At 38.4% G+C, this 72,089-nt stretch overlaps 3 protein-coding genes across 3 annotated transcripts; all 3 read left to right on the forward strand.

Annotated features, from left to right (window-relative positions):
- Positions 1 to 23,350: 23,350 nt before the first annotated feature.
- On the forward strand, positions 23,351 to 24,978 carry HRG_07605 (WSC domain-containing protein; the record flags this gene model as incomplete). Its single annotated transcript, XM_044866076.1, has 2 exons — positions 23,351 to 23,610; positions 23,673 to 24,978. The coding sequence occupies 2 exons, from the start codon at positions 23,351 to 23,353 to the stop codon at positions 24,976 to 24,978; spliced, it is 1,566 nt and encodes a 521-aa protein (XP_044719040.1).
- Positions 24,979 to 28,091: 3,113 nt separating this feature from the next.
- HRG_07606 (methyltransferase domain-containing protein) lies at positions 28,092 to 29,371 on the forward strand (the record flags this gene model as incomplete). Its single annotated transcript, XM_044866077.1, has 4 exons — positions 28,092 to 28,461; positions 28,536 to 28,565; positions 28,631 to 28,841; positions 28,906 to 29,371. 4 exons carry the CDS (start codon positions 28,092 to 28,094, stop codon positions 29,369 to 29,371), a joined length of 1,077 nt encoding a protein of 358 aa, XP_044719041.1.
- A 1,580-nt stretch (positions 29,372 to 30,951) lies between these two features.
- HRG_07607 (uncharacterized protein) lies at positions 30,952 to 31,551 on the forward strand (the record flags this gene model as incomplete). The annotated part of the gene is made up of 1 exon (XM_044866078.1): positions 30,952 to 31,551. The coding sequence occupies one exon, from the start codon at positions 30,952 to 30,954 to the stop codon at positions 31,549 to 31,551; it is 600 nt and encodes a 199-aa protein (XP_044719042.1).
- Positions 31,552 to 72,089: the final 40,538 nt, after the last annotated feature.

Here is a 72,089-nt window from a genome sequence, read left to right on the forward strand (position 1 = left end):
AGTTAATAAGTATAATTATAGGGATAAGTAGCTCTTATAGGGCCGGCTATAACGACCGGTGTTATTCCTAAGGGATAAACCTATTAAGGGGTTTATATTAGTAGATATAATAGGGCATAGTCTAAGTAATAATAAGTATATTACGTTAGTAATAAGTCGGAGGTCGTAGACCGTAGACTATAACTAAGTAATTAGAATTAGAGAGAGAATCGTAATAAAGATCTATATTAAAAGCTAGAGAGCTATCTATCTAAAGGAGTAAAAGTAGGTAGCTATATATACCCGTAGAGACTGTCCTTAGATTATAGGCCTAGCTATAATCCCTAACGTTAGATCGTATAAAGCGTAGTAATCTCGTTAATCCTAGATTACTTAGATCTCTATAATCCCCTTAATCCTATATCTATTAGATAGTCGTGCCGACTATTTATCTATTAGACCGTATTATATACTTAACGCGGTCGACCGTTAGCGGCCTAGTAGCCGTAGTTATAATACGATATCTCCCCTCCTTTTAGTCTTATCTATAAGACCTACTATAGCTACCTTAGCCGCCGTATATAAATATACCCTTATCGCGTTATACGTAAGTATATCGTTCCTTATCTCTTTATCCTTTCGGGATATACTACTAATAGTATATCTAGTCGTATACTAAAAAATCGTTCCTAAAAAGCCTTTAAGCGCGCTACTCTTACTAAATATATCGACTTAAGTAGAGATCCTACCGATATACCGTATACTCGATGCTTTAAGGCGAAAAAGATAAATTATCGGATAGCCGAAAATTCTTCGCGCTATAATAATTATATTGCTAGTAGTCGTCCCTATTATAATAGTATTTTAGTAGCCTCTTTTTATAGGTATCTTTTAATTCTTTCTATATATAGTAGCTAATATATTTCTTTTAGTAACTAAATTATTAGCAGAGTAGCGTAGGCTATATTCTAAAGAGGAGGAAGCTAGGGAAGCTTTATTAGAGCTTTAGGTATAGCTTACGAATCTTTAGTTATAAATATCTATCGCCGTTAATCGTTTAGCTTATATCTAGAAGATTTAGAATTATATAAAGGAAAAGAGTTCTAAGTTATTTCGTTATAGTATCTAAGAAGTAGATACTAAGGATAGCGTTTTACCTACGCTCGATATATATAAGTATTAGGTAGTAAATAACTTATAATTATTAGGCGTTCTTAATAAAGCGAATTAGTCCTTATTCGGTATTAGTAAGGAGTTTACGGATCTTAGTCCTTTAATCCCTCCTAAACCTTTTAGTAAAATTATCGAAGTAGAGAGCTATAGTAGGTTAAGTGCTTAAGTAGTTCCTAGGTATTTTCCTCTAGTCCGTATCCCTTTTACTTAATAAGGTATTCTTATTACTAACCTTATTTTCTTATATCTAGTATTTATTCTACTTTATATTCTTAATCGTCGTTAACTTGATTTTTCCTATAGTTTAGCGTTTTATAGCGCTAGTTTTAATAATAAGATATAAAATATCGGGTATATCTATATTATTATTAGTAGCGAAAGTTTATAGTTAACCTTTAAAATAGTTTCCTTAACCTTAAACGGTCTAAGTTTCTTAAAATCTAATTTATTACTTAGTCGTTTTATTTTAATATTTCGTCGTACGAGGTAGACTATATCTCCCTCTTAAAAGATTAGTCCCTATAATCTTTTCTAATTATAGTAAGTAGATATTTATTTTCTAATAAATTAAAGTTCTTATTATATTTCTTTATATAATTTTCGTAGCTAATCTACTTATAGTATCGCTCGTTCTACTTATAGTCCTTATCGAGTAACCTTAAATACTTCTAGGTTATATCCGTAATTAGCGTATACTAGTAAGAGCTTAGTTATTTCCGTAACTAAGCTATTATAAGCTAGTTACGCTATTAGTAGCTATTTAACTTAATCGTTTTATTCGTAACTAATATAGTATCGTAAATATTATTTAAGCGTTTAGTTAAGTCGTTCTATTTATCTATCTATTTATAGGTAATAAGCTATACTAAGCTTATATTTCGTCCTTAATTATACTATAAGAGCTTACTAAAACTTAGCTATAAATATACTTCCTTTATTAAAGATAATCTTATTTAGTAGTCCGTAATTACTAATAATTATTCGTAGGAATATATATACTAGCTCTTCTATATTACTTACTTCTTTATATAGTAAGAAGTATCTATACTTCGTTAATCGGTCGGTAATAATAAATATACTATTATACTTAACGTTAGTTATAGGTTCTTTTAATAGTAGTAGCTTTATAATATAATTAAAAGCTATTAAATCCTATAGTTTCTCTAGTACTAGTAGCGGTTATAATTCTCTATATAGCTTATATTATTTAGCTTTACTTTATACGTAAAGTTTATATTTTTTAATAACTTATCGTATTACTTCCTTAAGCTATAAGAAGTTATATTATCGTTTAATCCGTTTTATTATTCTTTAGATTCCTTAGTATCTATATATTAAATGTTTATATATATCTTATATAACTTTATCTCGTAACGCTAGTAGTATCTAGATTTTATTCTTATATATTAGAACTTCCGAATATTCTATATTATATCCCTTTAGTACTTTATATTCTTTTATCTATTTTAGGATCTTTTAGTATATTAAGTCGTCGGGTTATACTTTAAATATTATATTTAGCTATCGTTACTAGTAGTTTCCGTTTTCGTTAATTTCTAAGAGCTATTCTTTCGCTATAGGTACTCCTATATCGTAGTTACTTCGTCGACTAAGGGTATTAGCTTAACCGTTTTCTATTCCTTTCCTATAGATTATTTTATAGTCGAATTCTAATAAGTATTCGGCCTATCGGATCTATCGTCCGTTTAACTATTATATTATTATAAAGTATAAGATATTCTTATAATCTATATAGACCTTTATACTTACTTCCGAAAAGGTAGTATCGAAATTCCTTAAAAGCTTAAATAATTATAAGGAATTCTTTATCGTAGATAGGGTAATTAAGTTCTACGCTATATAGCTTTTTCGAGTAAAATATAATTAGTTATAGTCTTCCTTTATTATCTTTTTATCCGATTTATACTCTTAGAGTAAAGTCTAATATATCGGTTTTAAGTTCGATTTATCGTTTTAGATCGAAGGTAGTTAAGACTAGTTCTTACGTAATCGTAGTCTTAATATATTCGAAAGCTTCGTTAGCTTTATCGTCTTATATAAATCCTTTTTCCTTCTTCGTTAAGTTATATAGTAGTACTATAATCTTTCCGAAATCTTTAATAAATCGTCGGTAGTAATTTATAAATCCTAGGAAACTTTATACGTCCTTAACGTTCTTTAGCGTTAGCTATTCTTTAACTAAGTTAATCTTATCTTATTATATCTATATCTCTCTTAGTAAGATTATATATCCGAGGAAGTCTACTTCCTATATATAGAACTTACTTTTCTTTAGTTTAACTAGTAACTTTATATTCTAAAGTACGCGGAGTACCTTATAGACGTGTTCCTTATATTCTTCTAGGGTATCCGAGAAGATTAGGATATTATCTAGGTATACTACTATAAAGATATCTAAGTATTCGCGTAGGATATTATTAATTATCCGTTAAAAGGTAGCTAGTATATTTATAAGTCTAAATAGTATTACTAGATATTTAAATAGTCTGAATTTCGTTCTAAAGGCTATTATCTATTTATATCCCTTTTTTATACGTATTAAGTTATAGGCGCCTTTAAGATCGAGGGCTATAAACTATTTTTTACTATATAATCGATCTTATAGTTCCGATATAAGCGGTAATAGTATTCGGTCTTTTATTATAATATCGTTTAAGCGTTTATAGTCGATAACTAGTTATAGCTTACTATTTTTCTTTAGAATAAATATAACTAGATAGCTTACTTTAGATATTAATATTTATATATATCCCTTTTATAGATTCTCGTTAAGGTAGTCGCGTAGCGTTTATAGTTACTTTTCGTTTAGGTTATAGATTTTATAGAACGTTAGCGTTATTCTATCCTTAAGATAAATTTCGTAGTCCTATTAGCTATATTCGGGTAACCCTATCTTAAGTTCTTCCTTAAAGAGTTTATTATATTTCCGGTATTCTTAAGGGATATTCTTTATTCTATCTTATAGGCTTTATTCTTTCTTTTAAGAGCTAGTTTCTCTTAACTTAAGTTCTTTATTAATTTATTTAAGGTCTTTCCTTAGAGTAGTAATAACTCTTTAGATCTTTATATTATATCCTTTATTCTATTTATATTAGATACTAAGTTATATAGCTATATTAGTTAGTATATAGGTCTTATTAGTCGATTTTATTATATCCGTTAGTTTAGTTACTATTTTCGTTTATATCGCTAAAGCCTATAATAATTTACTTAAACGGTTATCCTTTTTATCCTATTTAGTAGCTAAATTATCGTAAAATTTTACTTTCTTTTAAATCTACTAGTCTTAGAAACTTACGTCTTTATTTTAACGTAGCTAGCTAGTTTTCTAGTTAATTAGTAGGTTGCTCTCCTATAGCTATAGAAGCCTTAGTATAAGGTCGTATTCTTTAATATCTATAATATCGAAGTTAACTTATTTATCGTAGCCTTAGATATTAATATCGAGGTAATTAATCTCTATATTAATAATTCCGTTATTATAGTTAAAGGCCTCTCCTTCGATATTCGTAAGTTTATATAGATCTTTCTTATATCTTTATATAAGTCGGTAACGATTAACGACTCTAGGTAAAACGTAATTACTTATCGCGCCGTAGTCTAAAAGTATATATATATAATATCCCGCGATTTAGATATTTAATACTATTTAGTCGCTATAGCTTACCGTTACTATATATAGGGTCCTTAGATCTTATCGTATCGTGCTAGTCTATAGCCCTTTTATAAATAGCGTACCTTGTTTTTTACCTAGTCTTTATTCGTTTTATTTAGGTATTCTTCTTTAATTTATTATTAATATCGTTTCTTTATATCTTCGTCGCGTAGTATCGTATCGGGGCTTAAGAGACTAATTTCTTATAGCTAATCGAAGATTTCTTATTTCTTAATACTATATTATTTATATTATACTACTTCGTAGTTAATTATATACTATACTTTATAATTTTATTCGTTTTTATACTAAAGGTTAAGTTTTTATTTAGCGTCTTTCTATTTTTCGCGTAGTATTTTTATATCGATTCTTCCTTAGTCGAATATAGCTTATAGCCTTTATATATATTACTAATAATCTTTTAGTATACTATTATATCGTTTATACTATACTTATGCTTTTTCGTATTTATAAATTCTATAGTTTAGGTATACGTATTCGTTATAATTTTCTTTATTATATTTAACTTATTATATAAGTCTTTAGAAGATTAAGGGTTTAGATATCTTAGAGCGAGTAGCGTTATACTATTCCTTTATTTTAGCGTATCTATAGATTTTATATATCTTTAAAAGATATCTCGTTAATAAACTATAATTATTATAGTATTTAAGTAGTATACTATAATCGGGTTTTAATAATATAACTTAGTCGTTTAGGTAGCGTTAATCGATTTTCTAGTAGTTTAGTTCTATACTTAAGTAGGGTTTCGAAAGTACTTATCCCTTAAACTTAACTAAGAAAGCATTATATCGTGCTTTTATCTAAAAGTATATTATATAATCTAGGTAGACGTATAATATCTATAAAATATACTTATAGTACTTATAAGTAAGTAGTATTTATAGATCGTCTTTAAATTCTCCTTATAGTTACTATTCTTATTATAGTACTATAAAGGTATTAACTATAGCGATAGCTATAGTATAGTCTCCTTTATATAGTACCGGTTAATATCGAATTAATATAGCTTATTAGTTTTCTATAAGAATTTAAGGTATTTATTAGGTTTTAATTTTAAGTATTTCTTCGAATTCTTTAAAGTATAAAGTATATTCTCTAATCGTAGTATTCTCCTTTAATAGCGAGGGTAGTAATACGAGTTCGTTCTTATCTTCCGTTTCTCTAGGTATTTCTTATTCTTTAGAGCTTATATCGTCGATACTTCGTTATTCCTCTATAGGTTATTATCTAAGTTTTATAAGTATAAGGGCTATATCTATATCTTCTTTATTATATTATTTATAGACTACCTATCGTTATTATCGATTTTTATTTCGTATATCTTCCTAGAATCGTTTGCCGTTCTTCCTAATCTAGTCTTAAGAGACTCCTTTAGGATAGGGGTATTCTAGTTCTACGAATTTAACTTATTTCTATATTTTAGGATCTATTTATTATATTATTATAAGGGTTTTCTTTAATAGCTTCGGGAACTATTTAGTACCGTTTTTATCGCTAAAGTATACCGTATATTTATCGTCGTAGTATATAGTTTAACTAAGGAGTTTATACTTTAGTTCCTATCTATTAATAGCGTTTAAGTATTTCTTACCTTCTAGGGCTAGTACCTAGTAGGTTTTCCTCTCCTTATAAGGTTATTTATATTCTTTAAAGTAATATCTAGGTTTCCCGTAATTAAAATACTTTCCTTTACTTTTCTATATTATATCTAGATCTATCTTACCTAGGTTAGTTATATAGGCATAGGTAATAGGAGTTTCGCGCTTCTTCTTATAGTTAGCGCGTCGGTTAAAGTTATTCTTATAAGAAGGGTTTTAGTTTCCTCTTCTTTATTTCTTTTCTTAGCGTCGCGTATACTATCTATCGTCGATTTATACTACTATAGTAATATAGTCTAAGAGGTTATTAGGTCGATTTTCCTTATAGAGTTCGTCCTTAACTTCTTTTTTAAGCCTATTATAGAATCGTAATATAAGAGGTTCGTCGTCTTAATTAAGCTTTAAAGTAACTTATCGGAACTTTATAGTATAATCCGATACTAAGATCCTTTATCGGAGTTCTTAAAGTTTTTATTTAGCTTCTCGTTCCTTATTAGTTATTCTAAATACCTTCGTAATAGCTTCTTCGAATCCTTAGAAACTAGTAAAGACTTTATCTATCTCGTTATCTTATCGCGCTAGTTAGTTATCGAGAAAATCCCTTATAATAGGTCTAAACTAAGCGAGTACCGTTCTAGATAAATAATTTCCTACGTAGAGTACCTTTTCGACTAGGTCTAAGAGTTTAGTAGGGTAAAACCAATAGTAGGCTTTAAGTTAAGTAAGAAAGTCTTAAAGCGTGCCGTAAGTACCGTCGAATAGTCTTAGCTATTTTAGTTTAACTACTTCTCCGAGGTCCCTAACTTATTTATTGCCTCCTCCGTTCCTAAGTAACTATACCTTATATCGAAGGGCGATAATTTCGCGTATTATATCCTAAGGCGATATAGTAGCTCTAGAGTTAGTTAATCTAGTTTACTATATAGGTATATTAATAGTTACGGTATTACTTAAAGTAACGCGGTATTATACTAAATAAGAGCTTTTAACGTATAACGACTAGTATTATTCCTAAGGGATAAACCTATCGAGGGGTTTATATTAATAGATATAATAGGGCGTAGTCTAAGTAATAATAAGTATATTACGTTAGTAATAAGTCGGAGGTCGTAGACCGTAGACTATAACTAGGTAATTAGAATTAAAGATAGAATCGTAATAAAGATCTATATTAAAAGCTAGAGAGCTATCTATCTAAAGGAGTAAAAGTAGGTAGCTATATATACCTATAGAGACTATCCTTAGATTATAGGCCTAGCTATAATCCCTAACGTTAGATCGTATAGAGCGTAGTAATCTTATTAATCTTAGATTACTTAGATCTTTATAATCCCTTTAATCCTATATCTATTAGATAGTCGTGCCGACTATTTATCTATTAGACCGTGTTACGTGCTTAACGCGGTCGACCGTTAGCGGCCTAGTAGCTATAGTCGTAATACCGGCGTAATTAAATTCTATAGCTATATAAGCTTCGCGCTATCTTCCTATACTATAGTCCCCGCTACCTATAAGAGCGTCTCTTCGAAATTAAGAAGGAATTCGATAAAGGTTTATCCGTCTCTTTACTTAAGGGTCTATAGCCTATCTTACGCCTTCTCCCGCTCCTATACGTTACCGAACGTATATATAAGGTATTAAAAGAAGTCTTATAGGTTATATTTACCCTTAGGGCCGCCCTTATCTTAGAATCCGGAGATCCGCTATATCTAGGGCTCTAGTAGCGTATAAAGGAGCGAATACTACGCTATATCGTAATAGCTATTTAAGCCCTATTTCTCGTCGGTTATAAACTTTATCTATAGCTAGCTAAGAAAGAAGTAAAAGGACTCTAGCTTACTATCTTAAGTCGGCTAAGGGAGCGGCTTCTATATCGGTAGTATCGCCGCCGTAACCGGCGTTATAGAGGTTATAGGGGTTAAAGCTAGTCTTATAGACGGCTCCCTTAGTATAGTGAGAACCTCGTTCTTCTCGCTAGCCGTCGCGCTTTTAATCGCTTTTAAGATAGCTATAATACTTCTTATCCGTCTAAGGAGGGGCGGAGTGCTTCCTTAAAGGGGAAGCGCCCTCTTTAAAGAGATATTTATTAGATCTATTAATTAATAGCTTATACTATTATAGAGTAAGTAGAGGCATATATATAGGTACTATCTATAGGATAATATTAATAAGCTATATAGAGCTCTCTTATACGCGGCTAGCCTATATATATATATATAGGATCCGGCCCTTTATACGTAACTATATAGCTTAGGCTATAGCCTAAGCCTATAACCTATAATAGTTAAAGACTCTTATATTAAGGCTTTCTTTAGTAGGCCCTTTAGGCCCTTAAAGAAGCTTAAAAAATCGAACCCTTTTATAAGACCTTTATAAAAGGGCTTAAGAAGGCAGCTATAAGGACCCCGGACCGCTAACAGCCCTTATAATAGCCCTTATACTAGCTTAAGGCCGCTTAGTAGCTTAGGGCTACCTAAGGAAACCTCGAAGCGAGCTTATAGGCTAAGGTTATTATAAAGAAGGCGCCTAAGGCCCTAGCTAAGGCCCCGGCTAAGGCTCCGGTAAAAGCCCTAGCTAAGACCCTAGCTAAGGCCTTAGCTAAGAGAAATATAAAAGAGGACTTCTAACTTATCTTAAAGCTAAAAAAGGAATCGCTAACGCTAACTATTAACCTTATTATACTTCGTAACGAGCTTAATAAGGCTATAAGGGAACTAGCTATATTAGCTCTATTGACCTTAAATAAAGGTAATATAGTTATAATAATAAAGGCCCTATATATAGTAAAGAAGCTTTTAAAGTAGCGGGAGAAGTAGTCCTTATACTTTAAGGAGCTACCTATTAAATCGGCTAACCTTCTTACTAGCTAAACTAAGCTAGTAGCCCGGAGCGTCCCTAACCTTTTAAAGACCCCTATCCTTAATATCTTCGCTATAAAAGCTAAAACCTTTAGTAGGATCGATATCTTAGGGCAGCCTAGGTAGCTAAGCACCCTAGGCCTAATATAGAAGGTAGGATCGGTTATCTTTATAGTCCCTTTAAAGGCTATAAGGGCTAAATACTAGAAAAAAGGCCTTTATATAATAGGTCTATAGATTTAAGTCGAGGCCTATAAGGAATATACTATATATATATAGTACTATAGGTGCCTTTCCTTTAGCTATAACCCCTAGACCTACTAGTAGCTTATTAAGTATACCTTTTACCTAGAAAAGTACTTAACTAAGGACTATAACTACCTTAGCTATAAGGCTAGCTAAGGCTGCTCTTACTTTAAGGTTTAATATTATAACTATAAGGGAGAGTACCTTACGACTAATAAAGTATAATATAAAGTCTATAAGGGAATAACTAATACTTAATAGCCTTAGCCCCCTTATACCTATAGGGCCCTTAAAGCCCCTTAGGCCCCTTAGGCCTAACTATAACCCTATTAGTATTATATAGTATAATACTAATAGGTAGGAAATAGCTAACCTATCGATTTTAAAGTAGGCCCTAGAAATAAAAGTAGACCTTATCTTATTATAAGAGCCTTACCTTTATAAGATTAATAATAGCTATATCCTTATATAGTATCCGGCCTATAACGTTATAACCCCTATCCCTTCTACTAACTTTCCTAAGCTTACTAGGAGGCCTAGGGTTATAGCTTATAAGAGGAAGGAAGCTTAGATAGAAGCTAGCCTTAGCTTTAACCTCTTTTACGATCTTAATATATAGGCTATAAGGGTAAAAGGCGCCGAGCCGTTTACCCTTATTAACCTATATAATAAAAAAGAGGTTAAAGGAGCCCTAGCTAGCTAAGGCCGGTAAGGGCCCCTTATAATAAAAAGGCTGCTACTAATAGCCTAGCTCCTATAATAGCCCTTCTTATTAGTAAGGGACTTTAACTTATACTACTTTTATTAAAACCCTTTTATAGAACCCTTTAAGGCCTATAAGGTAGAAGCCCTTATTAGCTAGCTTATCCGCTATAAGGCTTTCTTACTAATAGACCTTAAGGTAGCTATAAAGGTACCTATTAAAGGAAAGGCTTAAAAGGGGCCTTAGTTATAAACCTTACTTTCTATAGCCCCTTTAAATAGCTAACCTAGGCTAACTTCTTCTTAAAGGCTATAGGCTTAGATTATAAGCCTATAGCCTTTAAAGCTAGCTTAAGGGGCCCTAATAAGCTACTACTAGCTAGGCCTACTACTTATAATTATAAGAAAGTAAACTAAAAGGTATCCTTAGAATACCTAGCTAAGAAAGAATAGGACCTCCTTATAGCTATAAAGAGGGCTATAAAAAGAGACGACTTAAAAGGGATAGCTTCCCTTTTAATAAGAACCCTTATAGAGGCCTTAAATATAGCGATACTAAAAAAGAGGCCTTATAAAGGATCTAAGCCCTAGTAGACTAACGAGCTAACTTACTTTTAAAAAGCCTTAAGCTTAGCCTAATAGGCTTATAGGCTAGCTTAGGATAAAAAAAGCTAGAAGAGCTTTATAGAGGCCTAAAATAGCTTTAAGTATACTATTAGGGCTATTAAAAAGTAATAATAAGAGAGCTTCTTAATAAAAGTAGTAGGAAAGGACGTCTTTATAGCTTTTTCTTATACTAAGGCTAGAGCTAACCTTACCCTCCTTAGTATCTTATATATAAAAGAAGGGATAAAGGTAAAAGCTAATACCTTTATAGAAAAATATAAGGCCTTCCTAATAACCCTTTTTCCGACCTTAGACCCTAGCCTTAGCCCTCCTTTTAGCCCCCTTTAAAGCCTAGAAAAAGAAGAGCTCCTAGGCTATATAAGTAGTAAGGGTATAGTTAAGTAGGACTAGCTAGAGCTAAATAACCCTAAGATTAAGAGGGCTATTTTTAGCTCTTTTAATAAGAAAGCCCTTAGCCCGGACTCCCTTAGCTTCCTCCCTATTTAATACGCGTATAAAGCTATCCCTATAGTCTTTAATAGGGCTTATAAAGCTCTATTTAACTAAGGATACTACCTTAAGGTATAGAAGGAAGCTATAAGAATTATACTTCCTAAGTAAAATAAGCTAGACTATACTATCCCTAAGGCCTATAGGGTTATAAGTCTACTTAACTACTTAGGAAAGGTCCTCGAAAAGCTATATACTACCTAGCTAAGCTATTTAGCTAATACGGCCGGGCTTTTAAACCCTATATAGCTAAGGGGACGAAAATAGCGGTTAGCTATAGATATAGCCTTCCTCCTTTTATACTATATTTAAAAGAAGCGGGAGTCTAATAAGAAGGCTATTACTAGTACCCTCTTATTAAATATAAAGGGCGCCTTCGATTTCGTATTAAAGGAATAGCTTATAAGGGTCCTAAGGAAATTAAACCTCCCTAAGGCCCTTATAAGCTAGGTAGACTACTTCCTTACTAAAAGGAAGATCTAGCTAGCCTTCGAGGGGTAAGTCTAGCCCCTTATAGACCTAGTAATAAGGGTACCCTAAGGGTCCCCTATTAGCCCTATTTTATTCCTCTTATATATAAGGGGGATACTAGTAGCTAAGAGATACTAGCTATCTTATATAGATAACTTTAGTATCTTTATAACGTCGACCTCGGCTAAGAAGAACGTTTAGTAGCTAGAAGTAATAGCTACTAACTTATTCGAATAAGCTAAAAACTAAGGGGTCTACTTCGACCCCTTAAAGATAGAACTTATTTACTTTAGTAGGTAACGGTAGCTTATTTTAAAGGGTATAATAGTAAGAGGCTTATTTTTTAAGGTAAAGCCCTTAGTATAGTAGTTAGGGGTCTTTTTTAATTCTAGGCTCTTATTTAAATAATATATTAAGAAGAAGGTAGTATCTATATAAGCTGCCTTTAAAGGACTATCCCGCCTAATCTTTATATAAAAAGGCTTATTATTTAGAGCTTCTAGATAGCTCTACTAGGCCTACGTAACCTCTATAATAGACTATAAGGCCTAACTTTAATATAGGGGGCCTAAGACCCTTAAGAGCCTTATAAAGCCTTTTTAAAGGCTATAAAACTAAGCTCTTTTAAAGGTTTTAAGGGCCTTTAAAAGATCCCCTATTAAGGCTTTAGAAGCTAAAGCGGCCCTACCGTTACTAAAGGTACGATTTAAAAGGGCATGCTTCTCTTATACCCTTTAGACCTTATACTTCTTACTTAGTTACCCTATAAGGTAGGCTTATAACCTAGTTATATAGGATAACCTCGCTAACTTAGGCTCTAACCTAGGGGCCCTAAGCTATATTAAGCTATATATATAGCTATTCCGCTTCCTTAAAGGCCTAGTAGCCTTTATAAGACCTAATTATAACTTAGAAAGAAAGAAAGCTAGCTAGGAGCCCTTATAGGCCCTAGAGCTTAAGGCTTTTATTATAATAATAAAGGCCCTTAAGCCCTTAGCTAAGAAGTAATACTAATGCCTCTTAGCTAGCCTAGCTAGCCTAGAAGACTTTAGGTTATAGCCCTTAGCCTTCTATATTAATAGCTTTAAGGGGTGCCTTAAAGTATCCCCTATAAAGACTAATACTTACTCCTTCTATAAAATAAGCCTAGAAAATAGGCTTATTAAGGCGTACTATAAGAACCTAGGGCCCTCGATCGAAGTAGCTAACGTAGAGCTATTCGCGATACTAAGGGTCTTAAAGGACCTAGCTAAGAGGCCTCGGCCCTTAAAGCTTAGCCCTCTTAACCCCCTTATAGATACCTATATCTTTATAGATAGCTAAGCCGCTATAAAGAAGGTTATAGGTTTCTTAGACCTAGCTATATATATTAAAAGGCTCTTATTTAGCTTAGAAGCCTTTTATAACGTATAGCTATACTAGTGCCTTAGCTACTTAGGGATCTTTAGTAACTAGCTAGCTAACTAGCTAGCTAAAAGAGGCTTAAGGGCCCCTACCTAAGGGACCCCCTTAGTCTTTATTAGCTACTTATAAAGAAAGGTCTAGTAAGCTACTAAGGACTATTAAAAGGGACTTTAGGCTACCGAGGCGGCTAAAGGCCCTAGGGCTAAGGGCCTAGGTAAGTACTATATATCTATTTAAAAGACCCCCCGCTTAGCCCTTAGCCTAGAAAAGGACCTTATAAGGAGGCCTAGGCCGACCTTCTTAGCCTTTTACTAGCTCCTCTTTAAAGCTAGCTTCTTATTTTCCTTCTTAAAAAGGACTATTAAGGTAAACCGAGATAACTACTACTACGCCTAAGGAAGGTATATAGCTAGGCACTTTATCCTAAGGTGCCTAAACTATAGGAGGGAAAGAGAGGTCCTTTACTAGACCTCTAAGAGATAGAAGGGGGCCCTTAGCCTACCTATTCTCTATAGCTTTAAGGAAGGAAGGGAAGTCCTTTTAACCTTCTTAGCTAAAATAGAGATAGGGATAGCTAAGTAGCTCGAAAAGGAGTAACCTAGGGGCCCTAGGGCCCTTAGGAGGGAAAATTACCGCGTAAGAGGAACTAAACTAACCTTTCCTTTATTATTACCTTTATAGCTACCCTTTCCTTAATTAGTTATAAGCCCTTAGGCTCTATAGCTAGCTAGGACTACTAATAAGGGCCTAGGCCCTTACTAGCCTTACTATAGCCTTAAAGGCTATATATAAGTAATAATATAAAAAGAAAAAGTTAAATGGTACTAAATATATATACTATCTTACTTACTTTTTATTTAGGGAGGTTTAGCGTATAAACGTCTAAAAGTTATAGTAGTCTAATAATACCTTTACTTTATACGCTACCCCTTTAACGTAATATCGCTAGTATTTAAATAACTTAATAATAGTAAAGAGTTCTTAGTCTAAAATACTATAATTAAGTTTAGCTTTAGTAAACTTCCTTAACTAAAATATAATTAGATAGTAACGCCCTTTATTATTAGGTTAAGAGATAATCCTTACTATTACGAATTACGATATATCTATTTTAATATAAATACATTTTTCTAGATCGTAATATCGGAGGAGTAGGGCTCTTTAAAAAGCATCCTTAAGAGCCTAAAACGCTACCCTTTTAGTAAGGTTTAGCTCTATACTCCCTAGCTTCTTTTTATTCTTACTCCCCTTTAGTAATATAATTAAGGGCGCTATAACTCTTAAGTACCTATATATAAATCGTTAGTAAAAATTATAGAACTTAAGGAAAACCTAAATATTATAGTAGGTTATAGGTTTAGGCTATTAAACTATTGCCTCTACTTATTAAAGGTCTATCGATACCTTATCGATAGATAATATAAACCTAAGGAACTCGACTAACTATTAATAAAAGATATACTTCGATAGTTTTATATAGAGCTCTATAGCCCTTAGCCTTTCTATTACTTATCCTAAGTATTTAGTATATTCTTCTCTTATCTTAGAGTATATAAAGATATTATTAAGGTAGACTATATAGATTATATCTATAAGCCCTTTAAGTACTTAATAGATATAGCTCTAAAACGTAGCTAGTACGTTAGTAAGTTTAAAGGGTATTACTAGGTATTTAAAATATCTATAATACGTTTAAAAAGCGGTCTTTTATTTATCTCCTTCTTAAATTTAAATACGTTAATATATATTTTATATATTAATCTTAGAAAAATACTTAGCTCCTTAATAGCGGTTAATAATCTCCGAAATAAAGGGTAAAGGGTACTAACTCTTTTATATAACCTAGTTAAGTCCTTAGTAGTCTATATATAGCCGTAAGGTACTATCCTTTTTTAGAATAAAAAGGATAGGCGCCCTAGCTAGGCTCTTTAACTCTTAGATTATTTTCCTTTTTATCGCGTCTTAGATTTAGTCGCGTAATACTTAGAGTTCCCTTTATAATAAAAGGTAAATCGGTCTATAAAGAGGTTCTATATTAAGGATTAAATTAATTAAGTAATCTATTCCCTTTCTAGCTAGTAATAAATCGGATTTATTAGCTAAGAAAGTATCTTTAAACTAGTAAAGAGTTAGTAGGATTTCGGCCTATTCTTCTTATAAAATCCCTTTATCCTTATCTTTATCTAGTAGCGGGATTAGCTTAGGATTAAGCGCTATTATATATACCCTTACCTCGATCCTATATTTTTAAAGGAATCTATAGGGATTCTATAAGGTTTTACTACTTAGTTAATACTTAAACTACTACTATTATTTCTATAGGATAATATAAATATATTTATCCTTTAAGGTAGTAACTAATAAAAGGATTAGTACTTAATTATTTAGCGTTAACTTATTAGTACCGATATAGAAATAAGTAATTATCTTTTTAGTGCTTCTTATATCTATTATTTAAAGCGGTACTAACTATACTTTATACTCCCTTACCTTACTATTACTAAGCCCTAATAACTTAGGGTATAATAGCGCTATTTATAGTAATCCTTATTATTAAGTAAAGTATATATTTATAAGGTTAACGGTACTATAAGTATTTAAGTATATAGGGACTTTAATAAGGTTTCGCCTTAATATCGTTATAGGAGTTTTAAGTAACTATCTTATAAGTATTAAGTTTACTAAGGGAGAGGCGTTTACCTTAATATCTTACCTTTTCCTTATTTTATAGTATTAAGTTTAAGAGTCTTTACTAGGGTTTCTACTTTTAAAGAATTAATATATTCTATAAGTAGGTATCCTAGCTTATTATATTAGAAATATATAAATCCTAATTAAGTAAAAGATCCTCTTCCTTAATAACGTCCCTTAGTTTAGCCCTTAGTAAGTATATTACTAGCTTACTAGTTATTAGTTAAATTAATAGTATTTCCTTAATAATTCGGCTTAGCTTATCGGCCTCTTTAACTCCTTCCCCTATATATACCGCCTTAGGGTATAATATTACTTTTATTCCTAGTTCCTCTAAAAGTAAAAGTAGTATTAATACGTTGCCTCTTATTAATAGTAGTATCTTAATATTATTAAGCGACTTATATAAGCTCTTCCTATTAATAGGTATAAATATATATTAAATAAAGGTTAATTTAGTCTTAAAGTTATAGCTCTAGCTTAGCGAAAAACGTAAGAGCACGCGCTTTTTCTAATAGGCGTTTAAAATACCTCTTTAAGGAGTTAAGGTATAAGCTAAACTTTAAGGGGGACTAGCCTTCTTATTAGCGAGCCTCCTTTAATTATATCGCTAATAGTATCTCCCTATTTATAGTATCCTTAATTATAATAAGTATCTATTCCTTAAAGTATACCTAATCTATACTATATTTAGTTTAGTTAATCGGCGTTTATTCTTTAAGGTATCGGCGCTATCTCGCTTTATAGTCGCTATATATATAATCTACTATATAGAGGATCTTTATTTTATCGCGATAAAAGTATCTAGGCGCTACTTTAAAGGCGTCCTTTAGATCGTAAGTTTAGTCTAGATATTTCTATATATTAGTAGGTTAAGATAATTAAGCGATATTTTTAATCTTAACCTCGCTACCGCGACTACCGTTTAATTTAAGGGAGTAGGACTATCGATACTTTCTTAAATAAATAGCGATAGTACTAGCACGTTTAGTAATTTCCTCCTCTAATTATATAATATAGTCTTATAGGCGTTTTATCTCCTTTAGCTCCTTAATACGCGCTTATAAGGCTATAAGCTTTTCTTTATAAGTCGACGGTCTTATACTTATAGGTAGTAATATCTTTAATATAGTTAGAATATCGTCTATAATAAAGGTCTATTCTAAGGATATATCTTCCGGTTCTTTATCTCTTAAGTAGATACCTAATATATATAACGAAGAGGCCTTAACTAGTTAATTACTATATCGCGCTATAGGAGCGTTATATAGTCTTTTCTAAGTAGCTATCTTTACTAAGTAACTAAAAAGGGAAGCTTTAGAAATTATAAGGGAATATATATTATAGTATAATTAGTTAGGTAGTAGAGATAGCTAGAGGTACTACGCTATATATATTATATTCTCCTTATCGTAAGACTAAAGCTTACTAGAAGAGGGATTTCTCCTCTTTAGTTAGAGTAGCGAGAGGTCTATAATATACGAGCGGGGTAGGTATAATTCCCTACCGATACCCTACCGATATATTAGTACTACGTACCTAAGTACTTTATTAGCCTATACCTCCTAGTAGCGCTCTTATAAGTATATTAGCGGTATTTTATAGTATTTTCCCTAGGTAGGTATAAGTATTTCTTTATAATTTCCCTGCTATATTATTATAGTAACTTCTTAATAAAATCTTAATATAATTCTTAAGGAGCTATTATTACTTAGGAAATCGTAGTATATTCCCTGTATAATATATCCCTAAGGGAAATCTTTATAAAATATCTATATAATCCGCTTAGTTATTATTTCTAGGATTTCTAAGTAATTTTATAGAGTTTACCTAGTAGCTTTTAGGTTCCTTCTTCTATAAAGAGCCTTAAGAAGTTAGGGGTAACTACCTTAAAGGAAGCTAATATTGTTATAAGTACCTAGATTATCGACTATAGGGTGTCCTATAATACTAGCTTTACTAAAGTTATTACTATAATAAATTAATACCTCCTCCTTAAGGTATAGCCCTTTTACCTACCTTAAGAGTTATAAGTAGTAAGGGATAAGCTAGGGATAAGCTAGTAAGGCTAATAGGCCCCCCTTATTCCTTTTCTACTCTCTATACTCTTATATCTTACCTCTTACTAGTTACGGGGCCCCTCTTCCTTTATAAATATTACTTCTCTTATCCCCCTTAAGTTAAGTTATATTTATAAAGCTACCGTAGAGTAAGGGACTAAGAACCTAATCTTAGTACGCGCTAGATAAGTATAAGAATATACCCTTATATTCCTATTTTACTGTTATAAAGAAATAACAGGCATAGGGAGGCTTTATAGAATAAGCTAGTAAAAAGAGGCTTTATAATACAGTCTAAGGGAATAACCCTTAAAAGACAAAGACCTCTACTAGATATCTATACCTTCCTCTAGGAAAAGCGGGTTAGGATAAGCCTATCCTTATAAATAAAAATATGCATAAAATGCATAGGTCAATTACGAGTAGAACGGATACCCTATTGCCTATTTTGGCTTAGCGGTTCCGAAGATATCCGCGATACGAGAATAGGTGGGGCATAGAACATTCTGGTCAAATCCACTACTCATGCCAGAACCCATAGTCTTACGTCAACCATCACGCCACAATCAGACCACCTACTAAGTTAGGAAGATATACTATAGATAGAGCTTTTCAAGCACTATAGAATGTGCTAGAAAGCTGACTAATTGGTCTACTAGTAGGCGAGCAATGGTCTATAAAAGACGAAGGATTTCCCTGGGAGTAGTAGACAGAACAAGCAAGTTAGTAAGTATCTTTTGCAACGCTATTCTTTCAATATATTATTCAGCCCCTTATATGCTCGTTATAAATTCCGGACGAAATCCTACCCTATACTCCTTCGACCGATCTTTCCGCTTACGTCATCGATTACCCGATTCTGCGCTTATTGCTCATACCTTCTTACAATAAGTAACTCGTCTAGGTAAGATTACTAGACCACTAAACTTATATACGTTACCTTTAAAATAGTCCGTTATCGGGCTCCCTAGTATAAGCTATATACCTAAAACTTATATAACTTAATATAGCCTATAAAATTAAAGAAGGATTATCCTACCTTTATATAAGTATAAGAATAGACCTAAGGTAGATAAAGATAGAGGTACGTTAAGCTATAAATTATAATATTAAGAGATAGCGTGCGTCGCGATTATAGTTATAGATTATAGGCCTAATACTAATAGAACTTTTATTAAAGGACGATCTATTACTATAATACTAATTAAGGAGGCTTTACTAGCTAACGCTAAAGTAAGCTAGTATCCTATTAATAGTTATCTTAGGCGTACTAAGGGACTTTTAATAAAGCTAATAGAGGTAATAAAAGGTTAGCTAGCCTAATCTCTATATATATCTATATATAGTATACCTAGTAAAAGGTAAGGTAGACTTTACTATATTATTAAGTCCTAGAATAACGGATAATATTATAGCGGAAGCCCGTTAGTCGTCGCGGGCATACGGTAACTAAGTTATTAGTAGGATCTAAGGATCTAGCGGGTAGCCGTAATCGCGTTAAGCTATCGTAAGAGGATAGAGTTAAGAGTCTATCTATATCGGCTAGTAAAGGCCCCCTTCGATTTAAGGCGTTAAAATAATAAAAGGAGCCTTTTCCCTTCCCCTAAGCTAAGTTAAAGGACTAAAGGGACTAAAAATATCGCTAATAAAGCGGATATATAGAACCTAGGGGTATTAGAACTTAGCTAAATATATAGAGTAAGAGTTAAGGAGGTCGTATAAGCGGAGTAGAGTTAGATAAAGGAGGGGGCTATATATTAACTATAGCCGGCCGATAGGGAGGGATAATAGTAAGAGAGAGAGAGAGAGGAAGAAAAGGAGAATCGAGTAAAGGGGGGGAGGGAGTATAGGTATTCTTATAGCAATCCCGTATATAGCGACGGGCTAAAAGGGGAAGGGCTTGCCTAAAGCGGAAGGCGGTGGGGGGCGGCGGGGAATTTGCAACGACCGACTTTATAGTAATATAAGCTATCTACGCGCATAACCGCCTCGGTAGACAGAGCCCTCGTTGAATTCAAGCATAAAATACATAGTGTAGTATATAGGCCGTTTAATCCGCGCTTGCTAATAAAGCGGCATTTAACGTGGCCAGAATCCGCCTGATGACATCAGTTTAACATCCTCTATCCGTGTTCCTAAGATAATTAGATGTTGGAATTGCAACACAACTTGATCAAGGTATGGGTTGGGTGGGATCCTACAAGTGGCAGGTCTTCTGGCGTTCGATATGTTAGTATTATTCCATTGCTCTTCTTTTTGGCTCTTTGACGCCTCTGGTGTCATGATTGCAAAGGGCTTTGTATCATAGACTCCCGGAACGCTGTCAGTGAAGGGCGAAACTTAGATGTGAAAGTTCCAGAACCATCTTGCTTAAGCGAAACCATGTCTCTAAGATATGTTGATTCTTCTCATCGGGACTTATCCATGTCCAATACACGAAAGGACCAAAAGTTGAGATTAGCTGCCTTCGAGAATAATGCTGCGACCTCGTTTCCTACACCTTATTCGCTGCTCCGCTTTTAACACTCAAAGAAGGCCGTTATTTTGTTAGATCTGGTCACGATTTTGCCAAATTTGACACTCAGTCATGGGTACGCCAAATGAGGAAGCGTTCAAGGACCAAGTTTCGCTTTTCGAGAACAAGAGTAGTACTTGGCGACTATCTCAAATCGGTCGATACGGCCAGAATTTCTGGCTTCTAGAGTGTAAAAAGGCATTCAGGGCAGGGTTTGACCAGCATGCTCGTTTCAGTACGGCCAAGTCTCCAGTTGAGGTCTCCAGTTGAGGTCTCCAGTTGAGCGTGTACGTCAACTACCTAGTCGACTGTAGGAGTCGAGATAGAAACAGGTCCGAAAGCAGGTTCGAATTCCGATTGAGCTTTCGGGGCCGCAGGCTTCGCGGTCACGGATGCCTTCGCCCCCTTGGGAGTCGGTGTGAGGCTGCAGTGCCGGACATTGCCGAGAGACAGCCATGTATCCAATCCAGAAAACCGAGGGCTCGTAGGCGACGGCTTGGTACTTCGTTACTTTCGGTTCTCCCTGGCGACCGCATTGAAAATCTCGTATAACCTGCCCCGTGCCATATCAGAAGGAGTGGGAAGCGGGTTACTTTTGGGCATGAAGGTTCTAAGAGTCGGTCCAGTGAGTAAGTCTTGAATGTCCATTTGTGACTGAACCGTGCAAAAGTACAGAGAAATGGGAAATTTGGGAAATCCTATCTGGTGTCTGGTGTTGTTGACATTATCGGCCGCGAAAACATAGACAGGCCCGACAGGCCCGCGGAGGTCAGGATCATGACAAGTGCACGCGGGCATAATCAAGGAATGCCGGAGAGGAAGCGGGGCCTCGACGACTTTTAAAGGATGGAGAACATTGATAACGCGGAGTTTCACGATTAATTGGATGTCTCACTCGCCCCGATCCCTGGTGTTGGTGCGTACCGGAGAGCAGGTCCAGGCCGACGATCCATCGCCTTTCATGCCGCGAAGACATTCCGCTTTCGGCGAGCTATGTTCGACAACAAACATGAGCCGAATAACAGGGTTCATAGTCTTTCATGTTAATGAAAGCGGACCGGGGGATGTGCCGCGGTGTCGAAGGATATAAACGTGATTTTGGCTGCACGGCGATGAAAAATGAAGCCTCAACCTGCCAGCAAAGAAAGGTCTAGATTGAAGGTAGAGATGAAAAAGTCCGCGATGGGTGTGTGTAGCCTGTAAAACTGACCTGCGGCGGGGATAAGCGATGCAGACCATAGAGCGGCATTGTCCGTCATGGCAGTGATGACAGAATAGATGTGTTCGTGATGGTCAATGCGGTGCGTGTGCGAGTTGGACCGCTGTAACATTAGATACATGCCTTGTAAAGCAGTCCTCTGATTACACTTGAGAATTAAGTCCGGCCATGGCATTTGTCTGAATTTGATGATGAGCAAGACAGCAAGTAAGAGAGCCCTTGGCTGGTGTACATGTATTAATTGAGATGTAAAACTCTCAAGGATTGTTGTGCCTTTGTGCGAGTGAGCACGGCAGGATGAAGGACAGCTAGATTGGCGGGAACGTTTATCACGCGATGCTTCATTATAGAACCATCAACTCGCTCATATACAGCTCCGTTCAACTGCGTCAACAGATAATTGAGGCCATCACCAGCTCTCCGAGGGCTACCCTACACCTCGGAGGAGACCGGTAGATGAGACCCCCTACATTCAACCGGGTTGGAAGAAATTATTTCCAGAGATGAACATGTCTCGGCGTCCCCCGTCGCGTGCAGAATCTCGAGACCCATGCGAGACTGGCCCATTTGATCCTCCCATTGACTGCCGATAGTCCGAGCACTGGAAACAATGCAAAGAGATGAACCAGTGCCGCCCTCGACCACGCCCTCCGTACAGGCTGCCGTGGACCCTTGCAAAGAGCGACCCTCGGCTCGACCATGCCTTGGAGAAATCCAATAGCGCCACGAATAGACACTGCTGCGCTGGCTAGATTGCCGGGCGCCCAGCTGAGCATCGTGCCGGACGCGAGGGCAAAATCCCCTCAAATCACGTCCGTGAGCTTGGATGGGAGCAACCAACATGAAGCAGAGCCATCATGCAGGGAATTACGCTGTCTCAGTGTTTCCCTGGGCATTGTAAAAAAAGAAACATCATGTCGACAACAAAAGAGGCGCGTCATGGGCCTGCAATCGCATCTGCCACTCACACCATTGCACCGGGCCGGTAACAATGATTCGGCAAGGGACGCGCTGTCGAGCCTGGTCTCGCGATATTTTAATGGACAAAGGCCCAGCGGCCCGCGACGAATGTTTCTCTCACCCTCTTTCACTGTTGTGTCTCAACCCCCTCGGCAGGACGAGAGGGCATGGAATCCAGCCCGCGGCCCGGCGTCTCGCTCGTCTAGCTGGCCCGAATTCCAGAGCCGCCGGCTGAGCATGGGCGGCTGAAGCATGTGTGCGTCGATGGTGTTGACTTGCTAGAGCGCGGCAGAGGTCTCGTCTGGATTCAACCATGCCGCCGCTCCACGATGCCCTCGCGCCGCTCGTCGATGTCTCAGGCCGGCCTTGATGCATACGCCGACGTACACACACACTATGCGGTGCTTGTATGGAAAACAGGACCCGCTGGATGATGGGCGCCGCGTCGTGAAGGCACCCGTCGAGCTGTATAAAGCAGGCCATCTCTTCCCTCAATGCTGAAGCTTTTTTTGTTCCTCATCACACCAGCCTTCTCTCGTCTTCGCCTGCCTTTTGCTCAGGAGCTCCGACTCTAGTCATTCTTTTCCAGTCTTTTCACCCCAGTCACTCATTCGGATCACTCCAAGCTCCCCAACCCCCCCCTTCTCCATCCATCAAAATGCGTTTCTCCACCATCATCGCTCTCGGCGCTTGCCAAGCCGGTAACGCCCTCGCCGGATACTCGTCGACGAGCAAGGCCTACAAGCCGAGGCCGACGGAGCACGCTGGCAACCCCACACCTCACAGAATCGGCGACTTCAAGTATCATGGCTGCGTCCAGCTGTCTGACTCCTTCGAAAAGGTCTCCACCAACGACAAGATGAGCCTCGACTTCTGCGCCGCCAGCTGCCCTTCGCGCGTCTTTGGTGTCTATAGCAAGTGAGTTGCCTCGGCCGGTACCGACTCGGGACGTGAAGGGGAAGCTGACAATGGACCTCTAGGGACTGCTATTGTGGCAAGGAGGTGTCCAGGTCCGACAAGGTGGCCGACAACATGTGCGACTACTCCTGCCCGGGAGCCTCCGGACAGAGGTGCGGAGGTTACGGCCTCCTCACCGTCTACAAGCGTCACGGCCACAGGGGCAACACCAAGACCATCACCTCGACCAACACAGTCACGCCGGGCCAGACCATCACCCGGACCGTGACGCGCACCACGACCGGCACCATCACCGCTTGCCCGCACAACGTTGTCCACTGCCCGATCGGCTCCAAGACCACCGGCATTGTTGTCAAGACGACTGCCTTCTGCCCCATCCCGGCCTGGCACGAGAAGAAGGTCGTCTGCTACGGCGACTACTGCGCCCCTGAGCACCACTGCCCCGGCTGCGAGCGCTATCGCGTCGTCTGCGAGGCCGACTACTGCCACCTCGAGATCTCCAAGACCGAGGAGCACCACAGGCTTGTGCTGTGCAAGGGCGCCGAGTGCCACTACCCCCAGTGCCAGGGCGCCGAGTGCAACCGCAAGATTGTCTGCTACGACGGCCACTGCGCCTACGAGAAGTGCTACGGCGACGAGTGCAAGAAGAACTTTGTCTGCCGCGGCGAGCAGTGCAAGCACGAGCAGTGCTACGGCGCCGACTGCCACAAGAAGCTCCTGTGCCAGGGCGAGCAGTGCAAGCCCCAGCCTCACTGCGGTGCCTCGTGCCCGGCCCCTCCCCGTCCCGGCACCCCTGTCAAGCCCACCCTCGGTCCCTATGGCTCCGGCAGCAGGTTCGGCCACGACGGTAAGGGACACAACGGCCACTGCCACGGCGGAAAGTTTGGCCCCAACGGTGTCTGCCTCGGCCACAATGGCAACGGACCTTACGGCCCCGGTGCTAACGGCAATGGCCCCAACGGCAACGGACCTTACGGCCCTGGTGCGAACGGCAACTGCCCCGGCGCAAAGTTTGACCACAACGGTGTCTGCCTCGGCCACCATGGCAACGGTGCCAACGGCAACGGCCCCTACGGCCCCGGTGGTAACGGCAACGGCCCCTACGGCCCCGGTGGTAACGGCAATGGCCCCAATGGCAACAGTGCCAACGGCAACGGCCCCTACGGAAACGGTGCCAACTGCCCAGGTGGAAAGGTCGGTCCCAATGGCGGCTGCACTGGTGCCCAGCCTGGCTCCGGTCTCGAGGCCCCTGGCGCCCAGCCCACGAACGGCGCGGGTGACTACCCTGTCCAGGTCGCTGGCTCCACCAGGACCACGGCTGCCTTCAACCTTCTCGGCGCTGCTGCCGGTCTGGCCTTTATCTTGTAAATGGCAATGAAATGAGTGGAAAGGGGGAACGGGGAGTGAATCAGAGAGTTGGCGTTTGCGATTTGGTGATGGAGTGTTTGGGTTAATGTTTCGGTGTGCGAGTGGAGCGAGCTTGGGGTTGAGATTTTATGAACACATACATATGCTTAGGAGCCGAATGAACAAAGGAGAATTTTGACTGAGAAGATGCTCGATCTGTTCACGCTGCGCTTTCACCGCCCTGCTCGCTGCCCACCGTCTAAAGAATCTACCCAGAGCGAGGAGCATGTAATTCTCCACCAAGAGGGATTTCACGCCAAATATTTGAATCGTAAGCGCTTCATGCTCAAATTGCTCAACCAAGCACATGTAAATGACCAGATCCCTTTTCGTTAAGCAGTGGAGCGGCGAGGCGGGATGACTTGACCAACTTGCGGCCCAGCCGGCCGGTGGTGGCGCTGGACTCTCAGTACTCTGTAAGAAATAATGGAACAAAAAGAAGGAAACACCGGAAAAGAAAAGAATGGCAGGGGGCAAACTGCGAGACAGGGGGACGATGCGAGAAGGATCCATCATCCTGGTAAGCACAGCGCTTGGGTGAGCTGCAGAGACACCACGGCCTTGGTTTTTTGTCTCGCGCAGACTGTTTGCCAAGGTGAGACAAATGAGCTTCTTTCTTGCGGCGTTCAATCTGCATGTTGCATGTAGAAGGCGGTAATCAACCAATAGCCTGGTGCTGGCTTCCCCAAGACAAGGTAATGGTTCATGCTCTTCTCAGCCGGCCTGGTGCGGAGGCTATGTGCGTGAAGGCGGGGAGGCAGCGCATGTTATGCATCTGATACGGAGCAAGCCAATCGATGGATTATGGCGAGGTTTGGTTTGGTGGAGGGCCCGCCGAAGAGAGAGTCCCGGAGACGCCTCGATGGCCAGACAGGCGAGGAGACGGATGATATTACAAGGGAGACCCAGCGTGGCGGGACCTTGCCAGGGTTTGTGCAACGGCCTTCCCGAAGATGAGGGTCCGTCGCCACCGCACTGGTGGAGGCGGCTGCAGGCGGTCGCAGGGCAGCCACTGCGAAGAAGACGATGCATGGATCGTCGGGGAATCTAGGGCAGGCCTTACATGTCTGAACTGACTGCGGAGTCTGCACGCTGGCGGCTCCCTCTCAAGTGAAGTTGAGAAAAAAAGGTTACGGATTCTTGTCGGGAACTGTACTGATAGGAAAATGGGAGGGTTTACACGAGGACAGCTCGATCGAGGCACATGGAATAAGGCATCGCGGGACGGGACGAGACTAGACGACTGCGTATAGCTTTCAGGCTGGACGATGATGATGATGATGGTGATGATGATGATGATGATAATCGAGAGAATTTATGGCTTCAAAGACTGGCCACGATACGCCCTGTATCCTTGCCCGGAGGAGGGGGGGGGAGGAGGGGAAGCAGGGCAGTTGGTCAGGCTGAACAGGAGGCCGAGCTAGCAGCTTTATCTATGCTTGCATGTCCTACGATTTTCGGACTGACTGACTGCAAGTGTCCCATCTCTGTTGGCAGGGATTAATCTAGCTCGGAGGGCCGTCCATCTGAGACAGCCTCCAATGAATGGGTGCATGTCTGTCATGCTGCTGCTAGCCGCTCGGCCAAGGAGTTCACGGCCGGCCGGCCGGGGGCTTCCGCGTCTAGTCCGAAGATGGGTGCCAAGACGAGACGGTCCATGATGCGTGAGCTGCTTGCTACCCTTGTTTGGATAGGGGCGCCAAGAGGAGAGAGAGGTGTGGAGGTGGCGAGACGGCAGGCGAGTGCCTTGCAGCTTTTCCATTTACATGCATCTGGGTAGACTTGCTCTTGCCTTGCTCTTGACCTGCTCTTGACAAGCCGTCCACGTCGGCCATGGAGGAAGCACGTGGTGATGAAGAGGGACACGAGCTGGGTGAGCACGAGAGAGAAAACGAGAGCAAGAAGGAGGCTTTTCAAGGAACGGGGGAGCAGTGCCGGAGAAGAGGGACATGCAGCTTAGGTGGCGCAGCGGAGGAAGCCGAGGGTTCAGCCCGCGTTACAGCCGAAACAAGCAAGTGTAGGAAATAGAGCAGAGGGGAAAAAGAAAACAGGGTTGAGAAAAAGAAATTGGCGTCTTCAAGGTTCAGGCGGCGGCCCCCACGATCATCGGCCTCTACGGGGCTTCCCCACATAGTATGTCGATCCGGGCATCCGGGGGCCCCCGTATACCCATACCCCCGCCAAGCCCCTATAGTTGGGCCAATAGCGGGCGGGCTGAATGGTGAAAATGCGTGGGCAGTGGACGCAGTGGACGCAGTGGACAGAGGGGGCCGCTGCAGGCGCACTAAACGGGGTTTTTGGGCAGCTCCATCCGCCAACGCCATGCCGCCGACATTGGACACATGGACACATGGGCCTTGGTTGCCTTGGCTGAGCCCTACCGTGACGATATGATGCAATGTCCTGTGCAGGGTGACTTGGGCTGTGCAGGTGCCCGGGTCCTTGGAAGCGGTGCCCAGATGGTGGGCGTATCCACTATCCAGTGATCCACCAGGGTAATACTAATAGTAATAGTCCAATACGCATATCATGTATTATTTAGGTACGAGACGAATCCTCCAACCATCCTTCCTTCTCTGCCCCTGACACGTACCCGTATCTGTAGCAGGCACTCACTCATGGCCAGGCATCGGCCCCTTGATTAATCAACATCCGTTAGCCCGGAGCCCGGCCTTTCATCTCCTCCGGGGCGCCCGCCAACGTCGTCCAGTGACTCCAGTGAGTCCAGTCCAACCCCACGTTATTCTTGCTTGACTCGGGCCCCGTTTCTTGCCCTTGGCCCTCGATCCGACGACAAGAAACTCAGACGAGACGAGACGAGACGAGACGAGACGAGACGAGAAGCCTTCCGTCGACCGCCTCGACTCCCCTTGTCCCCGCTGCCGTCGACGCCCCCCCTCCTCCTCCTCCTCCTCCACCTCTCCGCTCCGCCAACGCCGACTTGTCTCGCCTCCCGCGTCGTCGGCCCAGCCAATCCCTCTGCCAGGGTCCGTCTGCTCCGGCCCTCTCGGACCCACCGTTGCCCTCGGCCGGCGCCGGCTGCATGTCTGCTTCCCGGCTCGCAGAGACCCGTCATGAACAATGGCCTCGAGGCGGTGCCCCATCGCCGACACCCGGATCCCTCGTCGCCCTCGTCGAGCGCTGACGACATTGACGTGGCCACGGTAGAGGATGCGGCCATTATCCAGAGCATCGAGCAGGGCCATTACGCCGACGTCGACCAAGATACATACAGCCTCACCGACAGCATCCGCCAGCACGTCGTTGACGGCCACCTACGGTACCATGCCTACCACGCCGGCATGTACAACTTCCCCAACGACGAGACGGAGCAGTACCGCGACGACCTCAAGCACAGCCTGACCATCCACCTATGCGATGGCAACTACTTTTACGCTCCCTGCCACGAGAGGCTCGAGCGCGGCGCCCACGTGCTCGATCTGGGTGAGTCTTACAAGTCATGCGCTCCAGGCACCAAGACTGACTTGGATTCGCCCATCTTCTCTTCCCTTGTCTAGGCACCGGCACCGGAAAGTGGTGCATGGAAAGTAAGCGCGAACTCTCCTCCGTTGCTCCCTACACATGGCTGACACTGTCCCTTATTGAATGGCAGTGGCCGACTTTTACCCAAAATCCCGCTTCCATGGGATGGACCTGTCTCCCATTCAACCGGACTGGGTTCCGGAAAACGTAGAGTTCTTTGTCGACGACATTGAGCACGAGAACGGATGGACTTATGCAGAAAATAGCTTCGACTACATCCACGTACGCCACACCATACACTCCATCAAGGACCGCCCCCAGATGTGGAAGCGTATATACCAGTAGGTACTCCCCCCTTGACCCTTTTACGACTGACGACCCATCCTGACATGACCTCGCCAAAAGCCACTTGAAGCCGGGCGGGTACGTCGAGGTCCAGGAGTTTCACTACGTTTCTGCCTGCGACGACGGATCGTGCGATGGCCCCTATGCTTGGCGCGACTTTTTGAAATATCTCGAGGCCGGCCTGGCTGCCCTTGGTTCCCAGCTCAACAGTGTCCAGTACGCCGAGGACGAGCTGCTCGCTGCCGGCTTCACAGACTTGCGCTACCAGGATCTCAAGTGTCCCGTCGGGCCGTGGCCAAAGAAGCTGCGCCTGCAGGAGTGCGGCCACATCCTGCGCGACGTCATCATGTGGGGGCTAGTTGGCCTCTCGAAGCGGCCCTTCCGGGACGGCCTGGGCTGGACAGACCTGCAGATTGAAATGTTCCTCGTCAATGTTCGCAAGGATCTTTCGCGGCAGGTCGGCAGCTTGCCCCGGTTCCACTCCTATTTCCCCTTTCGTAGCATCTCTGGCCGCAAGCCGCCGTAGGAACTTCGGAGAGGAGAAGGAGGCGCAAGTTTGGGGAATCCGGATGATAAGCACAACAGCACACCAGCGACTGTTGGCATAGCTGACTCGCTGTACACAGCCTTGTTACGAGTAGTAGTGTGTATAATCAGTACATGTGTTTCTGGGACTGGGGGTCGAACGATTGAGGGACACTTGGGAGTCTGGGTCTGGCCAAATCCAGGAGTAGAGCTGACGTGGGAAAAAGTGCAATGGGCTGGCTGATTCAAGGCCAAAGCCCATGACGAGAAGGTTGGGTCAAACAAGCGAGGAGAGAAAAGTCAGAGGCCTGGAAGTGACATGGGTGTCTGCCTGAAGGCCTCGACCCCCATGGGCGGTGCCATGAATAAACTTACCAAGACGCTCGCCCAACTTCACGCGTCCACTGTGAGGAAGCAGAAATCTAAACGCGTAAGAAGCAAAGTAAATAAACCAAGGGCAAAAAAGCCTCTATCGACAGAGGGCGCAAAAAGAGTCAATGCATGCAAGGCATTGTTTGGAGCAAAAAGGCAAAAGAGAAAAAAGGACGTCAGGTGGCGCAGATTCTCGGGGGTCATCGGCAAACGGCTACTGGCTGGGGAAAGGCCCGACGGGTGTTGGGATGGACAGAGGCTTGGAAGTTTGAAAAGGAGGCTGCGTCCAAGGTTTGCCTGCTTGGTTGGTGATTTATGCACGACAATCCGACGTCGGCTCTTTTTTTAGGCACGAGCGAAAACTCGCTTGTCCCACTCGTCGGCCAATACGAGGGATTTTGGGGTTGTTTTCTGGTGGAAAATGAGGCTCTTATGTTTCCTTTTGCCTTGCGTGGGTGAGCCGAAGTCTAAGTCGACGTCAATTGTCAGCATCAGCAGACTCGACGATGCCGCAGTAAACACACCTTCCATAAAAAGACCCAGCAGAATGGAGAAACCGTAGACCGTCAAACAGGCTTCATGCCTGTGACTAAAGAGGAAAAGTGACGCCGTGGCTGCTGCTGGGGGGGGGGGGGCCAGCGGAGCGAGAGAAAAAGGAGCAACATGGACCCGAGCAAAATCAGGACCAGAGGGGGCTGATTTGGCAGAGGACTGGTTTGGCAAGGGACGTATTTGGCACAGGAATCAAGGTTTGAAGCCTTTTTTCAAACACAGCTGCTCTGACTCCGACCCCCAGCTTGGGCTGTCTGCGGCACGTCCCGCTCCCGAGATGATCTCGACGCGGCCTACCTGCTCGGCATCCCCCAAGCCACGTAGCTTTTGACGGCAGGGAAAGGCACCAGGCATCCGTCATTTGATGCCAGTAAGCTTTACACGCCCCCTCCTTCCCCTCTGTGATCCCCTGTCCATCAATTATCCTTTCTGCTTCCTCCCGTCGTCGACTATCGGCTGGGAGTGATCCGGGGAGGCAACGGTGCTGCCCGTAAGGTATAAATCCCCCCCATGCCCCCCGTATTTCCCGGCCTTGAATCTTTGGTGTTTCTTCACTCCACATGTTACTCTGGTCAAAGATTGCCTTATCTACCACTTCACCTTGATCCAGCCTATCAGTCATCAAGTCATCTGCAAGCTCTGCAAGCACGACGCAGAATGTCTCTCAACATCACGGCAGCCTCGATGGAAGGGGTCAACCATGGGCCCTACCTCCCGACACCTCCACCCACTCCCGCTGTACCGCCCTCTTCTCCTGCCTCGCCCACTTCTGATGGCCCCAGCGGCCTGCCGACTCCTCCCGACTCTCGCCCCAATTCACCGGAGTCTGGTATCAATGGCCCTACGGCAGCGGCGGCGGCAACCCAGGCGACCGTCTCGGTGGCAGCAAGCCAGGCGATGAGAACTCCTCGCCGCCCAACCGGCGGATCTGTCTACACGCCCGTCCGCAACTTCAGCGGCGCCGGCCAGTTCAAGAGGTGCCTGCGATGCCTCAGGAATGTGCCCCTGAAGTGCATGGCCGACCACATGAAGGTGCACAACATGGAAGGGTCGGGAAGCGTCCTAGTCCCTGAGGCGCGCCGCTGCGCCAACTGCGTCTCCAAGCATCGCGAGTGCCGCGTCAAGTTCAACCCCAGCGAAAAGGGCTGCAACACGATTCGCTGCCGCTGCTGCCTCAAGTACAAGGAGAAATGCGACTTTCGCTCCCGCTACCACGTCAGGCAGGTCAACAAGCTTACTATTCATCCTGCGCTGTAACGGGGACTGGAATGGGGCGAGCGGCGGAGGCTCTGTGCGGTTTGATGTCTGGATGTTTTTTTTTGGAGGCGGGAACATGGTCAGGATACGGTATGGCATGGATAATTTGTATAATGCACAAGCTCTCCTACCTGGCGGGCGATACGCTCAGTAATAAGAATGGAAAGACAATAGAAATAGAATGAAATTCAAATGTTTTCCTACTCACTTTTGCTCCAATGTAAAAGACTCTTGCCATGAGCTTCGTATTTCTCATTTATTGCTGGCTATCTAGGGACTCATTTACCGCTCAGGAGATGCCGAAGGTGAACAAGGCCATGAAATCGCATCGGCGTCGAGAGCCGGTCAAATCCGTCTGGGATAGAGCGGTAGAAGAGAAGGCTGCCGCGGCATCTGCTTGCCTTCATATACCAATGTAGCTGGACGACGGGGTAAATGGAGCTTTGCGGGTACATTGAATATCAATGGCGCAGCTAGAATCCCGTTTATAAGCTCTCTGGGCCATCGCTGTAGGCTAGGAAGGATAAGAGGCGATCTCCCGTGTTGGAGAGAGCCCTCGAAGTGGAGGCACATGCCTTGAACCGGAGACCAGGGGAATCTTTGACTGCTAACCCCAAGCGGGCGGAAAGGTCGTCTGCCATCCTCAAGCCATAAGCCCGGTGCACGCTGTACTGTTACGACCACGGTCATATGGCCGTAGGAGAACCGGCCACGGCCACATGCACGGTCAGCGACCCGGGGTAATGGTTGGACTGAAAGGCCAATCAGGCTTGGCTCACCCGGAACGCCAGTGAGCCAAGTGAGCCTCGTCCTGAAGGATCACCATATACAAGGATGGCTGACACGTGAGCCATGGTGAACCGTGCGCTGGATCACGACTAGAGCAGTGACCTAGGGACTCCCTCTAAAATAAACGTTTAGATTAATTATAATTAAGAAGGATATTTAATTTAACAATCCGCGCTTCTATAAAGTCTTTAAGTATACTTAGGGGGGATAGGAAGTACTAGGGTCTTATCCCTCTAATAGGCTAATATCTATAAGGGGTGCGATCTTACCTATTAAACTCCCTTATAGCGGCTTTCTAACCTAAGATATTAATAGAAAGGGTGTAATAATAATAGGTAAGGGCTCTTATCTTAAGTAAGTAAGTAAAGTAAATAAAACTATTAATAGGACTTTTTCCTTTTATTATAATCCCTTCCTTTTATATTACTTATTCCTCCCTTTACTTACGAGCTACTTATTTAGCTCTTTCTTATCTTTACTTATATACTTCTTTCTTTAAATAATTATCTACTACCCCTTATATACGCTCTTAAGTATTCGCGTTTATTATTCTTAAAGGCGTTAAGGAAATAAAGTAGTTAGCGTCTTTACTAGTCTATAGCTTTAAGTATAGTTAGATTTAATAAGCTATAAAGTCTTATAAACTAATAGTTATTATATTACTAGTAGTCCTATATATATATATAGAGTTATAATTATTAATATCTTAGCGGTAGTTTTAATATATCCTTATATTTTTAACTCCTTTAACCTTAATAGGTTTAAAGCCTAGTATAAACTTTATAGGGACTATAGCTAGAAAAGCTATTACTCTATTTTATTTCTAAGGAGTAATAAGGCGCGCTATAAGTATTACTAGAGTCTTTAGCCTTAGGGTAATCAACCGAGCGCTAGGTAATTTTAAAGTCTTAAGGTAAGTTAATAGCCGCGCTTTTACCTTTCTTCCTTACTAGCTTTTTATTAAGTTACTAGCGGGGGTTTAGTTATAAGTCTTTTACTCTTTTATATAATATATAAAGTCCTTAGTAGTAAGTAAGGAGTAAGCTTGATTAGCTATATATTTAAGAGGGAGAATAAAGGTATTATTTCTATATAAATAAAAAGACTAGTAAAGGCGCTTAGCTTTCTTTTTTAGAAACTCTAAGGTAGGGATACTATCTTAAGGTTATTTAGGAAAAAGCTATTTAGTTTAAATAAAAAGCTTAATTTAGTTAATACTTAAGGTAATAAAAGTCTAAGCTTATTCTTAATTCTTATTAATTTAATTAAGTAGTTAATATTATAAAGTAAGTAAAGGTATATATATAGGTACCGTCTATAGGATAATATTAATAAGCTATATAAAGCTCTTCTATACGCGGCTAGCTTATATATATACGTATAGGATCTAGCCCTCTATATATAACTATATAGCTTAGGCTATAGCCTAAGCCTATAACCTATAATAGTTAAAGACTCTTATATAATACCCTCCCTTAAGCGCGGGGTAGCGCTGCCTTATTAACGGCTTCCGTACTATTAGGCCTATACCGCTAGCTCTACCTAGCCCTTTCCCCGTTAATTATACTAGCCCTACTAGCCCTATTATCCCCGCGCTTATTAGCCTAGGCAGCTATAACCTAGCTCTATACTTATTAGCTAGCTAACTATTTAAATAAGGGTATAACCTATTATATACGCCCTTAGGTAGCCGGCGGCTAGCCCGGACCTATATAAGCCTTAGGTTGCCTATCCCCTTAGCCTTAAGCAGCTTCCTTTACTAAGGGGTATATAAGGCGGTAACCCTCTTTCCTCTTCCCCTTCCTTTTCTTCCTTCTTTAACTATAGTAATAGTAGTAATAAGTAAGTTCTACTCTACTTAAGGCGTTAGTTTATTCCTAGCTATATAGGCCGCTTTATTAATATATATTTATAGTAATAGCTATAGTAGTAATAATAGCCCTAATAATAATAATAACTTTAATTAATAAGTTCCTTGCCTTATAGAGCGGGAGGCTATAATCTATAATACTAACTTCTATAATAGATATATCTACCTCCCCCTCCTTTACCTCTTCTTTCTCGGAGTATATAAAGTCGTTCGTCGACGCTATACTAAGCGTAGCTAACGATAGCTCCGCCGCTGCCGCTGCTCCCGCCCGCGCCGCTACTACCGCGCCTACCGCCGCTACTAATGCCTCCGCTACGCTAGCCGCTCTTACGTTGCCCTTTAGGGTAATAACGCCGTCCCCGCCGCTACCTATAACGCCTGGCCCCTCGGCCCCTACCTCTATCTCCGCTACCCCTATAAGTCTATAATTAAGTAAGCGTAATAGATATCTTCCGCTAACCTCTTAAAGTATAAGCGCTAGGTCTAGGCCGGAGCCGCTTACGCGGCCCCCTATATACGGTATATATCGTAGGAGCTCCCTTACGCCGACTAAGTTAGGCGCCGCTACGGCGGTAGTTATTACTAGTATATATATGCCGGCCGCGCTTATAAGGCGGCGCCTCCTATCCTACTCGCTACGGCGTTAGCTTAGAAGGCCGGCGCGCACGGGTAGGTATAGGGGGCTACTAAGAAGCGCCTTACCGCTGCCGTAGCCGCCTACTATAACCTCCGCGCCTTAGAGCGCTAAGGGCTTATCCCTAAGTAGGTTCTTCCCCCTCCGCTCTCCTACCTCCGCTACTAACTCTCCCGGTACTAGGGATACCGCCGCCGCCGCCGCTAATAAGTAAGAGGAGGCTAACGAGGATAATAATAATAATAATAATAATAATAAAGGTAATAATAATAATAAGGAATAGGCCTAGGTAGTTTAAGGGCTCTACCTTATAATAAACGCTATTTTTATCTCTACTTATACTATTACGCCTATATTACTATAACTACCTCCTTTATTTTACTTACTTTATAGTCTTAGCTTAAGGTACTACTAGTAGTTTATTAGTTTATTATTCTTATTTATTAGTTTATATAAGGCCTCGAACTTATTAAGGGCTATAGCTCTTATAAACTTATATATAGGTTCTTATATTAAGTTAAGGTACCCGCGCTACTTTATAAGGACCTCTTAGCGATTCCCTTAGCTAACCTTCTTTTAGCGTATAGCTTATATCTCTTTAACCTCGAATTTATTATCCCTTTTTACCTTAATAGCGGGCGGTTAAGCGTTTACTACTTCTTATTTAAGTAGCGGGTTAAAGAAGGCTTAGTAAAGGAGGTTAACGTTAATCTTATTATAGACCCCCGTTAAAAGACTATCGAGCTTAACTACCTATAGGCTAATAACCCTTTATACTATAAACTTTATATATAGCTAGTCTAGCTTTTTCTTTAGCCGCGCTAACCTATAGTTATAGAGGTTAAGCTATACCTTATCTCTTACTATAAACCTATCTACTAAGGCCTTAGTCTTATTAGTATATTACTCTTAATCTTATACTAAGGCGGCTATCGCGGATTAATAGTATTCTATAGTTTCCTATAGCTTTTATATAAACGTAAAGGCGCGGCTCTTTAGTAACGAACTACTATATTACTCTACTACTATATCTATAGCGAATAGGATTAAAGAGGGCGGCTTAAAGCTATATATAGTAAAGAAGGGGGCTATTTTAATAAAGGTCTAAGGTCTACTATTTAATGCGAGCTAGGCTATAAGGAGCTAGCGGTCTTAGTCTACTTAGTTATAGGCTACTACTACTTATAAGTATACCTATGCTTCTTAGTTAACCCTCTTAGGTCCCTTATTAGTCTATAAGTAATAAGCTATACTAAGTAGCTATATAATTTAAAGTAGCTAGTATAGGTACTATTAAAAGCGGCTAGTTTAGTTTAATCCTTTATTACTTATAATAAAGGTCGGCTAGCTATATAATTAGGCCTAGTACTAAAGAAAGCGCTCTATATAAGCTTTTATATCTATAAATAGTATTAGCTTTAGTATTATTAATTTACTAAGCTAGTCTTTAATTACCTATATATAGCGGTTACCTCCTTTTATAAGTAGAAGGTCTATTATAAAGTCTATTTATATATATATATAGAACCGGTTAAGTACTAAAAGCTACTTAAGTAGCCCTTTAAGCTACGCCCTTTAAATCTTAGTATAGCTATAAATATTATAGTTATAAAAGAAGCAGCGAATATAGTATTATAAGAGGGGCTAGTAAAAATCCCTTACGAGGCCTACTACTATACCCTACCGACCTAAGTAGCCTATAATACTAAAGTTATAAATAAGCTAAACTAGCTTCCCTTAAAGCTTATTTTATTTATTTAGCTTTAGCGGTCTATCCTTCTCCTTAGCTTCTATAGTATATAGTACGCCCGGTACTTATAGTCTCCCCCGCTAGCGTAGATACCCCTATAGGTCGATATAGTAGTCCGCTACTTATACCTTTAACTTTAGCTTTAGATCTAAGCGTTAAGCGCTAGACTCTATAGCGCGGTATATGCCTTTATAGGTATAGTCTAGAGCTATTATCCTATCTTATAGGCGTTAAAGGGCCTTATCTTAAAATACTCTCGCCGCGCGCGCCCTTAAGCTAGTCTATCCCTCCTTACTAAGCCGAGGTAAAGGTATAAGGGAAAGCTCGTTTAGTAATAAAGGTATAAGGGAAAGCTTATCTACTAGTACCGCGCCTTCCTCTACTAAGGAAGCTCCTATATAAGTTCGTAGCGCTTCTTATAGGATAAGCTATAGATCCTAGGCCTCGATATTTACTCTTATTAGCCGGTCTTAATCCTTCTAAGAAAGCGCGTTTAGGACTATAGAGTCCCGCCTAAGGCGGTACTAAATTAAGAAGTTAAAGCGTAAGAGGTACTCCGCTTAGCGGGCTTACCGCTCTAAGAAGTATTAATAGGTTATAAAGTACTTAAGGTTCCTATAGTCTATAAGAACCTTAAAGCTCTTATAGCTCTAGAGCTCTACTTACTATTACTTAAGGTAGCTAATAATCGCTAGTATCTCCTTATTATAAATAGCGTAATTTTACTTTACTAAGGTTAGCTTATAAGAGTAGAACGCTACTAGTTACTTTTACTTATTTACCTCTTAAAAGAGCGTTCCTTTAAGTACCTAGCTACTATAGTTTACTTTAATTAACGTAGACCGGTTAAAATCCTACTAAAGTAATACTAAGGTTTATAAGAATAGGTCCTTAAGCGTATAGAACGCTCCTTCCTATATAAGCCTTTAACGAAAGGCGGTTTATTTCCTAGTAATCTCGTTTAAGGGCATTATAATATAAGAGAAGCCCTTAATAAATATTTTAACGGGGATAAGGGTATATACCTAAAGTATACGTAGTATATAGCTAAGGATTAGTAGAGCAATTAACTATATAATTATCTAATTATTAAGCCTATATATAGCTCTAAGGGCCTTAGGTTATAAATATAAGTCTTAGAGATTTCTTTACTTTATACCTCTTTATCTCTACTAGAGTCGTATAACTAATAGTATTTACTTTAAAGAGGAAAAATAAAAATTTAAATTAACTATAATTAAGGAAGATACCTAATTAGATAATCGAGGTCTTTATAACGCCTTTAAGTATACTTAGAAGTAAGTTAAAAGGGGAGTGCTAAGGGTCTTATCCCCCCCCCTTAATAGGCTAATATCTATAGGGGTGCGATCTTACCTATTAAACTCCTCCTTAGCGACTTTCCGACCTAAGATACTAATAGAAAGGGCGCGATAATAACGGGTAAGGTTCTCTTCTTAAGTATATAAGTAAGTAAATAAACTATCGATAGAACTTTTCTCTTTTACTATAATCCTTTCCCTTTACGTCCTTTATTCCTCCCTTTACTTACGAGCTACTTATTTAGCTCTTTCTTATTTTTGCTCGTATACTTCCTTCTTTAAATAATTATCTACTACCCCCTATATATACTCCTAAGTATTCGCGCTTATTATTCCTAAGGGCGTTAAGGAAATAAAGTAGTTAGCGTCTTTACTAGTCTATAGCTTTAGGTATAGCTAGATTAAATAAGCTATAAAGTCTTATAGGCTAATCGTTATCGCGTTATTAGTAGTCCTATATAAATAGATAGAATTATAGTCGTTAATATCCTAGTATTAGTTTTAATATATTCCTAGGTTTTTAACTCCTTTAACTTAGGAGGGTTTAAAACCTAGTATAAACCTTATAAGGATTATAGCTAGAGAGGCTATTACTATACTTCGTTTCTAGGGAGTAATAGGGCGTGCTATAAGCGTTACTAGAGTCTTTAGCCTTAGGGTAATTAACCGAGCGCCTAGTAATTTCGGAGTCTTAAGGTAAGTTAGTAGTCGGGCTATCTACCTTTCTTCCTTACTAGCTCCTTATTAGGTTATCGGCGGGGGTACGGTTATAAGTCTTTTACTCCTTTATACATTTAAAGGAGTTATTAGTAGCGGGTAAGGAGTAAGCTTAATTAGCTATATATTAAAGGGGGAGAATAAAGGCATTGTTTTTATATAGATAAAGGGACTAGTAAGGGCGCTTAGCTCTTTCCTTTATAGGCTCTAGGGTAAGGATCCTATCTTAAGGTTACTTAAGGAAAGGCTACTTAGTTTAGATAAGAAGCTCGATTTAGTTAACGCTTAAGGTAATAAAGGACTAGGTCTATTCTTAATTCCTATTAGCGTAATTAAATAGTTAGGGGTCTTTTTAAGGAGGAGTTTTATAAAGAAACCGCGTATAGCTTAAGCGATCGGGTTAGGTTACTTTATAAAGGTAGCTAGCGTAGATAGCTCCTTTCTCGCTTTCCTTACTATATAAGCTAGTTTTATATCTCTTTAAAGTAGTAGTCTCTATTTAGTAGGCCTATTTAGGAGGTTAACTACCTCTAGGACTTCCTAAAGGTCTTATTCTTCCTAGTCTCCTAAGATAATACGGTTATATTAATAAATCTACTTACTCCTAGGAATCCTTATAGGAAAGACTCCGCTAAAGGTTATTAGACCTTAATTAAATAGTATCTTTTATAGTCGTTTAACCCTACTATTAAACTACTAAGAAACTCTACCGCCTTATAATATCGCTTATATATAATTAAGCTTATTCGCTACGATAGCTTAGATTTTATATATTAGCCTATTAATATAGCCTTTTATACTTATCCTCTTATCTAGCTTAAAGAAATACTAGTCTTAGTATAAGATCTTATCTATCTATAGGGCTTCTTACGTTGCCCTATACCTTTACTTTAGAATTACTTTAACTTTTAGGCATCGCTATTTAATTATCTTAAGGCATAGCCTAACTATACCTTTAACCTAATATTAAATTATTATTAAGGCTAAGTAGCTATACTCCTACCCTTCTTACTAAGCGGTATAAGGGACTAGTATATAGGTAAAGTTATAAGGAACTTAGAGGATATAAAGAAACTACCGCTATACTTATAAGAACGTATAGAGTTTAGCGTATTATCCCTCTTTCTAAGTATTAAAAACGACTAGGTTTCCTTTTCTATAGTCCTAAAAGAACGCCCCTTAGTAGAGTCCCCCTTCGTTTATACCTACTAAAAAGTTAATAACTTTAGTCGTATACCTTTATTTATACGTAAAGTAACTAAGGTCGAAGGTAAGAGCGGTAAACTTAATTAGATACTCCTTATTATTTAAGTATTTATAGTATTTCTTATATCTATCTTCTATATCTTTAATAGGTTCCCCTTAGTAGTCGGTATAAACCGATAGCGGGTAAGGTAAGGGGTATACTACGTTCTTAATACCTCTTATTAAGATTTTAATTATTGCGCTAAGGCTAAAGCTTGTAGCCTATCGTTTATCGATAGCTCTATAGAGAAAGTTATATACGTCGATAATATACTCTTCTTAGCGGGCCTTATTCCTAGCAAATCCGTTTATCTTTTTAACGCCCTTATATATTATCTAAGCGTCTTCGAAGGTAATATCCCGCCGCCTAATAAGACCCGTTAGTATTAGGTACTAACGATCTCTATAAATATACTAGGGAGGTTACTTCTACTTATAAACGTCTCGTTAGTCTTAGTCTACGAACTTTTCCTTATCTTTAACGTAGAAGCGCCCTTTACTACCTTTTACTTTAACTTCGCTATAGTAAGTAAGTAAAATAGAGCTCTTACTCCTAAATAGTAGTACGCTAAAAAAGATAGCGGTATTCTTAGGGAGGTCTATAGCCGGGCCTAGGATATTATTTAGGTTCGCCGCTATATCTTAGGAAAGGGTAAAGTAAGCGAAAGAAAGGGAGAAGATAAGATTAGATAGTTAAGGTAAGTAGTTCTAAGTTATAACGCTAAGAGGCTAAGTATTATATATATATATAAGAGTTATATTAATAGAGGGGATTATTATAAGTAAGGAAGTAAGCGAAGTATATATATATATATATATAGAAGGAAGAAGAAGGAAGGAAGAAGAAGGGTATAGTAAGAAAAATAAATAGTTATTAAAGCGCGCGGTTATTAGTTACTTTAGCCGGCCTTTATAGCGGTAAGGTCTTAGGCGTATTTAGGGGTTATACTTAAATAGCTTCTTTTACTAGTTATTAATTAGTAAGCTATTTAATCTCTGCCTTTTTCTTCTCTTCTTTACTCTTTCTATTCCTCTTCTTCCTCTTCTCTCCTTTATCTTCTTTATTTTACCGGACCGCTACCTTTTATCTTCTCTTTTTACGACTACCTCTTCTTCCTTATTATATCTTATAAGACCGCTAAACTTAAAACTAAAGAGCTACTAAATATCGTTAACCTCTCTTTAACTACTCTTCTATAACCTTCCCTTATTACTACTACTCTTCTTACTTAAAATTATTATACTAAGGTCTTTCCTCTTTATATAGAGTATTTTTAAGTAATAACTATCTAACTTATTTAATCTTACTTAGCTCGTTTTAACTATCTTCTTTTATAGATCTATAGTTACTTCGAGACCTAGGTCTATAGTAGAAATAATATCGGTTACTAAGGGTTTTTAATTTACGTAGAAATTACCTTTTAGTTATAGGTTCTATTAAAAGCTCCCGATATCGTTAGGATTAAAGCGCGCGGTCGCTCTCCTCTCTCTTACTTTCTCGAGAGCACGCTAGGTCGGTATAATTAAATCGTCTTCTATGCCCTTTATTATAGACGTTAGCTAGTAACCTATATCCCTATAAAAATCGCTTATCTACGTAGATACTTCTTTTCTTAGCTTAGTTTAAGGCGGTAAGAATACTCTTAAGTAGTCTTAATTACTTTATATAAAACTTATAATCCTCGCTTTTATTAAGGGTATATTTAAACTTATTAGATAACTATAACTTCCGCTTATAAGTACGTTATATTTCCTTTTTATAAGTATATCTTTCTTTTAGGCACTATTAGCGGTTCTTACGCTAACTATATTTAGGATTTAACTAAGGCGCCTATTTATAAATAGCGGTACTTCCCTAGATACTATAGGGCTACTTACGACCTTAATAGATTCGCTAACTATATATATAGTTATAATTTCTATACTAACCTTAAGACTAATAAATTTTATAATAAGTATATTACTAACGAGACCGCCCTTTATCTTCTTTATAATATCCTTAATCCTTTTAGTCCTACTAAGGATTTAAAGGAAGGGGAGGAAATTAACCTTATACTTATTTTACTTAGAAAGAGATTATATAGGTTTAACGAGCTCTCTCTTAAGTAATAATTAGATAGTCTTTAAGTTCGCTTTATAGTAATCTATAGTAGGTTTACTAGGAGTAGGTAGCCTTATCTAGTCGCTATCTTTAGTAGTAAAAGTTTTTCTCTTAAGGTTATACTCGTTTAATCTAGTAAGTTAAAAATATATTAAAATTTATCTTATAGGCGTATTTATTTTTACTATAGCGGGTCTCCCCCTTTATAATAAAGAATAAACGTCCCTATCTATAAAGTAAAAACTCCTATTCTTAAGGGAGGTAAGTAGTAAGAATATTCGTTTTCTTACTTTATTATTTAATTATATCTTTATTTATCTTCTTTAAGGTAGTAGAGGGTAGGTTATTATTAAGAAAGGGTAGGAAATATTATCTTTATCTACTTAGGGAGCCTTAGGTAGAAAATTTAAAATAATAAGGTAGTAGGTAGGGCGCTTATAAATATCTCGGCTATTATAGTCGTCCTTCGATTAAATAGTTAGACGGTGCCTTAGTTATTAGTTAGGTTCTAGCGTACTTCTTACGATAGTTATAGATTTTTATCTTTACTACCTTTTCCTCCCTAGCTCCTTTTTACCTCTTCCTTTTCTCGTTAAATTAGCGTCTTTAAGGCTCTTATATAGAGATCCTTTTTTACTTTACTAAGTTACGGTAGCTAAACCTCGATTATATACCTTAGGCCTTTCTTAGGTATCTATAGTCGCTCTTTTTCCTCTTCCTAGCTTTAATCCTTCTAAGGTTTATTAAGGAGTCGTTACGACTATAGTATTATTTAATCTAAGGCTTCTTTACTTAGTAAGAGTAGTAAATTATCTACTTTATTTATTATTTCTTCCTTCCTCCTTTTATCGAGAGTAATCTTATCCTATAGTAACTAGTTATCTTTAGTAAAGCACTACTAACCTTCTTTATCTTTTTTAAACTTCTTTAAATACTCTCTTAAGATTATCTTATTAAGCACGATTCTATCTAAAGTCTTAATCCTATACGCCCTAGACTACTTTAAGCGCGATACTACTTAAAAGAGACCGTTCTACCTTATTTAATACTTAGCTTACCTCTCTAGATTATTTAATTATCTTATATTAAATAGTAAGATAAGGTCTCTAGGTTATAGGCTTTCTTTCCTTATCGTATACTTATTAGCTTTATCTATCCTCTCTACTAATTAATTTTAATATCTTATTACTCTTTTCTTAGCTTCTTTTATATCTTTTTCTTTCCTTTTTAAAACTTATACTTATACTTTAAATAATTCTTCTCTTATCTTTACTTTATCTTAATCGATTAGTCGCTAAGTTAGGTATTCTACCTTAAGAGGTAGTACTAGTTCTTATCTATATAGTAGGTAGAAAGCTAATATTCTATAAGACTCTTTAACTACTATTCGGTCTATAAGGATTACTTAGTTAAGGTATCTAATCTACTTACCCTTTTTCTTTACTATTTTTATAAGTACTATTATTAACCTTTAGTACCCTTATTCTACTACCGCGTTCGCCTTTAAATTATATACCGAAGTTTAGATAACTTTAACGCTTATATCCTCTAGGATATACTTAAAGTCTTTCTTTATTTCGGGCCCTCTATCGATTATAGCGTATAGTATTACGCTATACCTATAAATAATAAAGAGTATAAATTTAGTTATAGCTCCCGCGGTAATTTCTTTTACTAGGGTTATTTCTACCTATCTAGTAAGGTCGTCTTATACTTCTATAAGGTACGAATACCTATAATTAAATAGTATATACTAGCTATCGAAGTAAATCTTACTTATAGGGTAGCTAGGCGCGGTCGCGGTTATAACTTCCTAGGGTCTCTTAGTCGCAAAGTATTAGCATTCTTTATAAGAAGAGATTACGCCGTAAATATTATTCTAAAGGCTAGCCTACTAATACCTATCCTTTATAAACGTATATATAACTTATCGTCCTTTATATCCTATTTACGCGTAGTACTTTATAATAATCCTTTTCCGTTCTTTTAGGTCGTCTATAACTAGTATAGGTCCCCTTTCTTCCTTCTTAGTATAAGGAACGGTGTTCCTACTATAAATAAAGCAGCTATAATATACTCTCCCGATTATATAAGCTAATAAGTAGTATATTAATTATAGATAAAATCTTATCCTATAGAGCAAGAATCGCTCGTTATTTTGCATGTTATTATGCATTAAACGGGTTGCCGGTTATCGTATAATCGGGAATCGAAGGAATAGAGCTAGCTTAGAATGCTAGCTAAGACCTCTTAAGAACACCGGCACAACTAACCTCCTTTAAATACGAATATTAGTAGAACTAAGACACTTCTAGATTTACTCGAGGTATCACGGAATTCCCTAGTCTTAGGGCTATACGGCAGCCTAAATCTAGTCCTAAAAGGTTCTTCCGTTTAGCTATAATTATCTATATAAGATAGTATGTCCGCTAGTAGATAGATAGAGAATTATAAACTTTAACACCTCTTCTATATACTAATATACTACTAATAAATTCCGTTGAAAATCCTACCTTATACTCCTTCTTCCCCTTTATTACGTAGTCTTACGTGATTCCTTGATTTCCTAAAATTCCGCTTTTGCTTATATACCTTAAGAGGTTATAAGCCCGGCTTACTCCTTTTAAGCCGGGAAATTAACTTATACCTTTGAAATTCCTTGTCGAAATACCCGATTAAAATTCCTTTCGAAAATCCCCCTAACGACTTTTTCTACCTTCCTACGCTCTTAAACTCCCGCCTAGACTTCTCGATCCCTATAAACGAAATAATACCGAATTTATATAAAATAGGTAGATAGAAAGAATATAAATTCTTTAGACTTAAGGGAAATTTAAATTATACTCTTTAGACTACGAGGATAAGAGCTATCCTTACTAAGGAAAAGCTTACTACTACCTTAGAGCAAGAAAATCATATAAAGACTATAGAAGCTTTATCCTAGATTTTTCTTCGAGTTAAAGATAGCCCTTTAATATAAATTAAGCATTTAATAAATGCTAAAGCTGCTTAGGATAAGCTTATAAAGCTATATAATCCGTCGAATTTCTCGTTAGATTATTTGCTTATAAAGCAGCTCTTTAATCTTAGTCCCTCGGGCTCTAATTTAGAGAAATACCTTTATAAGGTAAAAGAAATCTACGAGGATTTAAAATCCTATAGTATAGAAATTCTAGAAGTTATCCTTATAGTATAGATTCTTAATTGCCTTAATAAGGAATTTAGAAGCTATATTATAAATATTATATAGAGCCTTAGGTATAATTCTACGGCGTTTACCCTTAAATCCCTAACAGCTAGTCTTTTAGACGAAGCTAGAAGAATAGAGGATATAGATAAATCTTCGGAGAAAGCCTTCCTAATACGAAGGAAGCCTTAGAAATCCTATAGAAATTCTATAGATACTCCTTATTATAAGGAATGCAAAAAACTAAGGCATTTTATAGTAAATTACTATAAATTATAACTAAATAAGGCTCTTGCTTATTAGGTTTTAAATAAAGGAAAGAAGGACGATAGGACTCGAATTTCTAAGAAGAGAAAATCTTCTTCTTTATCTTCTTCTTCTAGGAAGAAATCCCCTTTTAGTAGTATTTCTACTACTAATAAAGAAGGAAGGCTTAAATTATAGAGCTAGAGTCCGATTCGGACGATAGTAATAAGGTCTTAAATATAGCTTTATAAGAAAATATAGACCTAGATATCGACCTTATAGACCTTTCTAGGGCTCCGACCCCTATATAAACGTCTAAGGATTTAAAGGTAATTTTAACCTCTATAAATACCCCTATAGTAGAAGCTAATAAAGACTCTCTTTTAGGACCTTTAGAAGCCTCGATTCCTAGAATAAAGGAATTAGTTTTAAAGGTAAGAAAAGGAGGATTTCTTAGTTATAAGAATAAAAAGATCTTTAATTTTATCTATAATACCGGAGCTACTAGGTATATAGTATCTAATAAGAATTTCCTTATTAACTATAAAGAAATTAAGTCTAAAGTTTGCTAGGGAAAAGCTTCCTTTATATTAGTAAAAGGAAAGGGGACTTAGTATTTAAGTTCCTATATAGTAGAAAAAGGTATATCCTTCGAGACTGCTTTTATATACCCGAATTAGGGGTAAATATACTATCCTAATCTTATTTTAATAATACCTATGCCTTAATAAGAGGAAATAAAGTCCTTTTATTAGATAATAAGGCTAAGGTCCTTACTAAAGGATTTCTTAGAAATAAATTATATTATATTCCTATAGAACCTTTATTAGAAAGCTAATCGATCCTTATTACGTCTTTAAAAGTAAAGGATATAGATTTTTATACTTAGTACTTACGCTTAGGGTATATAAATAGTAGGGCTATTTTAGAAATATTAAAAAGATATAATAAGGATATAAAAATGCCTCTAGAAGAGGAAAATAAAATAAGGTAATGCAAAATATATATTAAAGCTAAAGCAACGAATAAGGTTAATAAATAACCTTTGTATAAGTCTTATTCTTATTTAGAAAAAATAGTATTAGATATTTAGGGGCTAATTAAAGTGCCTACTTATAATAAATATTACTATTATATTTCTTTCCTAGACGTAGGAACCCGATATCTAGAAATATACCTTCTTCGAAAAAAGGGATAAGCTTTAGATAGGTTCCTAGAATTTAAAAATAGGGTAGAAAATAACCCTAAAAATACTAGGATTAGAGAAGCATTTTCTAATAATACTAAAGAATTTATATATAAAATAAAGCTCTATTACGAAAAAGAAGGAATTACCTTTAATTCTAGTCCTCCTAGGACGCTAGAATCCAACGGTAGAATAGAAAGAATAAATCGTACTATATTAGAAAAAGTACGAGCTCTTTTATTTACTGCTAGGCTTCCTAAATATCTATAGGGAGAAGCTGTTTTAATAGCTACCTATTTATATAATAGATTACTATATTCTACGATAGGATTTAAAAGTCCTATAAAAAAGAGGGATAATATAATACTACCCTTCGAGACCTTAAATAAAATTAAGACCTTTAGAAGCCTTATATATTATAAGAATAAAGACCCTAAAGATAAGCTAGATAATAGAGCTTTTAAGGGAATAATAGTAGGCTATTTAGAAAATATATATAAAATCTAGGATTTTTCTAAGAGAAAGATTACTATCTCTAGAGATATTACTATACTAGAAAATAAATTTATAAAAAAATCTAGAAATCTCTAGTAGTAATAATACCTTTGATTTTAATTCTATTCTAAATAAAGATAAGCTAGAAAGCTATATCCCTATAGAGGAAGCTACTAGAGAACCTAGAGATAAAAGTCCCTTGCCCTCTATAGAAAAAGAGTCTCTAAATAACGATCCTATTCCTACTACTAGTAAAATAGTAGTAGAATTACCTAAGAAGCTAGAAGGGTTTAATTCTAACTATATCGAATACCTTAACGTTAATTTATTTTTAAACTGCGATTTTATAGAGTTAATTCTAGCTAGTATAGAAAATTAGGATCTAAAAATTCTAAAGACCTATAAATAGGCAATAAATAGCCCTAAAGTAGCATTTTAGAAAGAAGCTATAATTAAGGAAATTAGCTAGCTAATTAAATATAAAACTTAGGAATTTTCCTACCTCCTTAAGGATAGGGAGGCTATAGGAGGCCGCTAGGTCTATACTATTAAGAAGGATAGTTAAAATAATATAATAAAATATAAAGCCCGTTTCGTAATATAGGGATTTAAGCAGATCTATAGCTTAGATTTCCTAGATACCTTCTCGACTACGGCTAGATCTAAATCTATTAGAATTCTACTTATTTTAGCTATTACCTACGAATTCGAAGCTTTATAGATAGATATAATAAATGCCTTCGTATATACTAATATAGATAGCGAAGTATATATCGATCTTCTTATAGGCTACGAAGAATACGCTCTTAAAGAATATTATTTAAAATATAGATTAGCTTATAGAGCTAAAGGAATTAAATTAACTAAATTCCTAGACCTATATAAAACCGGTTAAATTAAAGCAAAGCTAAAGAAAGCATTATATAGCCTAAAATAAAGTCCTAAGCTCTAGTATAATTATTTAAAAATTATACTAAATAATCTCGGATTTCTTCCTCTTTTAATAGATATAGGAGTATTTATAAATAAGGACTATAGTATAGCCTTAGTAATTTACGTCGACGACTTTCTTATAGTAGGGCCCTCTAAATCTATAATAGAAGAAAGATTATTTAAAGAATTATCTAAATTCCTAGATTTTACTATCTTAGGAGATATAAAAGACTTCTTAGGTCTAAATATTATAATAAACCGAGAAAATAAAGAGCTATATATATCCTAAGAAAATTATAGCTTAAATAAATTAAAGGAATTTAATAAAGAAGGTTTAGGAACTTCGAATTTACCCGATATAGTAAGCTTTAAGCTTATAAAAGCAAAGGAATTACCTTCTAAGGAAGATATATTATAATTTTAGAAAGAAATAGGATCTCTATTATACTTAGCCTTATTTACTAGGCTAGATATCTTATATTCTAGAATTTCCTGCGCTAGATTCGCGGCTAAGCCTAACTAAATATATTTTAAGGCTTTAAATATAATTTAGAAATATTTAAATAAATTCCCTAGCCTAAAGATTAAATATAATTATAATATCCCTTTTACCTATCTATATATAAAGGGTTTTACCGACTCTAGCTAGGCGTCGGATTTAATAGACGGAAAATCCTTTTCTAGTTACTATTTTTATATATATAATAATATAATAAGCTAGGCTTGCTCTAAGTAGAAAGCCGTTGCCCTTTCTACCTACGAAGTAGAATATATTAGCCTTAGGGAGGTAAATAAAGAAGCTGTTTATTTAAATATGCTTTTTAAAAATATTACTAAGGATCTATCTATTAAGATTCCTAATACTATACCTCCTATTTTAACGGATAATACTACTGCTATTAAATTAGCAGAAAATCCGGAATTTTATAAAAGGTCTAAGTATATAAGTCTCGCAAAGAGAGATATAAGAAGTATATAAAAATGCACGAAGGTAAAATTAAAAGTAAGGGGTCGGACAGGCAGGGCAGAGAGATTTAATTCTTACGGGAGTAGTAATTACGGTAGGGGAGTAATTATTATATTACCTTAATTATCCTTCTTTCCTCTATCTAACGCCCCTCTTTATACCCGTCTAGTATCTTAATTAATAAAGAAGATCCTACTTAAAGAAGCTATTAATATCCTTTCGACTACCGAGCTTTTTACTAGTTTTTCCCCTCCTTTCTAGCCGTTGCTAGTATATCCGTCTTATCTCTCGCTACCTCTATAGGAAGCTATCGCTACTTTTACTTCCCCTCTTACCCCTACCCTCCTCTCTATACCTCCTTTTAGCTCCTTCCTTAAAACCTATTTTTTAGCTTCCTAGGTCCCTCGTGCTAAGGGATATCTCTAAGAACTACGAAATTAAGCCACGCTTCGCGACACACCCCCTTAGCTATAGCCTGCCCTTATAGTAAGGGCATAGCTAATACGGCTTTAGGCTAGTAAGTATTATGCACTAGTCCCTTAGTATAGGGCTGGTACGTTAACCTTGCCGTTTGCCCGGATCCGGTGCGGGTCTAATAGGTAATTAAACGGACTAGCTACCGTACGTAGGTTTTAAACGTATTATACGGACTAGCTACCGTACGTTATTACGCGCGTTAAATACGGACTAGCTACCGGTCTTACGAGTTAAAGTAAGAGTAGTAATAACTATCTATATTCTTCTCTACCCGCCTAAAATCTAGCGGGTTCTCTATCCTCTATATATACTATAGCGAGCGTAAGACCTTACTCGGGGCTTTAACTAAGTAATATCTTAACCTTATAATCGTGCGATAGTAGTGCGGTATCTTAGCGGCATTTCCTAGTATTTTCCCCGGGTAGGCATAGGTATTTCTCTATAATTTCCCCGCTATATTCTTATAGTAACTTCTTAGGGAAATATCGGTATAGTCCCTAAGGAACTTATTATTACTCGGGAAATTATAGTATATTCCCCGTGCAATATATCCCTAGGGGAAATCTCCGTAAAATATCCGTGTAATCCGCTTAGTTATCGTTTCTAGGAATTCTAGGTAATTTCCCGGAGTTTACCTAGTAGCTTCCGGGTTCCTTCTTCCGCGGGGAGCCTTAGGGAGTTAGGGGTGTCTTCCTTAAGGGAAGCAGATATCGTTCCGGGTACCTAGATTGTCGACTATAAGGTGTCCCGTAATAAATGCCTAGGGCGAAAGAATTAACCGACGTCCCCGTTAGTTTCCCGCGGTATTTAGGCGGGAGTCGCGCCGATAAGGGATCGTAGTAAAGTTACGTAGATTTCTAAGGTTAGTATAGGGAGCAACTCGTCTCTTATCTAGAACGTAACCTAGTACGACTAATACCGGGGGCGCGAGGCGGCTAAGCCGGGAGCAAAATACTACTAGGACCGGGGGCGCTAGGTAGCTAAACCGGGGAAAACTAATTATAACCGGGGGCGCTCTATAGCTAAGCTAGTAATAAAACGAATAGTGCTAGGGACACTATAAGGCTAACCTAGTAACCGACTATCTTACGCCGCGGGGGTAGGGGTAAGGTAGGGGATCTCCTCCTTAGCTTCCTCCTCCGTTAGTTCCTCGGGGCCTGCCAGCACGTCGGCCGGGGCATCCTATATATCGGAGGCTCTATAGATAGGCACGCCGTAAGCGTTATTCGGGGCCGGTTCTACCGGGAGCATTATAGCTAGTCTGTCGCGAGAGGCTAGAATTTAGTTATAGATTACTACTACTAGTGCCTATATAGTCGGGCCTAGGTTCTAGAATCCGCCTAGGTATACGTCGGTAAACTTCTAGTCTAACGAGTTAAAATAGGCTATTACGTTAGCCGTATAAGGGCGGGCCGCGGCTAGCGTATATAGGGGGCCGACGCGGGCGGCTCTCTAGTATACTATAGCGAGCTTAGGCGAGTTATCTAAGAGGTAGGCGGCGAAAGCGAACCGATAGATAAAGCCGGCGGGCACTCCGGCGAGGGCGGCGCACTAGCTAAGCGAGAGGTCGGCGTCGGCCTCCTTACGGATAGCGGCGAATAGATTTACCTAGATTATAGCTATATCTAGGGCTCTATAGACTAGTACTTCCGACCTAGAGTAGACGATACCTATATAGCCGTCTATATCGCCCGGGTTATCGTAGTATACTACGAAAGGTACGATAGGGAATAGTCCGGGCTTCCCGTAGCTTAGAACCTAGAAGGGGTTAAGCTTCTATCGGACCGGCATCGGGGCCTAGTCCTCGGCGAATAGGTTAGCCCGCTTAGAGGGAGTAGAGGGCGGGGCCGCGGCGGCGGCGAATAAGCGTCTAGCGAACGGGTTCCTTAATAGCTCGTCGAATATAATGTCTACCGTGCTAGATCCTCTAGTCCTAGCCGGGGTGCGCTTAAGGGTCTCTCTAAACTTACGAGTTCCTAGTATACCGGAGGCCTCGCGCTCCTCCGCGGCGGCGGTCTCGAATATCTTTAGATAGGCGGGGAGGCACTTTATACTAGTAACGGTAGCGACGATCTCGAGTATCTTAGCGTCTATAGAGGCTACCTATCTAGATAGGAGCTTATTAACGACGTCGGCTAAGATAGTAGCGATCTACGCGGTTCTAAGGGCGCTAGTTATCCTCTTAGTTTTATCGGGGAAGATAGCTCTATCTAGGTCGCGTAGTAACGGGGGAAGAAGCTCGTCCTTATTAAACGATAGGGCAAACTACCCGCGGGCGTTTTAGGGGGTGCCGGGGGTTTTCCCTATAATGCCTAAAACTAAGGGCAGCGAGTCGCTAGACGAATTACTAGAGCTTAATAGCGATAGGGCACGGTCGTCGAAGCGAACGCGTAACGGAGTACTAAGAACGGGGCGATAGGAAGCGCCGACCTACCGTAGTCGGATAGTTAACGTCGCGTTTCTACTAGTTCGGGTAGTTACGGGAGTCGTAGTAGTAATACGATAGGCGGCGGTGCTATAAGGCGTAGAGAAGTATAGCTAGTTACGTTCGCGTAGATTACGGGCTTTAGCCGGGGGAAGAGATAGAGGGGCGTAGTATATACCGTTTTCTACTAAGCCCGCGTCGAGATCGTACCCTTCTCTAGTAAGGAGGTCGCGGTAGTTAGTATACGTGCTATAATTATCCTATTTCTACTCGGTAAAGGCGGCCGTATTAGACTTAAGGTTACGGAGGAGCTCCGCCTCGTTCCTATATAATTAGACTACTCGGCGGAATCCCTCGAGGCTTAGGCGCGGCGGTCGGCGGCAGATTTAGTTAGAGAAATATTAGCAAAATACTAGGTCCTTACTATAATACTTATAGCCTTAGATAGCGGGAACCTCGAAGGTAGGTATAAGAGGGGAGCTATTTAGTATAGAAAAGGGAGCGTAAAAGGATAGGGAAATCGGGTTTCTAAAATAAAAATAAACGCGGGTGCTAAAATATAGAATTAGGTTACCGTTCGCCGCGGGCGGCCTATTAATACTTATTAGCTAGTTAACCCGTCCCTAGACTTCTAGGCGAACGAACGGTAATAGCGCGTACTACGTACCGTTATTTCTCCCTTAGCTACGGCGGCTTATACTATTATACGGCGCGCGCGCGGAGCTTCCGGGTATAGGTAATGCGACCTTATAATGCTCCTTACTACGCGGTAAATTCTTCGATAAGGTCTTCGGCGACGATATCCTTAGCGGCTACCTAGGAATTATAGCTACTTAGCTAGCCTTTCTAGCTAACGAGGTATTCCGTGCGAGCGGTCCCTCGGCTATATCTATAAGTTCTAGCGTTAAGGATTCTTTCGACTTCCTAGTAGTTAGTATTAGGTTCTAGGCCGGGTCGGGCATCTAGTCGTTCGGCCGGCCGTAGCTACGCGATAGAAACGATGTCGTAGATATTTAGGGATCTAGCTAGGTCGAGGCGGTAGGCTAGATAGCCGATCCGCTCGAGGACTTTAAATAGTCCTATACGGCGTTCCTTTAACTTTACTACCTATCCGTCGGCTACGCCGTATCCTTTCCCTAGCTAGAGCTATACCTAGTCTCTAGGCTTAAACTCTAGTACTTAGTGCTTTGCGTTATACCGCTTTTTTATTCCTGCCTAGGCTAGAGCGATCGAGATCCTAGCCTAGTCCTAGAGTATCTCCCTATCTATCTATAGGGGGCCTTCTCTAAGGTATCGCTTACTATCGTCTATCTATATCCCGGTTAGTAGCTCGCTCGGAGAGGTGCCGATTACTAAGGAGTAAGAGTTATTAAGGGTAAATTAAAGTAGTAGTAACGCGTCGACCTATTAACGGGATAGGAAGTTAGTCGTAAAGAACTAAAGCGCGGTTTTAACTACCTAGTTACGTTATTCCGATAAGCTATCGGTCTAAGGATACTAAGCCGTAGATACTAGTAACTTAGATCTATACGCTATCTATAGTCCTTTCTAGAACGCTAAAAGGAACTTAGGGTCCCGGTTAGAGATAATCTAAGCGGGAATCCCTTAGTTATAGCGTATTAACTTAATAAATAGTACCTTAGCTTAGTCTTCTATAGTAAACTAGTCGTAGCCTAAGATAAGGAGCCTTATTTTCGAGAACTTATTAGTTACCGTTAGTAGTATATTATAGTAAACCCTAATAAGTAGCATCTACGGAGTTCGGTCCACGGGGACGTCTAAGAGTCCTATAACGAAATCTATAGCGATCGTATAAAAAGGTAAGGCTAGGGACGTAATTAGAACTAACTTACTAAGGGCCTTTAACCGGTCGGTTTAGTTCCTATAGTAGGCGTCGCACTTATTAATAAAGCCGTCGATAAGTTTCTTAAGGCTAGTAATAGCGAACGTAAAGGATAATTCCTCCTATATCCTTCGCCGTCTAGGGTAGAATTTACGCGTATAGTCGTCGGCGATAATTTCCTTGGCGTAGGTAATAGGGATATAGAGCCGGTAACGACCTTTAGACTTAACTAGGTAGAGTAACCCGTTCCGCTTAACGAATAGGAGACCGACCTAGGACTTATTACTTCTAAGCTACTTTAGTATACCGGCCTACCTAGGTTCTTCCGCGTATACTTCTTAGATCTTCCGGCGTAGGTTAGGTTAGATAAAGGATTCCGTAACCGCGTATATATATTCGACCGGCGCTTTATCTTCCTAGACGCGGTCTAATTTCCTAGGTTCGTATTTCCTAGGTATTACGGATAGTAGTCGAGATAGTATATCGGTAAGGATATTTACGGTTCCGGGAATATAGTAGACCTCTAGGGGAAACTAGCTAAGGTACTATAACGCGAGCACGAGCCGATTATTCGTCTTTATACTAGTAGTAAATAACGATATTTACTTTAGGATTGCGCTTATAGCGGCGTAGTTAGTTAGCACGACGACCTTCGGTAGTAAGGTAGAGATAATATACGACCGGAGCTTTTAATAAGCCTAGGAAAGATAGGCAACTTTAAGTTCTATAGGCTAGTATCTAGGTTCTCCGCCGGTTAGGCGTTTACTAAGGTAAAGGATTAGCTAGATGCTTATCTAGGGCGGGGTCCTTCTTAGGTTCTAGTCTACCCCCGGTGCGAGGTAGAAGGCCACTACTATAAAGCCTAGCTCGCGGCTAGCATCGATTTATAGGAATAATAGCCGTCGTAGGTCGAAATAGTATAGCCGCGTTAGTTCCGTAAAAGCGTTCGTAATATCTTAGAAGGCCTACTCCTCCGCTAAGGAGGGTTAGTATATTATCTTAGAGGTATATCTATTCCTTACCGGTCCTTTAGGCAGCGCTTAACTATCCCGTACTTCCTTAAGTATCGCCGTTTTCCGAACCTAGAGCGCCTCTACCCTCTAGGAGAAGTAGGCTACTAGGTACCGTAGCTAGTTAACTAAGCCGAGCTATTTTTCTAGTACTTATAGGGTATTTAGAAACTCTACGTCCTATAATGCTTATACTCGTTCTTTGGTATTTATTAGGCCGATGCTATTAACTCGAAATCCTAATAGTTCGATAGATAGGTAGCCTAGGAATAATTTCGATTCGGCTAGGGCTAGGTTATAGTCTACGAAGAGTTAGAAGATAGCCTAGAGGTAACGAATATAGTCGTCTTCTATATCTAAGTATATTACGATATTATCGATATACCTAGAGGAATATTCTATATATTCCTAGAGGATTTAGTCTATAAATCTTTAAACGTATATAGGTAAGTTCTTATATCCTATTAGGGCCACCGTTAGTCGTTCTAAGCCTCTATAGCTAATTACCGTAAACCTTTCCCGATACTCCTTATAAATAAGGAACTAATAAAAGAAAGACTAAGCGTCTATAGCGGAAATAAAGCGTTTCCCCTATAGCTTCTAGATTATATCTCCCTAAAGCGGTATTAGGTAGGCGTCTAGGATAGCTACGCTATTAAGAGCGCGTAGGTCTACTACTATTCGGCCCTTTTCGTTGCCGTATATAGTTCTCTAGACTATAAATACGGGGTAAGCGAACGGGGTTACCTCTATAGCCTATTCTATACGCCCCTTCCGGTATAGGTCCTCGTAGGTCTAGTCGATTAAGGCCTTATCTTTCTAGCTAAGCGGGTAAGCCCTAGACGCTAGTTTACGTAGGTGCTAATTTTCTATTAGCGGAATACGTATATAGTGGTCTAGGTAGACCTTAATAGTACCCTAGTCCTTCTATAGGGTTAGGAAGGAGGCGATAGTATATTAGATCTTTTCTATAAACGCGGGGTCCTAATTATAGATTTTAACGTCCTCTAAAGTAGTTATTTCTAGGAGGCTATAGTCTCGTAAAATCCCGATCTTATAGTTCGGAGTCTATCTATGCGTTTATAGAGGGAGTTCCCCTTTAGCGGACTCGGGGCTCCCTTCCTCTAGGGTTTCCACCGATAGGTTAGTAACCTAGTATAGGTTACTACGTTCCGTGGTTTTCCGTATAGCCGGCTCTTTAGTTAGAGTTACCCTAGCTAGGGTTTCCTTAGGTAGGTCGATCTATAAGAACTATATTTCGTCGCTAAGGTCTACTAGTATTCCTAAGTGCTATCCTTTCTTAAATCTAACGCGGCGAGCGGTAGTATTAACCGCCGTAACTAAGGTTATACCTTAGATTAGGTTATAGGCTAAGGATAGGTCTCTTAGAAAGAATACTAGGTTACGATCCCCTAGTACGTCCTTAATCTACGCTGGTAGGCGTTCTATACTATATACGGGGACGTCGACGTTGGCTTAGCACGTAACCCGACGACGGATCGCGTAGCCCCGTCGGGTCGAGCGAGCTACGACTATTAGGTTGCCGTATAAGCCGATAGATATTATTCCCTTAGAATTTAGGATATCGACTTCGTTTAGTACTAAGAAATCTTATCTAAGCAATAATCCTATAGATAGGGTCTAGACTACCTAGGCGCCGATAGTAAATTATCTAACCTTAAATCCCGTTCCCTATTTCCCTAGGATATTTATTATTAAGGTCGCCTAACCCTTAGTTTAGCTTTTCCCTATACTAGATAGTAGGACCTACTAGGTTTAGTCGAGGGTTACGTCGTTAAAGTAGTTAAGCTAGTCTTCCCTAATTATAGAGCGGGCTATACCGGAGTCTACGTATACGTTTAATAGCTAGTCCGGGCCTTTAGTTCTAAAGACGGATATCTAGGCGTATATAAACCGGGACGGCCTCGATAGATCTAATATTTCGGTTTATAGCTCCGCTCTTATAGTTAGCTAGTTCCTTAGTATTCTAGGCGAATGGCTCGGTCCTATAGGTTCTAGTTCTATTATATCGGGAACGAATAGAATCTCGTCTTCTATTTCTTTAGTTTCTTCTCCTATATCGGCGGTAGTATTACTATCTTCTAGCCCTTTATCCTAGGTAAATAGGATCTAGTATTGCATTTCCTAGGAAAGATAGATCCCGCCTTAGTCGTCGGTTAGTGCCGCTTAAAGCTAACGGGCGAGGTTAATAACGATTAGGTTTTCCTAAGAGCCCTCCTTTAGTTTCGAATCCTAAGGCCGTAGTCCGGTTTAGGGACTAGTTAACTAGTTTAGTACTAGGCCCCCGTTTATCCGGCGTAGATTATTCTATCCCGACGTAGTTATTATATTTCCTTTCTATTAGAATTATCCTCGTTCCTAGGGTTTCTAGCCGGTTAGTTTAGCTATAGATAGGGCAAGGTTTACCGTAGTCTCGTTCTTAGTTTCGCGTAACCTACCTTATACGTATCCTTTTACTATATTGCTTATCTTCCCCTACGACCTAACCGTTAGCTTAGTTTCTAACTATAGGATAAGTTACTCGTAGTCGTTAATCTAGGTATCGAATAATTCTAGACCGGTAGGTCGGCGGAATAATTCTTATAGTAATACGTCTAGTCGTTAATAGACTAGTATAGTAAGGTGCTCTTCTAAGTATAGTGCTACTTTTGCTTTTCGGCGGAGCTTTAATATCTATCTACGGAAGTCGGCTCTATTTATAATATCCGAGGTAGTAAATCGTTCCGTTTATAACGATCTTAAAGCTACTTCCGGCCGGATAGCGAAGCGTTTTTATAGTTTATTGCACTAGGCGGTGTATCCCTAGTCTAGGGTATAAAGCATAGCTTAGTCGGATTCGCTAAGATAGCCGGAATACTATTTAATAGCGGTTCCGCGGAGCAAGCTAGGGATTAATATTACTAGTTCGTTAGCGTATTCTGGTCCGCGGATAGCTACCTATTTTAGGGAATCGATAAATCGATCGACGCTTCTATATATAATCGTTTTCTTAGTTTCTTCGAGGACGTCGAACGTTATATTAAAGGGGCTAGCGGGGTTAAACTTCCCTACGTCTTTTAGTTTAATACGTGCTAGGGGTGCTTAAGGAGGGTTTACGGTAGTATTATCTTTAGTTTCTCTTACTATAGCTTTTACTAGTAGTCTGGTAAGAGCTTCCTCTGTAATTAGACTTACTAGCTAGTTCGCTAGGGTTATTATCGCGAACGTGCCGCTAGGGGTAGTATTATTTAGAGGTTCTTCCCTATTTTATTCGTTGTGGTTTAGCGAACTTCTTAGCGAACTTCTAGGGCTTTATCCTTCCGATAGAGGTAGTTAAGGCGGGGCGGGGGAAGCTATACTATGCCGATTTCCGTGCGGCTCCGTTACTTATAGCTAATATTACCTCGTCGCTAGAACGTATTCTAGGTTATTAATTCGTTCCTATAGGCTTTAACGATCGGCTAGGTAGGCTAGTAAGTTATATCGTAGAAGTTCTGCTCTTAATTCCTCTAGGCGTCGTTCCTACCGCTAGGGTAGGCGATCCGGCTATCTTCCGTTTCCGTAGGCACTTAATAGGAAATATCCCGGAAATAGGTATCTTTCTAACCGCTAATAGAAGCTCTATAATGCTTAAGCTTTAATACGTCGAAGTTCTGCCTCTATCCGGAGTTCCCTAAGTATTTCCTCCGTAAAAAGAGATTAGGAAGCCGGTATTCGTTAGTATACGAGTAGGAGCTTTCTTCCTAAGAAGATATTAGGGTTTATAGGTCGAGGTTAACTCGTTCTATTTATTATTTTTTATCTTCCGTTCTACTAAAGGTAGACCTTTAGGAGAATAGGTTTTTAGGGGAATTAGAATTACTATTATTTATTATATACTAGTCCCTTAGTATAGGGCTAGTACGTTAACCTTACTATCTACCTAGATCCGGTGCGGGTCTAACGGGTAATTAAACGGACTAGCTACTATACGTAGGTTTTAAACGTATTATATAGACTAGCTACCGTACGTTATTACGCGCGTTAAATATAGACTAGCTACCGGTCTTACGAGTTAAAGTAAGAGTAGTAATAACTATCTATATTCTTCTCTACTTACCTAAAATCTAGCGGGTTCTCTATCCTCTATATATACTATAGCGAGCGTAAGACCTTACTTAGGGCTTTAACCGAGTAATATCTTAACCTTATAATCGTGCGATAGTAGTATAGTGTCTTAGCGGCATTTCCCGGTATTTTCCCTAGGTAGGCACGGGTATTTCTCTATAATTTCCCTGCTATATTCTTATAGTAACTTCTTAGGGAAATATCGGTATAGTCCTTAAGGAACTTATTATTACTCGGGAAATTATAGTATATTCCCCGTGCAATATATCCCTAGGGGAAATCTCCGTAAAATATCTATGCAATCCGCTTAGTTATCGTTTCTAGGAATTCCGGGTGATTTCCTAGAGTTTGCCCGGTAGCTTCCGGGTTCCTTCTTTCGCGGGGAGCCTTAGGGAGTTAGGGGTGTCTTCCTTAGGGGAAGTAGATGTCGTTCTAGGTACCTAGATTGTCGACTATAAGGTGTCCCGTAATAGTAAGCGTATAGAGGAGGTCTTAGTCTATACTTATCCCCTACTTAAGAAATCCGGGTTTTAGCCCTAGGCTCTTTTAGACCTACTTTAAGAAAAAGGGGCCTAAGAAGGAAATTAAGTCCTATAAGAAAGGGGGGCTTCTCTAAGGATAAGTCCCTAAAAAGGGGGCCTTTAAGAAGAATAAGTCCTAATTAAGCTAGGGGCCCTCCTTTAAGATAAGTCTTAATTCCTCTCTTTAGCTATAGACGTCTCTTTCCTCCTATATACTATTAGCTCCTCTTATAGACTCTTAAGGCGGGCTTTTAAGGACAGCTTCTCTCGAACGTCTTCTAGCCTAATTTACTATAAAAAGACAGCTAGCTTCTACTTTAGTAGGGGCTTCGTAAGACCGTTAGCTTTTATCGATACCGTTAGAACCTAACGGACGGAAATAAGTCCCTTTTAGACCTCTTAGCGTAACTAATACTAGTAGATATCGATATACTATAGCTAGGTCGATAGCTTACTATTTTCCTCCGTAAGAATTTATATAGTTTACGTATTATCGTATTCTATAGCTAATAGGGACGGAATTTATAGTTATAACGATATTAGTAGCCGGCTAAGGAAAATCGCTTCTTTTAACGCTTCTAAAAGAGCTAGTAGCTCTACTTCCGTGCTTAATATAGTAACGGTAGCTTGCTTCGAAGCTCTCTAAGCAATAGTTCCTCTAAAAAGGGATATAATATACCCCTATAAGCTCTTTCTATCTAATAAATTATCCGTAAAGGACGAATCGCTTAAATAAAGGAAGATTTCGGTAGCTTATTTCCTTCCCTGCCCTCCTAAGCGTAGACTATATAATCTCGTTAAATAGAGATAAAGGATAGCTCTATCTACTACTTCTTAATGCCTAGGGCTAGGATTCTAGTTATGCCTAGCTAGCCGGGAGACCGTAAAAGAGATATCCGGTCTAGTAGAAATAGCTAAAAAAGCAAGGAGCCTACCTTCTATTAATATTAGTGTTTCTCTTACTCCCTAGCTTAAAAGGACGGTTTAGGTAAAAGCTCTTTATCTAATATAGGCGTAGAGGGAAGCTTCTTATCGAGGGAATTAGGGAGGAATTTATAAGCAACCTTATTAATATAGGCGTCTTAGGTAAGCTAGATAGTCCGTTAGGACCTATTCCGAATAATTCGTATCCCTAGGAACTACTTTAGCTCCCCTAGCCTAGTTATCTTATACCTTTATTATAGGCCTTATATAGCCTCCCTAGTAGCAGTTTCTTCCTCTTTTAGGTAGGCCTAGATAATATCGTCGACGTAGAAGAAGACCGTGATTTTACCCTTCTATATTATATACGGTTCCTAAGGGACTTTCGTAAAGCCTAGGGCTTTAAGGGAACCTATTAAATGCTATTGCTAAAGAAAGGGTAATCTTCGTAGTCCGTATAGAGCTTTCCTAAGCTATAGAACCTTTCCTAGTTATTAGAAACTAAGAGGAAGTTATATATAGATAACTTCTTCTTCCTTAAGAGGGCAGTTAACGAAGGCGTTAACTATATCTATCTAATCGAGCTTAAGGTCGAATTCTGCTACTATAGCTATAAGGGTCTAAAAAGACATCCCTACTAGGGTGGTTGCCTTAGTAGGTAGATCCCCCTTTTCCTATTAATTCCTATAGATAACTAGCCGGGCTTTATACTTTTAAAGGAAGCCGTGTTTATTAGTCTTATAGATAAAGACCTACTTATAGCTAAGGACCTATTTTCCTCTTACTTTTTCCTTAAGGACCTCTTTAAAAGACCCTATCTCTTCGTATAAGGCTAGGTAGTCTTTCTAGGCCTAGAAAAACTAGTCTTTAAAAGGATGTCTCTCTAGCTGCTTTTAGTTTACTAGTAGGTCCGGGAGGTCTCTTTTATATACCTTCCTTACTAATAGTAGCTTAAAAAGCCGGCCTACTATAAATGCTCCGTAGGAACCGTCTTCTATAAGCGTTAGATAGAAGTCGGAAAAACAATCGAAATAGGGGAGAGGATAGTCTTCTTTAGTATCGGGCCCTATACCTTCCTTTGCTTCTCGAAGTAGGGATAAAAAGGCAGCTAGGTAATCCTTCGAGAGAGGTGCCTTTCCTACCCCCTTAGGGGTCGAGATAGGAAGACTAACTAAAAAAGCTACTTCTAGATCTTCTTTTTATTTTATAAGAGGAGGCGTAGGGAGGTAAGCGTATTCTAGCTCTACCGCTTTCCTATAGTCTCCTTCTTCGTCTAGATTATCTAATCTAGCAGCTTCCTCTTCGAAGTCGGCGTTATCCTCGACTGCTTTGACGTCGGTTTCTTCTTCCGTTTCCTCGTCTAGGACCTCTTCTTAAGACTATTAGGAAGGGGGGATTTAAATCTTCTAAATTAGCTAACGTTAAGTGTAAGAGGGCTATTAATCCCTCTTTCCGTCGAAGAAGCTAGATTCGTCGAAAATTATATCCCTAGTCGAAATAACCTTCCGTAGAAGAGGAATCTAGATCCGGAAGATATTTATAGAATTATAACTAACGAGGTAACTAATAAAGGCTCTCGGATTAAGCTTTCTTTTCTTCTTCCTTTTTAGCTATATATCGGTAGTTATTACGTATGCCTTATAGCCGTAGGCACGAAGGTAGGCTAGCGAGGCCCTCTTCTTTATAAAGAGCTCGAGGGGGGATTTCTAGTCTATTCCTTAGGTAGTCCCTCTAGGGGTCCGGTTCTAAAGGTAATAGGCGGTCTTAACGACTTCCCTCTAAAGGTCGTATAGAAGCCTTATAGTAAGTCTTATCGTACGGGCCCTTTCTATTATAGCACCCCCTAATCTTTCTACCCCTCCGTTCTAAGCCTAGGTATTCGGTGCTAATAGGAGGGGTAAAATGCCCCCTTTTTAAAGCTAATTTAAGATATCCTTTATAAATAGCTCTCCGTTAGACCGTATCTTCTTTACCTCGTAGCTAAAGTAGGATTTTATCTAGTTAACGAAGTCCCGGAGGGCAGACTAGTTATACTTACTTAGGTAGGTCTATAAGAAATAAGGGAAAACTATCCCTAAAAAAGCGTCTATAAAAAACATTACCCTAACGAAGCTTTCCTAATCCCTAGAGACGTCGGTCTAGTCGACCTAAATTTCCTTATACGGCTAGTCCGGCCGTATTAGGGTCCGTCTAGAAATTCGTCTCTTAGTCTTCCCTTAGCCGTAGTATTCGTATTCGACGGTCTTTAGGCCCCTTATTTATACGCCTTATTATTAACCTAGCTTATATAAAGCTAGGGGGCCTAGGTAACTAAGTCGTGCGTGCTAAAGAAGACCGTCTCCTTAGGCTGCTAGAAGAGGGTCTTTTAAACCTACCCTCCTTCGAGTAAGGAAAGCTAACTTCTCGAGAGATTCCTTCTTAAGGATAGGTCGGAATTCGAGAATAAATTAACCGAATTTCTCCTCGATAAGCCTAATAGTCTAATTCTTCTAGACTAGCCTTATAGGCTTAGACGTTGTATCCTAGAAGATTCCTTCCTCTTAAAGAAGGTAGAAGGAAATTAGGCTCGTTAAAAATCGAGGGTAAAAAGCTACCCTTTTTCGTCGAAGAATTCGTATAGACCTATTAAGTAATTTTATTATAAAATTTACCCTTTCGTATCCCTCTATCCGTACGGTTAATTCCCCGGTAATAAGATATTCCCTCTATGCCTTTTTAAAGGACTAGAATCGTAAGAGTATATTATAGATATCGAAGGAAGCACTAGAGTTAAGGATAGCTAATTTTTATAGGGGATAATCGGAGGGCTCTAACGGTTAGTCTTAGCCTTATTAATCTATAGGGAAGATAAAGGCCGGATTTACTATACTAACGGTTTTTCCTCGAATTTATAGTAGCGGCGTTAGTTACTATTTCCTAGTAACCCGAATCTCGTCTATCTTCTTCTATAATAAGGGGTCCTCCTTAAGAGACTATTATATTGTTTCTTATAGCCTCTTTAAAGGGTTAAATCCTTTAGGTCGGTTTGCCTCGAAGACCTACTAGTATTATAATAATCGATAGCCTAGGGATTTATAGGCTAGGTAGCTATTTCGCTTAGTCTTTCGTTTCTTTAAGGAATCCTCGTCCCGATCTAGAAGGTCTGCTTAAAAACCTCCCCTTTTTACCCCTTATTACTAATTTTAATAAAGAGGTTCAATTTCGACTAGTTCCTTGATTTTTCGACTAACGGACTAAAAGGTCTATTAGGGGACTAGTCGGGCCGGTCTAACTAATAGGACCGGGGCCGGGCCCGGAGTAAGAGGCGGAGCCGGGACCGGGGCAGCCGTTAAAGACGGGGTTAAGGCTCTCGAGGGAGGAGGAGCTAAAGGAGCAACAGCCGTAGTAGCAGCAGCGGGAGCCGCAGCAATAGGGGCTATAGCAGCTATAGGGGTAGCAGGTCGAGCCGTCTAGGTCGAGTGCTAGCTACGAAGGAATAAGACTGCTTGCTATTATACTCTAGTAGCCTCTTCGTCTAGTTCCCGGCTAGCCTCTCGAAAGATAGTTAAGTAACCGTTACTAATAGGCTTTATTAGTAGAGATATATCCTATAGCTACTAGCCGGAAAGAGCTTCTATAAGGAAGTATTAGTTAGCTTCCTCGAGGATTTCTTCCTACTTAGCTAGCTACGAAGAAGCTAGTAGGTTCCTAGTAGAAAAAGCTCCTAGGTAGGCCGTATAGGTCTTCCTAATATAGTTAGTTATATAACCTCTCGAGGGCGCTATTAAGGTCTCGAGCTTTAAAAGCCACTGCTTAGGAGTCTCTTCCTCTCGAAGAGTAATTAACTTTATGGTACTAACGGATTCCGTTATTACTATATATACGGTAGTTAGTAGCTTCGTCTCGTAAAGGTATTCCTTACGGTGACTCTCGTAGTTACCTAAGGTAGTAGAAAAAGCTCTCTACTATACGGAGGTTAGCTCGGAGAAGAGGGATGCTCCCTCTATAAATTCCGTTGCCCTAGGACGAAGAGGAGGCTCGAGAGGGTCCTACTTATTAAAGAAGACTAAATTTTAGATAGTTCTATCTATACGAGCCCGTAGCTCCTTTACCTACTTATCTTAATCTTAGGGCTCTATAAGAATCGTCCTATAGACTATAGGGACGGTAGAGGAGTCGGTTTTCGTTATTATTACGGGGAAAGGTAGAAAAGTTAGTTAAAAATCGGCTTTTTTAGTAAGAGGGGTAAAAGGAAGCTATAAGGGATATAAGAAAGGTGCCTTTTATAGCAGCCGGAAGGTATAGGAATACTATTCCTCCCGGGCTTATAACTCTCGCGAAGAGAGATACGAGAAGTATATAAAAATATACGAAGGTAAAATTAAAAGTAAGGGGTCGGATAGGTAGGGCAGAGAGATTTAATTCTTACGGGAGCAGTAATTACGGTAGGGGAGTAATTATTATATTGCCTTAATTATCCTTCTTTCCTTTATCTAACGCTCCTCTTTATACCCGTCTAGTATCTCGATTAATAAAGAAGATCTTACTTAAAGAAGCTACTAATGTCCTTTTAACTACCGAGCTTTTTACTAGTTTTTCCCCTCCTTTCTAGCCGTTGCTAGTATATCCGTCTTATCTCTCGCTACCTCTATAGGAAGCTATCGCTACTTTTGCTTCCCCTCTTACCCCTACCCTCCTCTCTATACCTCCTTTTAGCTCCTTCCTTAAAACCTATTTTTTAGCTTCCTAGGTCCCTCGTGCTAAGGGATATCTCTAAGAACTACGAAATTAAGCTACGCTTCGCTATAATAAGATTAGCCTATTACTATACTAGAACTAGTATAAGAGAAGGGGAAATTAGAGTTTTTTATATTAAATTAGAAGATAATATAGCTGATATTTTTATAAAGGAATTAAGACCTAGATTACTCTATAAATTTAGGGACGGTCTATCCTTAATATAAGTTCCTAAGCAATTAAAAGGGGTTTTTAGATATTTCTTATACTTTCTATATCTTTCCCTTACTAGGTTTTTAGGTTTCCTAGAGAAATATTTACTAGGTTTTTATCTATTAAGATTTTCCTAGTAATAATAGGTTTTACCTTATATAAGGTTATCCTATAAATAATTATTATAACTATAGATTTTTCCTACTATAGGTTTTTCTATTAGTATATACCTAAGGATTTCTTTCCTAAGAAAGAATAGGTTTTTATATATCCTATTAAGGTATAAGAATAGTTTTCCTATATTAGGTTTTTACCCTATATATATACTACTATAAATAAATTAGTAAAGAGTATATAAATCTACTCTTTAAGGGAGGCTATAAGGAACGGTGTTCCTACTATAAATAAAGCAGCTATAATATACTCTCCCGATTATATAAGCTAATAAGTAGTATATTAATTATAGACAAAATCTTATCCTATAGAGCAAGAATCGCTTGTTATTTTGCATGTTATTATATATTAAACGGGTTGCCTGTTATCGTATAATCGGGAATCGAAGGAACAGAGCTAGCTTAGAATGCTAGCTAAGACCTCTTAAGAACACCGGCACGACCAACCTCCTTTAAACACGAATATTAGTAGAACCAAGACACTTTTAGATTTACTCGAGGTATCACGGAATTCTATAGTCTTAGGGCTATACGGCAGCTTAAATCTAGTCCTAAAAGGTTCTTCCGTTTAGCTATAATTATCTATATAAGATAGTATGTCCGCTAGTAGATAGATAGAGAATTATTAACTTTAACACCTCTTCTATATACTAATATACTACTAATAAATTCCGTTGAAAATCCTACCTTATACTCCTTCTTCCCCTCTATTACGTAGTCTTACGTGATTCCTTGATTTCCTAAAATTCCGCTTTTACTTATATACCTTAAGACTTAGGGAGTCGCTAAAGCTTTTAATCTTTAACGTAGAAATTTAGACTCTTTAGATATAACTTCCTATAGTCTTATTTAGAAAGGCCCTCCGGCCGTTTTAATATTTTAAGGAAGTCCGTAATTATCCTCGATTCCTTTAAGTAGTCCCCTTATAGCTTAGTCCCTTATACTACGTTTAAGTAGAAGTCTATAAATTCTTTAATATCGCCTTTTATTTCCTTATTTAATATATTAAAAGGTCCTTTAGGCTTTCTTAAGAGTCCGTCGGCTACGCTATTCTTCTTACCTTCGACGTATCGTATAGTAAAGTTAAAGAGGAAAATATAGCTTATCTAGCGAGTTATTATAGCTCTAGGGACGTCTTTAAGGGTACCTTTTAGTTAATTAACTAGGACCTATACGTTAGTTTCTAAGATAAAATATACGCCGTATAAGTATATTCTTAGTCTCTTAAGCGTACTTAATATAGCCCTATACTCCCTCTTTATTATATTATATTTAGTTTCTACTAGTAACTATATTTTACTTTCGAACCCTATAAGGCGCCTCTTTCCGTCGACGATTTATATTAGGACTGCCCCCTAGCTAAGTAGACTAGTATTATATATTAGAATAATATCTCCTTATCCTAGGCCGACGTCGAGGGATACTAAAAAGACTAGATTAATAATAGCTTCCTTAAGGACAGCTATCGCTTTTATTTATTTATCTCCCTATTCTTAATAGACTTCTTTCTTTAATAGGTCTATAAGGGGTTTTACTAAGATAGCGAACTATTTAATCTAGATTTAATAGTATCCTACGATACTAAGGAAAGCTCTAATATATATTATATTAAGGCATCTTATCTATTCCTTAATTTTAATAACTTTAGCTTCTATAGGGCACCTTTTATTTATTCTATAGATATAACTAATAACTTCGGTTACTTACTAATAGAATTTCGATTTAGCCCTTATAATTATATAACTAAAGAGTTTAATATTAACTAGGACTTTATTAAGGTTAATAAGGTATTTAAAGATAAATCTCCTTACTCCTAGCGCTACCTCTTTATTATTATATATCGTATTAGGCCCCTTAATACCTATATTATCGAGGAAATTCCTATAGATACTCGGTATAAGGTCTTATAGGATTCTTTATATTATCCTTATAAATTAGCCGACTAAGTTTATAGCCCTTTAAGGGAGTATATATATACGTAAGAGGCTAATAGGTATCGCGAATATTATTAAGTTATAGCTTTTAATATTAAGAGGGATCTAATTATAGCCTAAAAAAAGGTCTAGGAGGGAAAGGATCTTATATATTAAGAAGTAGTCGCTAAACTTATCTATATTTAGCGGTAGGTTCGTATCTCTTATTATAACGGTATTTATACGCGTAGCGGAATTAATTAGGTATAGTCTTCTATCTTTCTTTACTACTAGGAAAAAAGGGTTCTTATAGGGCCTATGCCCTTTTTTAAGGACTCCTATTTCTAGTCTAATTTTAAGGATATCGATAACTTTCTACTCTATCGCTTTTAAGATTAGGATTAAGGCTACTTACTATACCTTATATTCTATTATCTTAATAACCTATAGTAGGGCTATAGCTAGGTCGACTCTACCTCTTTCTATAAAGTCCTAGGATAATACTACTTCCCTATTAAATAGAATACTATCGATGATCCGGATTTCTACCTCTATAAGAAAGCCCTTAAATTATTTATAGATTGCTTTAAGTCTTTCTTACGTTAGCCGCTTTCCTTTTTATATACTTAAGAATTTTCCTATTAAGTGTTCTAGGTAGGGTCTAGGCTATATCTTATCTTTAACGGTATTCTATTTAGTCTTCTTTTAGTTAAGGTCCCTTTCTAGCGTCGAGCCGTCTAATAAAGCATCGTTAATAAGGTTAATCTTATTTGCTTTTCTTTTAAAGAGAGTATTAACTCTTAGATTATATAATCTAATAGGTCGGTTCCTTCCTATCTTAACTTTAACCTTTTAGATCTTTTAAAACTTCTTTTTAGCTTTAATAATATTTTTCTTAAATTCTCTTATAGCCTCTATAACTATAACTTTAATAATCTCTTCTACTATCTTAGATCTAATAGCTAGAATCGCTTTATCTCCTTCATCTATAATTAATTACTATCGTACTAGTACTATTAAGGGCTCGTTTATACTAGTATAGGCTAAGTTAGGGACTTAGTTAGCACCCTTACTATAACTAAGGGTCTTACCTCTTAGTATAAGAATCTCGGCTATTAAGGTATCTATAAGGGTTTCTCTCTATAATTATTAGGTAGCTCCTAGGTTATCTTCTTTAACTTCTATTACTAAAGCCTAAAAAAATTTCTTAGGAGCTAGGTAGCTATTTCCTATATAGCCTCCTCGAGCTTTAGTCTTTTATATACGTCTTTATTAACTATTAAGGTCGTAGCCTAAAAGGATTTTACTATATTAATATCGTCTAAAAGCTCCTATCTAATAGCTCCTACCGCTAGCGTAACTACCTAGATAGTACCGATTTAATATTTAACCTATATATCCCTGTTCCTTAGGGAATAATTAAATAATATATACGCGGCTCTAATAAATAGTATGCCTAAGATAAAGGGGACTAAGACTCCGTCTAGCGTAATATAAAGACGGATTAGTATCTAGGCTATACCTAAATAGAGATTAGTCTCTACCTCCCTAACTATATCTATAAGGGACCTAGTATACGCCGTTATTAATACTCTTATTAATAGGATTTTAAGCCTATATACGTTTATATATCTTTTAGTAATAAGGTTTCTTTTAGACCTAGTATCGATTAAGGCGCTTAGAACTTTAGCTTTCTAGCTACTAAGTTATACTTAAATATAAGGTAGGTCTTATATATACTTAAGCGAGCGGAAAGGTATAAGGACCGTGTTTATATATATTATAGGAATTACTATAAGGTCCTTTAAAGTTATCTCTTAGTATCTTATTAAGAGTACTACTTCCTATATAATAAATTCGTCTTTCTTTAATCTTATTACCTCTAGAGTTTATTAATTAAATAGCCCTTAGGCTAGTTATATTACGCTAATTATATTAGTTATAAACCTAACTTCCTTTAATACTTATTAGACTTTAAGGTACTTATAATCTAATTCTTTATAAGTAAGGTAAGTAAGCTTAATTAGTTCGACCTAGTATTCTTCGTCTTATTCTTTAACTTATACTAAAGCTACCGTAAGTTTTCTTTATAGATATTTAAGGAGGAGTAAACTACTCTCTATATTATCTTTAGTTACTTTTATAACCGTTATCGTAGCTCTATAAGGTCTTATATTACTCTCTACTTTCTTTAGGGTCTAGAATTTAGTGTTTTTTATAATTTAGGCTATATCTATATATCTTATACTAAGTCTCTTACTTAGTTAGGGAATAAAGTCGATTAAGTAATTTAAAAGGATCGGGATTCTTTTATATATAATTTCTCTAACGATTTTATCTATAAGTCTATCGAACTTCTTATCTAGATCTACTCTATATCTATAGTATATAGGGATAATCTTTAGGCTAGTTTTTACTATTCTTATTATCTTAATTTCCTCTATATCCTCTTTAACTCTTTATCTTTTCCCCTTATAAGTATTAATCCTTATTATAGTTATATAGATTATCTAATTATATATATCGCTTTATTATATATTATCTATAATTATAATAACCGATATCCTCCTTACTTCTTTTCTTATATCGCTTACTTTTAGATTCCTTAGCTTTTACTTATATAGGCTTCTATATCTTTAGAACTAGTCTAGGAAACCGGATTCTCTTTTACTAGTAGCTTAATTTAAGTAAGATAGTATAACTATAGCTTTAACCTATTTTATAAGTAGTAATATAAAGGAGTCTAGCTATATATCTACCTAGTATATAATAAGCCTTTAAATATATATACCTATTTAAGAAAACCTATTAGTAAGTACTAAGGGAATTGCGCTTTTATTATCTTTTCTTCTAAGGTAAAGAGTCCCGTTTACTACTTTATATATTATAAATCTAATCTTATAGTCCTAAGAGTATACCTCGTACTTATTAGGGTAGTATCTTTCTTTACTATAATAGAAGTATCTCCTAGGCCGGTTAAAAGTATAAACCTAAAACTATATATATTAATTAGATAGGTAGTAAAATCTAATAGTATTTACGCTACCTCCTTATCTATAACTTAAAGAGTAGTATTTACTACTAACGCGTTTTTATTCCCTATTAAGCTAGTTAAATATCTATTCTTACTAGCGAGTAAGGTTAATCTTTATATCTTTAAAGGCTTTTATTAGGTCTAAGATCTCCTTTATAGGCTATCTAGGTTTCTTATCTATTTTCTTTAGCTCTTTAGGAAGTTTTTCTTCGCCCTTGTTAAATTCGGCTTCTTTTATTACTTCGTTAATTTCCCTAAAGAGCTAGTCTTTCTTTAGGTTCTTAAGCTTTTAATTATAGACTTTAGATACTATATCTCGTCGCTTAATATCCTAGCGAGGTACTAAGTAGTTATTAATTATATAGACAAGGCTTTTATATAGGAGTTTCGAGATAACTTTAGATATCTTCCTATTTCTCTTTATAACGTTAATAATAAGCTCCTTTAGTATTATATAGTAGATAAAGTATAACTAGACTATAGATTCTTCCTAGCTATTAAGTTATACCTTACGCTATAGGTATAAGTAGAGACTAAGCTATTCTATAACTTCTATAATAGTCTTAAGCTTTTTAGTATTATAATAGTCTAAGCGGTCGTTAGTAGTTTCTAGTTATTTAATATTATATATATAGTAGTATTAAAGGAGTCTCTTCTTTACTTTTTCCTAGGTAAGTCTATTTATAAGAATTTTAATAGTAAGGGCTTATATAAAGGAGATATAGACTTTAAGCTAGTTTATTTTATCCTTATCGTAGATATAGTTAACGTATATCTCTTATTCGAACTTCTTAAGGAATTTAATTACGTTTTTACCGTTAAATTTACTAATAAGTAAGAGTTATAGTTAGTAGAGTCTTCCTATAAAGTTATCTTAGCTTCTAGTAAGTATATCTCTAAGTCTATTAGTAATCTTATTAATATCTACCTTAATTTTCTTTATATCGCTAGTAGTAGGATTAAATAATCCCTCTTAATAGCTAGTATTTCTAGATATAGTATGCCCGTAGATTATAAGGTTACGAAATTTAGAGTTAGAGTTAGAGGAGTTAGAGGATATCTTATTATAACTATCTTATTACTTACTTTCTTATCTATTAGCGGGAGGTAGGCGTTCTCTATAAGCTACCGCGTAGAGGAGAGCTAAGGTTAAGGTTATTAAGGTATCCCTTATTAGTACCTATATTAGTATTATTAGTATATATATAAGTAAGAGGTCTTAGTAGGGTTCTAGAACGGTTTAGATTACGCTATCGTTATTATTTATATCTTTTAAAGCATTATATAAGGATCGTAGTTTCTTAACTAAGTCGCTAGTATTAGGGGTTATAGGGCTAATAATAAGAGCTTAGGGTTTTTTAGTATTAGCTTATTACTTTTCCTTTACTACTAGCGAAGGCATTATTTAATTATTTATTTCCTAGTAAGTCTATCGCCTTATTAGGTCCCTAACTCTAGCTATTAAGGTAGTTACTACTTTAATTATTAAATCCCTAGATTTTATTTTTTCTAAATAGTACTATCGTCCTCTAAGTATTCTCGGCTTTATAAAGCTACTCGTCGCCGTATAAATAGAACGGAATAATAAGTTTACGCCCTAGAGACTAGTTTTAATAGGGATAAGGGTATATACCTAAAGCACGCGTAGTACGTAGCTAAGGATTAGTAGAGCAATTAACTACGTAATTATCTAATTATTAAGCCTATATATAGCTCTAAGGGCCTTAAGTTATAAATATAAGTCTT

This window comes from Hirsutella rhossiliensis (genome assembly GCF_020360975.1).
Source record: "Hirsutella rhossiliensis strain HR02 chromosome Unknown scaffold00008, whole genome shotgun sequence".
Classification (NCBI taxonomy): Eukaryota; Fungi; Ascomycota; class Sordariomycetes; order Hypocreales; family Ophiocordycipitaceae; genus Hirsutella; species Hirsutella rhossiliensis.